The sequence below is a fragment of the Hippocampus guttulatus genome, chromosome 2 (assembly GCF_054856545.1).
Source record: "Hippocampus guttulatus isolate MCC_2025c chromosome 2, RoL_Hgut_1.0, whole genome shotgun sequence".
Classification (NCBI taxonomy): domain Eukaryota; kingdom Metazoa; phylum Chordata; class Actinopteri; order Syngnathiformes; family Syngnathidae; genus Hippocampus; species Hippocampus guttulatus.
In genome coordinates, this window is record NC_141262.1 from 2,329,083 (window position 1) to 2,392,934 (window position 63,852).

The 63,852-nt window shown below is 43.8% G+C and overlaps 3 protein-coding genes across 7 annotated transcripts; all 3 read right to left on the bottom strand.

Moving 5' to 3' along the window:
* Positions 1-589: 589 nt before the first annotated feature.
* ccna2 (cyclin A2) lies at positions 590-6,686 on the bottom strand. The gene is made up of 8 exons (XM_086106150.1): positions 6,129-6,686; positions 4,813-5,056; positions 4,634-4,740; positions 2,416-2,639; positions 2,141-2,345; positions 1,170-1,283; positions 969-1,102; positions 590-898 (listed from the first exon to the last, which is right to left on the bottom strand). Exons 1-8 carry the CDS (start codon positions 6,333-6,335, stop codon positions 847-849), a joined length of 1,287 nt encoding a protein of 428 aa, XP_085962276.1. The 5' UTR covers positions 6,336-6,686; the 3' UTR covers positions 590-846.
* Positions 6,687-10,353: 3,667 nt separating this feature from the next.
* bbs7 (Bardet-Biedl syndrome 7) lies at positions 10,354-18,925 on the bottom strand. 4 transcript variants are annotated; one of them, XM_086106152.1, is made up of 20 exons: positions 18,751-18,924; positions 18,475-18,624; positions 18,317-18,382; positions 18,157-18,219; positions 17,894-18,069; positions 16,900-17,086; positions 16,738-16,810; positions 16,172-16,279; positions 15,958-16,088; positions 15,795-15,879; positions 15,140-15,242; positions 14,876-15,068; positions 13,632-13,706; positions 13,486-13,554; positions 13,134-13,273; positions 12,884-13,048; positions 11,491-11,600; positions 11,279-11,382; positions 10,744-10,867; positions 10,354-10,666 (listed from the first exon to the last, which is right to left on the bottom strand). In XM_086106152.1, the coding sequence occupies exons 2-20, from the start codon at positions 18,508-18,510 to the stop codon at positions 10,533-10,535; spliced, it is 2,142 nt and encodes a 713-aa protein (XP_085962278.1). In that variant the 5' UTR covers positions 18,511-18,624; positions 18,751-18,924; the 3' UTR covers positions 10,354-10,532. The 4 variants fall into 4 exon arrangements, 3 of the variants coding, with proteins under 3 accessions (XP_085962278.1, XP_085962279.1, XP_085962277.1); XM_086106153.1 differs by having other exon boundaries at positions 13,486-13,551; positions 18,475-18,627; XM_086106151.1 differs by having other exon boundaries at positions 18,475-18,627.
* A 133-nt stretch (positions 18,926-19,058) lies between these two features.
* Positions 19,059-30,582, bottom strand: tmem33 (transmembrane protein 33). Of its 2 annotated transcripts, none has more exons than XM_086106154.1 (8): positions 30,460-30,582; positions 27,978-28,042; positions 25,268-25,362; positions 25,003-25,190; positions 23,137-23,204; positions 21,933-22,066; positions 20,065-20,148; positions 19,059-19,983 (listed from the first exon to the last, which is right to left on the bottom strand). In XM_086106154.1, the coding sequence occupies exons 2-8, from the start codon at positions 28,017-28,019 to the stop codon at positions 19,854-19,856; spliced, it is 741 nt and encodes a 246-aa protein (XP_085962280.1). In that variant the 5' UTR covers positions 28,020-28,042; positions 30,460-30,582; the 3' UTR covers positions 19,059-19,853. The 2 variants fall into 2 exon arrangements, with proteins under 2 accessions (XP_085962280.1, XP_085962281.1); XM_086106155.1 differs by lacking the exon at positions 30,460-30,582 and adding an exon at positions 30,123-30,272.
* Positions 30,583-63,852: the final 33,270 nt, after the last annotated feature.

The following is a 63,852-nucleotide window of genomic DNA, read 5'->3' on the forward strand; positions in this document are numbered from 1 at the left end:
TTCGATTTTTCAGATTCAGTTGCCTGTGCAACCAAGGGCTGAAGTCATCTGGGCTGGCTATAACTATCCAGTATTTCCTTTGTCCAGACTGTATTTAATAGTTTCATTTTTTTTTAAGCATTCAAGTAGCAAACTAGTTTTAGCAAGGCTGCATTTTTCAAATTATGATGGAATTCAGCTTTTAGTTTTCACGTAACCCATTGAAATGATTGCAAAAACTTATACACTTACCTTTTGATTTGTGATCCAGACTGCATGGACCTGGGTTAGTTTTAGCCCTTGACAGCAGAGATTTAAGTAAAAGTATCCCTGCCCCCATTAAATTTAATGTGCCAAACGAGCAATGTTTTAATTGCCCCGTTAAATTTAATGGAGTATTACCAAGCATGTCTGAAGACAATGCGTTTGCTGATGACGTGAAGTGATCCTCTGCCGCCCCCCTGTGGTCACTCAGCAAAATATGCAGGACATTGACCAGATGAGCTTTTTTAAGTGTAAATTTTATTTACAAGAGCCTTATTTGACAGGGCTGCATGATAACCTGACAAATTATTTGTCAGTCACTCAAATGCAATGATAGACGACTCCATGAATGACAAACATGTTTAATGTGTAAAATTCACCTGCTTGAACACAACTAGGTTGACTTAGAAAAAACCCAGCAATTACAACTGCTTTGGCCTAAAACGAGCTTGTATTTACACATTGGTCTGATTATTAAAATCAGATTTTAAAAAAAAACACTATGAACATCGGGAATTGGTACAAAAACAGTACTTCAAGAATAAGCCACAGGGGAAAAACGAGTGGCATGAAGTACAAATCTCAAAAGGGGTGTGGAGGGGTTCAGTCAAATTGTAGAGTAGTTGGGGGTTCAATGGTGGAAACTTCATGATGCCTGAGAGAACATGTGATAAGAATCAGTTAAATTAGCAAACTTAAATGATGCGGGTGGCATTAATTCTTACTTGGAAGTCTTGTACTTCTCCCTAACAGACTGCTGCGCATGCTGCGGTGCGTTCAGGTACATCTGGTGAAGATCGTCCACGCATGGCCTCAGGTCCTCCAGAGTGTAGCCCGTCTTCTCCACCAGGGACTTGGGCTGCAACACAAGCCAGTCACATTTTGTGCCAAAGCTTAAAAGCTGTCTACAGCTAAATAAAACATACCCATGATGCACCAGTGATTGTGCTGTTGGCCAGGATGTAGGCAGACGCAGCAGTCTGCGAAGGAAGGTACTTCAGGAAGGGGTCAGAATCTACCAGGCTGAGCTCACCAAGATACTGTAGATAAAATATTTGTATACCTTGAAGTTAAAAAGATTAACACATTTTATTTGGGAGTGCATTTCATGGTCCCAAGACACCTAGGAATTGAGCAACAGGAAATAGAAAAATAGTCAAAGTTATAGAATAAGGCTTTTCTCTGTATAAACAGCGTGTCGGCCAGAAGCGCTCTCAGTCACGCTTTGGAACTTGGCTCATACACTAGGCGCTCCGCATTATAAGGCGTCCTGTCCATTTTGGAGAAAATTTAAGACTTTTAATGGTGCCTTATAGTCGTGAAAATACAGTAAGTGAAAGTAAATGCTGATCGTAAATTTCACATTTTCTTTCCCTTTTTTCTTTCTACGCTGGCGATATGAAGTGTGAAATAAGCGTCTGCTCATACTTATGCACTATTGGAATAAAAATAAAAAGTACACGTTTTTTGTGTGTGTTCGTGTTTACGTCCGAGATAAAATTTGCTACAGTGAAAAGCCCCTCTGTTGTAAAAAACATCTTGCTGCAAACATGATTTCTTTGTAGAGGAGTTTGACTGCACCTAAATGGAATTAAGTTCCATTTACACGAATGACATTTTGCGCAAATTCTAAACACAAGGTCTGGTTGGTGGCTTGCTCACAAATGCAAGCTTGACATCCCATTGTTACCATTTGTTCAATGAAATGATTGAAAGTGCACTGATGGCTTCTGCTTAGCAGCTGAGATTGCGCATCTCTGGTTCTTTGGTTTTCTTCTGGCTCACCAGCAGTTTCAATTTACGTCTACACTGAGTGATGCATCCAGGAACAAGTACGAGGCAGAGACTTTGCAATAAAATTACTCAAGTAGTGTTTCAGCAGCCATTCAGTACTCACCATGGCGAGGCTTTCCACCTGCTTGCTGGCAGGTTGGTGCAGCAAGTACTGTGTGAGGAACTGGTTGATGGTGGGTGCTGCCAGATCGAAGGAGAGTACTTTGAGAACCAGCTGCTCCATCCTCAACACCTGCTTCTTAGTGTAGGTGTCATCAGTGATGTAGACAAACTCCGACACCTCCGGGGGATAGATTTCCTCGAATTTGCTGCACGTACGAGTATGGGGTAAAGCAACATTATGGAGCGGCAACAGCGATGAGTGTTTAAACAACTTACGATGCCAGCAGCATGGCGGCAGTGCCCACCAGCTGCAACTTGCCGCGCAGCACCGACATGGACGACAGGAAGCGGTCGATGTAATTGACGGCCAGGTAGAGCGTCTCACTCTGGAGCTTGTACTCCTCACCCACCTCGACCAGCCAATCCACCAGGATGGCACGCATGCTGTTGGTGATATCGGGCTGCTTCTTCATGTAGCCTGACCTCGGCCGGCACTTCACCTGCGGGATGATTGGGACAAATTTGAAACGAGTGGCTCGTGTTCTTTGAGCCATGTATTCACCGTGTGAAATCGGTTTAGTTTTTTGTTGAATGATAACTACACAGGTGACCTGGACTTTTCAGCATCTACAGGACAAACATTCAATTGTTCTCCCCGTCACTGACTGACAGATTAACACAATAGTAACCTAGATAATGGCTGAGCCCTGCAATGAGGGGGAAGGAGAAAAAAAAGCCCTGTAGTTCACTACAAGCGAGTCAAATATTTAAAACTTTAGTTGGTAGGAAAGTGGCAGTTTTGAGCTTCCGAAAGGCAGCCAGTACAAAGTGACAAAAAGAAAAGTATGGTATGACTGTACTCACTGGAGTCATCTTAAATATTTGCAAAGCAGGGCGGGAGCTGTCATGGTGATCCGAGTGTTATGCAGAACTACGTAGATAACCCGCCGCGTCACTGAAATAAGCATTTCACCTCCTATCACAAACCACTCACAGCTTTGGTCTTCCATCATATTGCCAAAATGAGCGGTTAAACCTTCAACCAGGAATTAATGGGGGGAAAAACTGGAGAGTTTACATCACATATTGTATTACAAAGTGTGAGACCTTAATTAGCTTAGTTTGCTCCATTTTAAGCCACCTTGACTCATGTCATTAGGTGCTCCAAGTTTCAAACACTTAAGGCAGCACCATGAAAAACTAATTTTTGGGTCGATTTATTCTAAATGATTGTCAAGTTAAAAAAAAAAAAAAAAAAAAAAAAGGGACATTTTGTACTTTTGCTGCCAAGAGTACTCTCTTTAATAGATTATCGAACGTCGCCTGACAGAATGATAAACAGACCTCGGACATTCAAAGGCCCGAAACTCGATTATTGTAATTAAGTGGATTCAAAATTGACAGTACAGATTTTGGACTCTGTTACTGATTTGGTCCATAACATGTCAGAAGATGGGTAAAAATGTTCAGCGTTTTCCAAAGTAACAACAAATATTGTATTTTTCCTCAAACAAAGAAGTCTTCCATGGAGGATTCATGAAATTGAGCATCTGGACAATCGTCCAAATGATTAAGTATTAAAAATCACAAACTTCATCATTAGGGGTGTTCACACGGCACACGTTTGCTCCGGCGCTGCACCGATGTATTTTGTTGCGATATATTTTACACCGCAGCAAATTGTGTGGAGCGTTCACACGTACAAAGCCGTTGAGCGTGTCAGCACCGGCACAGCGTCGGTGCAGCCCCACTTGCGTTCACACGGCCGTTTCTGCAGCAGAGCAAAACGACAGAAAACAAATGAGCTGTCGTGTTGGTTCTTTTTAAAACGTATACACAACTCAAGCGACTACTGGACAGGCACGTCCTTCTCCTTCTCGGCCTCCGTGCCTTCTGCTCGAGAGTGACCGCCCCCGAAAACGTAAATCAACGATGACTTCAATGACACTCAGAAAAGCAAACACGTAATGCGCCAAACAGAAAATCAAGAGAGGAAATCACAAAATAAATTATATGAGGGGGCGGGGGGTTGTGAACACACAACAAAGGAACAAACTACACTAACAACTCCGAGACAGTCCAGTCTCCTACAAAAGGAAAGATGTTACCAGCCAAGTCTTGTGTCATTATTAAACAAGCACATGACGGAAGTCCGACAGAGCACGAAAGCAACGCATTCTCGCCGTACGTAAACTCTTCACAAGCATTTGCTCTGGAGCAAATTTAACCCAGTTGCGTTCACACGTGCAAATTTACACCGGTGCTGTGTCGCAAACGAGCATTTGCTCTGGAGCAAATTTTTAAACCACCTCCCTGAGACGGATCAAATTTGGTCCGGTGTAAGCAGTTTTCCGGGGCTATGCCGGAGCTAATTTGCACGTGTGAACGCTCTACTGGGGCAGTCCCGGGATAGCACCGGACCAAATCTTGCCGTGTGAACACCCCTATTGTTGCATCTCTAGATTTCAGACGTGGACACCATGCAATTTCTGACCTCCATCTCCCTCAAATACGTGTGAATCTCTGCAGCATATTCTGGCACCTCCTTGACATGGACAGTCTTCTCTTCGCCCTCAACCACAGACATGTCCATGGGAGAGTCTGAAGAAGAGTCATTTCAGGTTATTATTTAAAAACAAAAACATTTTGAACACTTTCAGTCACATTACTAACCAAAGCTGACGTCCATGGCCGGTGTTGGGATGTTGAGGGTAGCCAGAGGCTGACGCAGACAAGCGACAGCATGATCTATTTTCAGTGGAGAGTCCTCAGCGAGCTCCTCAACCTTGTTGGTTATTTCACTGCATGGCTTCTTGACACAGGCGTCAGAGGGATGGTCCACATGGATTTGGAAGGGAGGCGGCTTGGAGACTTTGCCGATTTCTTCATTTTTACACAACGGCTGCTGTGACGATTCCTGTAAACACAATATAATTTAATGTGAATGACCATTACCGATTTGTGTGATATGAAAAAGCATTTAAAATGTTAAAGCTCTCAAAATTTTCGCAGGATCTCATTGTGCAATTATGTAAATCCAAAGAATCATGTAGCCATATAAAGGCAAGTCAAGCAAATAATGAAAGCGCTCGCAATGTGACCAAAATTTTAAATATAAATTTCACTCACATTTTTTGTTTAGGTCAAGTATCAACAGGATTATGATTGAAAAATTAATCTTACAGCAACTTCAACTTCTTAAAAATAAGCACATTACTAATTTCCCAATCTAAATTGCTCCCACTGTGACGTGGGGCATTTCCCCCCACATTCACTTAGTAAATCTACCTGTGTTGTGCATTTGGTCCGAATTACAACTCTCTATTTTGGGTGGATCACAGTCGGCAGAGGTTTTCTGATTGAAACCAAAATGTTTTACTCTTTAATGCATACATTGCTAATTGAGCAGACCACCCTTGAAAGAGACCTGCGTCCCAATGGGAATTTATTTTCTGATTAAGTAAAGGCGTTGACTTTATAGTGTAGCTAAACTTAGACAGCGTGACATACTGGACAATAAGTTTATATCACAATGCCCACATTGTGATAAACTTATTGCTCATGTTATTGAAAAGGGACAGTGAGAGGGGAAACGATTATGTAGAGTATGCTTCTGATACTGTATTCACTTTTGTTCAATTTCAAATTAAGTAACGTGGAATTGTTTTCTTTAAAAGCATACTAGAATTGATTTCATGTTTTAAAAAATGAGGGTCACACCGCAGAGCGAATTCATGAAGTATGGGAGTTATAAAATGGCGGACAAAGGGTTGTGGTAAATCATATGAACTTGGCAAACAAACTCATTTTCACGCTTATAACAAGCGCCGTGCAAGAGCTAAACAGTCAAGTCAATTATGGCATTGGAGTGAGTATGACAATGCGACATCGATCTTTATTTTTTTTAAGCTCCATAGAGTATATTTAGCTTAGCTGGCAAGCTAACTAACTGGCGAGGCTACAATAAGTGGGGAGCGAGCCCAACTGACCTTCTTGGGGGCGCGCTGGCTCTGGGGTTTGCTCCTCTGGTTGTTCTGCAGAGCCCCCAACACGGTCCTGGTGGTCGCCGGTTTGGGCGGAACGTTCTCCTGGTTCTCCAAGTCAGCTGCCCGGGGCTTCAGCGAACATCGCAGTCTTGCCAGCATGTTTTCTTGGTTGTGGAGGTCGCTGGTTTGGCTACGGTTTGCGCCAGACATGCTTTGACTTTGCCTCTAAAATTCTACCTCTCAAACTACCAGTGAAGTACAGCAGCTGCCTTCTTAGTAGTTTTTTAGGGTGGGTGTGGGGTGGCAACGATATCAAAGACAATACGGAGGCGAAAGTTTGCTGCGACCTTGTGGGAGATAAAAGCGCGGCTTCACCCGAAGAGCCTATTATTACTTGAAAGAGCTACTATACTCGGGGGGCAAGAAAGCGATAAAACGAGCAAAGTTTTTGACCAGTTCCAAAACTTTTTAAGGTGCCATAATTTCGGAGTCCACCAACCTGCCAGGTGATTCGCCGCCCGGTGCCGCTTTCTGTTTCCACACTCAGTTCTCTTGCATTTGTGCTTGCTTTTCTCGCATTCAAGCAGCCCGCGAGGATTGAAACGGGCCAATCGCCCGTCCGCTTTATGGTGACGTTACCACGTCGACGGCAACCAAGCGGGGACAAGCGAATTTGATTACAAATTCAAAACCGGTTTGCGTTTAAGAGCACGTAACCCTACAACGGCCAATGTGGGGTTATTTTAAACGATTTGAAAGTATCGACAGGGCGGCCCGGTTGTCCAGTGGTTAGCACGTCGACTTCACAGTGCAGAGGTACCGGGTTCAATTCCAGCTCCGGCCTCCCTGTGTGGAGTTTGCATGTTCTCCCCGGGCCTGCATGGGTTTTCTCCGGGTACTCCGGTTTCCTCCCACATTCTAAAAACATGCATGGCAGGCTGATTGAACTCTCTAAAATTGTCCCTAGGTGTGAATGTGAGCGTGGATGGTTGTTTGTCTCTGTGTGCCCTGCGATTGGCTGGCAACTGATTCAGGGTGTCCCCTGCCTACTGCCAAAGACAGCTGGGATAGGCTCCAGCACCCTCGTGAGGATAAAGCGGTTCGGAAGATGAATGAACGAATGAATGAAAAGTATTGACTCCACTTTCCGGAACAATTCCAGTTCAAGATACCGCCCATTCACGCCCCTTTTCTATTCTTTTAATTTTTAACTTAGACGGAGATCATATGTAGATCAGGGGTGGCCAATTTAAATCCTGGAGGGGGTGAAAATTATTAATCTGTGTGACTGCATAGCCCACATAGGACCAAGCACTTCCGAACTTCTTTTCCAAAATGGCGCCGAGTAGGCAGCTGTCGGCAAGTGCTCTTCATGAGCCTTGCTTTTTTTTTTTGTTTTTGTGTTTTGTTTTTGTCACATGGTGTTGTTTCGTCGTGTGGATTGTTTTCAGCATTTTTGGCCACGACATTCGCCAAAGAAGAAGAAGAATCTATGCTTGGTGGTTGCGCCTTCTCGGCAGCATGCGTTGTACCAGCACTGATTTGATTGGGAGGCATGTCGTCGCCATCTGACTGTCGTTGCTGGACAGTAGTGATGTGCCCGACTGTGCCGAGGCTCTGATGCGTGTGCCGAGTAAACCGGAAGAAAATCTGCGAAGCGGGCATCGAGGCGTGTGTCAATTAATTACGCTTGTGGCCACGCCCGAAGTCTCGCGGGACGGGATTCCTACGTCACCGCCAAAAAATAGTTTTGCGGGTGAATCAAAATAAATTCGGCGCACCGGGACAACAATGAGCTGACAGGTGACTAGAGGTAAGATCGGGCCGCCCGAGCCCGCGGGTCGGGTCGGGCTTCTCTGTCGCTGACTTTTTTTTGTTCGTTACGAGGCCGTAAATAGTTTTGGCCACGAGAGGCCGTGGTTCGCAAAAAAACAAACAAAAAAAAAAACAGAAGTGGCCTCATCACAAAACGGACTATACTAAACTCTCGCAATGACAATTCAAAGAACTCCATCATGTCTCTATGATCCATTGTTCTTCTTTGTCTCGCTGCTTCTCTCTCAAGTGCCACGCTCGATTCTTAAGGATGTACTGCTGCTGTGGTGAATGGCCCAATTTCAACCCGTCAAAATGACGGAATGCCTTAAATTTTTTTCCTACAAATCTTTAAAAAAAATCCGTCAATGATGGAAAATTGTCGGTTAATGTACCCTCTGCTGAAACAGAAATACGTGTTTAAAGGATGTAAATAATTATACAGACTTGTTTAACTTAGATTTTGTGGAAAAGACAGACTTTAATTTGTTATCACAAATCACCCCTCCTCCTCCTGAGTCATCACAAATGAAATAGGAAATGTTGCTTTTGCTTCGGGCTCGGGCCTGCAAATCAAGTTAATTGGTTGGGCTCGGGCCGGGTCGGGCTGGATTTTTTTGGCCCGATCTTACCTCTACATCAAATCCATGGTATCATTTTAATCACTGTCGTGACATTTATTTTCCACATGATGGCGCAGTAGTACAAATAAAGCCTCAGGATGCTTCGGCCCAGGAAGAACCAGTTGGATGGAAAGCCTCATTGCTTCATTTTCCCATCACTACTGGACAGCCCTGGGGCACTTGTGTTTTTTGCACCTGAAATGGGGAATATTTTTCACAGCCCCGCTTTGTTCAGCGGAAATGTCGGTGCTGTTATACAGTCTGCGGCTGGATGGATGGATGATTTGCGGAGCTGACGATGAGAAGAAAGGAGCGTCTGCGCAGGGCGCCGATGCATATGTGGAACTGGGAGTCGCGGCTTGGAATTGAAGCGGATTTACATGGGACAGGAGATGCCAGCCAAGCTTCTTGTTGCTTTCAAACTTAGCTTGTAGCGGACGTGTGCACATTTTCAGCATGACGTCTTTGATCCACTGGGCTGCTCTTTCATCTACACCTGCTTCAAACAACAAAATGTATGCAGAAAAAGTGTTTGGGATTGCACGACTGTCTGTGTGTTGTGTTGTATTATTTTGTCATTTTATGTTAACTGTTCTTTATATGGTGGCTCCTCTCTCTCCTGTGGTTGAGAGGAAAGTAATTTAATCTGTGCTGTATGTTGCACATGTAGCACATTTGACAATAAAGTTGACTTGAACTAACCACATGTATGACACAAATGCCATAATAAATATGGATAAAGTACGTGCCGATGTGTACAATGTTTTCTTATGTTTCATTTTCATAATACTTTTCTGGATTCATTAACTAAAAGACCTAAACTTTAGAGATTTTTGGTCTCTATATAAATACGCTGGCTCAACCCCGGTGGAACGAAAAAAGACGTGGACAGGACAGCTATGGTTTGTAGAAAAATATATATTTGAATAGAAAAAGAAAAGAAGAAACATACAGATGACTGGAGAGAGAGCGCGTCCGTCCAACCTCGAGCGTCGTGTCGTCTCAACTCACGAATTTAGCTGTTCTCGTGGCTAGGCTAGCTTAGCTGTTGTCATAGATCAAAGCTCTTTGATGTATAACGTCCGTTGCGTCAGCACTGATTGTTTGAAGCCAAAAGACGTGCGCGCACGGACTATCGACTGCTGAGTCACGCTTCACTCGAGTGGCGTCGCTCCAGACCCATTATCCGAACCCAACAACAATGGGTTTGAAGCAAGCAACAAAATAACCACATATTGTGATTTATCACCAGATATTATCCCAGTTTTTTTGTGGAAAAGATATATTGGACGATTATCAGCGTTTTATGAAGACATGTTATGATGTAAAAGTTTGCAAAGTGCATGAACATGTTGAGTGGTTAATTTAAGTTCAACTGTAATGTTTATTGTACATTTTAGTTTCATCCTAAATTTTTTGCGAAGGCGTGAACTTTTTGTAATGAGGGCATACATACATTGTAATAAATATTTGAAAAAATATTTAATTTACAAGTCATTTTATAACTTGGCTTACTGTTGTCATGTTTAATTTTTGTCTAATATGACATAAGGTACTGGTGTTTTATAATGTAAAGTATAATTTGAGTGTTCTATCGGGTATAAAAATGAAAATTATATTAAAATACATAATTTTGTCTATTAATCTCTATTGAAAGACTGACAAGGTTAAACTGCAAAAATACCACCTGGCAGTAGGCTGCCCAATTTAAAAGAAAATTATGTTGTGAAGTTGCAAAGCATAAACAACAAATTGTCTTACTCATAATTTAAAATGTACACCAAAAAAAGTAAAATCATCAATATAGTGGTTTATTGATCACCACACCGGTATGAAAATTATATATTACAACATACTGAAGCATCACATGATCTAAAGTGAAAGCAGTGGATATCTATTTTTTTTCTCATCGTACTTGTTTAAATATAGGCAAAAAATACAAAAAATATCTCACGTGGACACAACATGATTAAGCCTCCCTGAAAAAGTCTAATAATGAATTTAAATCATAACCATCGAGGATCTCCAATAGTGAAGATACTCTGGCTTTCACATTCTGTCCTTTGAACTTGAACTTATCGATGAAGAGGTCCGTGATCATGCCTTTGGAAGAGAAAACAAAATCAGTGCATAATAATGACGAATAAAACGAATGCCAAATGGGAATGATGAAGTATCACCGTAAAGCCTCTCCAGATGCGCCGGCTGCCTCTTGTACTCCTCCAGCAGACTGGCCGATTCGTCCAGGATGCTGCGATATTCTGCGATCAGGAAGTCCGCGTTGCCTTCGTGAAGCTCTAACTCCTAAACCATGAAAACCGGAAATTATGAGAAGATGATGAATTTAAGTTACAATTTAGAATCATTCGTCTTGGACACCGGCTTCAGATTGGGGTAAATTCACTCGTAGGAATTTGGAGCGCGAGCCCTTTAATTCTTTAAAACCAAAATGGTGTGCTTTGACTTTGCCCAACTGGAATGTGTCCTTGAGACTTTTTTGGGCATCCTGTTATGATGAGACATGCTCACCGAATTCCTTCACACTTGGAGAAGGTCGTTTTTCCCCCTAGATTTTCAGTAGGAGCTCCCGATGAGTTTTTACAGAGTCACGTTCAGGAGCCCTAAACTCTTGACATTTTCTCTATAGGATATGCATGCATATGGAAAATAGCTTTAAGTTCCAACAATGGACATAAACATAATGCTCAGACATACTTTTAGTGCATCAATGAGCTGAACTTTTCTTGCTAGCACCAGCTGGTATTCCAATTTAGGGTGGATCATCTTGAGCGTGTGGCTCACTGAGTCGTCGTTGATATCTGCAGAGGAACAGCAGCACCTTGAAACTTGAATGTGCATAACCCCCCCCCCCCCCACACTCCCCACCAACCCAACTGCAGGAGAATAATAATCAACCCGCAGCCCACCATAGGAAATGTTCAGGTTGATTTTGCGTTTGGTGGCCTCTTTGGATAGGACGTCGCTCAGGATGGAGATGGTGGAGATGTTGTCCGACTTGAAGTGACCCTCCCCTTTGCTTGAAAAAAATATAAGTGCAACATAATTGGAATAACACTTAATATATGATGACGTTGTGTTGATATTGTTGGCAACAGTGCGTTATAGCAATTTCGATGAGAAGATAGGAGCGTTAGCGCGGAGCGCCGATCTGGACGTGGAACTGGGAGTCGCAGCTTGGATTTGCATGGGACAGGAGATGTGAGCCAATCTCTTTTTCGTCAACGGGCGCTACAGCTTCGTGTTTGCTTTCAAAACTTAGCTTGTAGCAGACGTGTGCACATTTTCAGCATGACGTCTCTGATCCACTGGTGAAAGGACACTTTGATCCTCTCCTCTTTCATCTATAACCGCTTCAGACAACAAAGTGTATGCAGAGAAGTGGCACGACTGTCTGTGTCCTATGTGTTGTGTTGTGTTGTGTTATTTTGACTTCAAATTGGCGCCGCGTGAGTGGCTGCCTTTCCAGCAGCTCCTATATTTTGTTGTTCTACTTCTTCCTTTCATAACTTTGCTGCTGTGAATTGGGAATTTCTCCATTGCGAGACTAATAAAGGTTTACAGGGCTATCAATGAGCTGCTATTTGCTATCAGGGCTAACCAACTTCCAGTTGGGAAGATGAGTCAAGTCACCGTCATGCAAAGCCTGAACGACTCTGGCTTGACTGTCTTCCCGACCGTGCACACCCATTGACGTGTACCCAAGGCAGGAAAAAAAGTCTTTGAACAATTTTTTATTGAAATTTTTTTTTTAAATCGAGGTACTCAAATTACTCAAGGACTCGCTCCACCCCTAGTGGTTATGTCAAGTACTACAGTATATTGAAAGCCTAATGCGAAGAATAGATGCTTATAATAATAATAATACATTTTACTTGATCAAACTTTCTTTGCTAACATGCAGCTTAAACATCTAACGTGGTTAACTACTGCATTGAAAGCCCATGAAGGAGGCTCAAATGTTAACAGTTTGGCATTCGAATGTTGAGCTTATCAAATGCAAATTAAGTTGTGATAATAATAATAATAATAATAATAGATTTTATTTATAAGGGCCTTTCAAGACACCCAAGGACACTTTACAATAACAAAAAACACAAAACAATACGGGTTGAGCAGCGGCAGCCAAAACGCGCCAGCGTTCACTCAACCCGATGTTAACTACAATAAAGATAAACATGCTACAAATCCCTGTTGCTATATAGGAGCAACCATAAACAGCCCACGGGGGCATTTGATATCCTGCTATGCATTTAAGAGTATGTTTCTGATTGTGTTGTTGTGTCTCATGCAGTTGCTGACCTGTAAGTAGCGTGCAACTGTGTGCCCAGGAAGGTGTTGAGGAAGTAGAAGGTGACGCTCTCTCCCGCCGGCGTCTTCTCCGGCACCTCCGGCAGACAGAAGACCACCCAGGAGTGGATCTCTGCGAAACTAAACTGTCCCACCAGACTCAGCCTGTTCATGGGCCTGGATCCACAACACAAAACAAATAGTATCATAAAGTTAGCTAATATTGTATTATGTAATAAAAGGGTGTCGCAAAGAACGTCACCTGTCCTGGTCGATGCTGTGTGTGCGTTGGTGAAGAGACAGAGGCTTGATGTGATACTGCCGAACCTGACACGTCTTGGGCTGCAGTCTGTGGGTGACATAAGCCTGCAAGGTGCCATATTGCCCTTCGATGGACCTCACCTACAACACGCACACGCACACAAATGGACATGTGACAGAGAGTCTACCGCGATAGTCAAAGTGATATTGCGTTTTGAGGTCATACTGGTGGTCTCTGTAAGGTGTTCCAACTCTTATTACAATTATTAATGCCGACTTTTGTTCTCTGCATTGGGTTCACTGTATACAGTACATGATTTGGGTGGTGCATCAATGTCGGGGACGCTACTTACTTTGAGCTCCAATCTGGTGGTGTTGGCTTGACACCGGTAAGTGGCCAGCAGGAAGTTGCCATTAGGCTGCTGGAGAAAGAATTTCAGAATGGCAGTCAGTCAACAAGAAAAGTGTTTGTTTCAACGACTTTGAGGTGTTGGTTCACCTCAGGGTCGCACTCGCTGAAGCTGACCACCGCAGAGTTGTTGTCCACATCTAGCAGGTCAATGGGGACGTCGCTCTACCAGAAAAAGGGACATGTTGGACTTCCAGATATTGTGAATCGTATTTTCCCAATGGATGTTTTTTACTTTTATCCATCCATTTTCTGATCCGCTTATCCTCACAATGGTTGGATGGCGTGCTGGAGCCCAGCCCAGCTGTCTTCGGGCAGTCGGCGGGCAACGCCCTGAACTGGTTGCCAGCCAATTGCAGTGGTTTACTTTTATTTATCTTTTCTCAATTCAGTTGTTTTTTAAAAATAAAATACTGTATGTTTTATATGTAAATGGAGAAAAGATCAGGTCATTCAGATCAAATTGCCATCCCTTTAATGCAATTTCATGGGAAGATATATATACTGTGTATATATATACATATATATATATACACACACACACACGCAAATACAAAGTATATCCTAATGTGTGTGTATATTATATATATATATATATACATATAAAATATATACAGTATATATATATGTAAATCATGATAATGACAATGTTTTTATCTCCGCAACCAGTGTTAAGTCGATAAGAAAGTTGATCAAAAGAGGGATTGATAATGGGATGGAAACAGCTAAAGTCTCATTAATTCCCAATCCTATTATTGACTTAATAAATGTAAAGAACTAAACAGCGTGTGCATCATGATTGGCTTGCATGATTTAATACAGTACTACGATGACATGATGCAGCTCATTCTGCGCGCATACCTTGGCCACCAGGGGACAGTACAATACAAACAAACATTTCAAGACGGAAAAAGGCAGTCATTAATCTGCAGTAATATACTGTAGAGTTGATTTGTTGTTCGCAGAGGATAAAGAGAATAATGTTGCCTTTAAGTATTGTTATATTGTCTGTTTACATGTGCTGCTAGTGCACTTTTACCAATTCGGTGAAATACACTGTGTAATTTTCTGTTCGTATGGTTCAATTTCACAGAAATTCAATAAGAAGCTTGGCTCAAGCACTGATCCGATTAGAAAAAGTGTTCACTATCTGTTAGTTGTTGTGAAGTTTGCTCCCACCACCTCACGCTCACAAGTTACATTTTTGCAAAATTTCAAGACAAAAACATTTGCAGAGCAAACGGTCACTAGTAAGTCAAAGTACCGCTGTACTTATTTTGAGAAAATAAAAAGACCAACATGTCCCCTTGAAGTTATATGAAAGCAGGCGGTACCTGGAGCAGCAGGTTGTCAATGGCCGTCTGCACCTCCAGCGTGAGGCTGTAGCTGGCGTCGTCCTGGCACAGCGTAAACTTGTCGTTGATGCTGAAGGCAGGCACCACGGAGACGGCAGTCTTGGACAGTGATGTCTGTTGGTACTGCTCGCGGCCCAGCTGAACTTTGACCTGGAGCTGCTCCAGCTCCGCCCTGCGGTGAAAGATTGGCTCGCGTTTCCACATCTTGCTCGAGAGACCAAAGTCATCAATGGCGGAGTTTACCTGAGGCCTTCCACTTTGGACTGAACCTCCTTACTCATCCTAACCTCATCTCCAGCACCCACTTCAGCCTTTTGTGGCTCCGTGGTCAAACCTGTCACCCAACCTGAAAAAATGCAAGACAGCCCCAAAAGGTCTTGATTTCTGTGCCAGAATACACTTTATGATTGACACTAAAGAAAGGGGGCGATTTTCCTACATGCACTGATAATGACATGTTGGATGGATGTATTCATTTATAGTGTACTTCCTCAACAGCAAAGGGTATCAGTCTTCAATTTAGGGTGAACTAGCGTGGACATAATGTGTGCATGATTGAAAATAATGCTTGATTAGTAGCTTAAAAAGTGTGGGCAAGACTGCTTTATGTTGGTAATTTTTGTTTTTCTGTGAAGATGTGTGCAGGGGTGGAGGGGGTGTGCCAACTCCATCCAGTGTTAACTGTGGTGTGTGACTTTAAACATGAGCAACAGACTATATTTTGTTCCTTCTGATGGATGTGAGGGTTGAGGTGATGTACCAATTATGTGGAGATATTGAAAGGCTTAAAAAGTGAGGTGAACATCTACTTTATGCTTTAATCTTTTTTTTTTTAATGAGGATGTGTGCAGGAAACTGGGGGGTCTGTGGCTTAAAAAGTGTCTCATTGGGATGTCACCTGTGTAGGTGGCAGTCAAGATCTCGTCATAGGACTCTTTTCCCACACAGCCTCCCTGGATGGAGGTCACGCTTTCTGACAAAGACTGTGCCAAGCAAAGGACGCAAATTACAAGTTGTTACATGACGCAGACTCATCAAGTCCAGATTTAAAGACCCCTCACAAGCTCAAAACGTAGCGCGGGCTCGTTGCCGCGATCAAAACTGTAAACTGTCACCGTCCCGTCGTCGCGGCCCACCAGGACGTCCCTCACACCGTCACCCGAGATGTCATAGGCGTCGAGGCAGAGAATTCCTTGAAATAGCACCGTATCGCGGGCCACTTTATTAGGTACCGCCGCACATGCGATCCATTACATAAACAGCATAGGACGGTACCTCCTTTCTTTTTGTCGTTGTCAACCTCCCATTTGGTCGCCGCAGAACCCTCGCCAATGTGAATCAGGCCGATTTTGCCGTCCGTTGTCCCGTACAGGATGTCCTCTCCTGAGAGAGGGGCAAAGTTCCAACAATTCAGTTGGGGACCACATGAAAACAACCACGTGAAATAAAAGATGTTACATAAAGGTTGTTTGTTACAGATTTGTTAACCAACTTTAAAATATTTCTCGAAGATTAAACAAAACTCAGAATTTATATCGATGCAAGACTTCAAACTCAATGAGCATGTAAGAATTTACTCCATAACTGTGCTTGGCTTTTCGTTCGCTTTTTTGTTGTTGTTACCTGGAACGTTCCACAGAAAGCTTTCAGTGACACCTGCTGAATGGAACGTGTTGCAACGGTCTTCATGAGAAATGTCTTATTTGGACGGTAGTTAATATATAGCAGCTAAGAGAGAGATTATTTACATTTTAAGGAAACTATTAAACTGTAAAATAAAATGAAATAACATACCGTAAGTACAACTGTCAAGAAATCTGATCAAATGGGGACTAACTTGCCTCCATCTTTGTTGTAGCATTCTAGCACAGATGGAGGTCCGGGCACCTCTACCTCGTAGGCCAGCTCAGATCCCTGATAAATTTAAGTAAATGGGGAAAAAATACTGTATATATTGACATCATTGATACTGGAAAATCAGGACTACCAGGAGCTTTATCTACCTGCAGCACCCTGAGAACGCGATCTTGACACGCCAGCACAGGGACAGGGCGAGACAGGTTCTCCGAGGACAAACAGACGATGTCGTTGATCTTGTCCCCTGAAAGGAAGTAGTCCTGGTCCTTGCAGTCGCAGTAGTGATTGTAGATGTAGCTGGCGCACACAAAGAGGTCGGCGCCAGACACATGCCTGCGTGGGACAAAGGATGACATGGAGGGGAGGCGGACCAGGTATTTTCAATATGTAAAAATACGCAACACTTGTTTAATAAGAACGATGAGGATTGTCGGTGAAAATGAATAATGACGTACAGTAAACATTTTTAAAGCACTTGAAGTACACATTTCTGCACATGCGGTAGAGAGTGACATTTCCACCAATAACCCAGGATACATTTAGCCCCTCCCAGACATACAATGCGTGTCTCAACCTAGTTCGTTTTTTCTTTTTTGTTAATCACACACTTTTGGGCAACATGTTTTTTAATAAAATATTTTTGATTGAATTCCAAATTGTTCAACAATCAGACCGTATTAGATCGAGGGTCACTATCCTGCATGGTTTAGATCATAGGTGGTGGAACAGGTTCAATGTCAGGCTTGCGCAGAGCTTGCTGATGATCTGATCGTTTGAATCAGGTGTGTTGCAACAGGGAGACTTGGAAAACATGCAGGACAGCGGCCCTCCAGGACCGGAGTTCGACACCTATGGTTTAGATGTTCCCTTTCTCCAACACACCTGATTCAAATTTCATCGGCAAGCTCTGCAGAAGCCTGGTTTGCATTGGAAACTACAAAATCCACCAGCTTTCTAATGGGATACATTGTGATTCTTATGTCAGGTGCGGGCACTATTTTTCCACCCACAACCATTTTATTTGATCACTAAGGAGAAGTGGTATAGAAGACGGATGGATGGTACTAGATCAAATGTTCTTATGTTTCCCATGAGTCGTAGGTTACTTAGGCCTAAAATCTTCATGGAGTTTCTCCCTACATGGCATTGATGCTCTCAGTGAGATTGGCGTCAAAGGTGAGGAACTGTTTGCCCTTCTTGGTGAATCCTCGCACTTGAGATCCTGAGCAGACGAAGATCTTCTCCTGCGGCGTTCCAGCCGCTCCACCTAGGTCCATTCGGGATATTTTCTGCCCCGGGAGTGTTTTGAAGACAGGCTTGGATACATGGTATTATGTTAGCAACAAAATATATACAAAATAAAGCACTGACATAATTGGTGGGAAGAAAAAAAAATCACTCACTACTGCCTCGCCCTTCTTCATCCCAAAACATGTCAAGATGCCATCATTGTCGGCAACAGCTACCTGCAACAACGATGACATGAAACGACATCATTTGAACACGTATTTCACTGAAATACATGCAAAATTTTCCGTTTGAATTGGAATTAATTGATGATACCTTCTGCGTGGCTTTTTTTCCAAGTGCTGGCAGCAGCTTCATTGTTTTTTGGGATGTTACGCCAACCTGTAAATGACGATGAATAATTTGTCACAGTATAGTACGTGCAGATTCTTAAATTTCAACATACTAATCATTGAGATATAGAGAATATTTACCTGGATATAGTCAACTCGATTTAGATTAATCTCCATCTTTATTTGGGGCAATTTGACTCCGGAGGAAAATAACGACACAAGCCGCCTAATTAGATGTTTATCTGGCCACAAAAGTGGCAGGCAATTGGTCCATTCGTCAGTCACAAGTCACTGCTAACATTTGAAATGAAACATTGAAAGAGGAGAGGATTGAAGAGATGAGGATTATCCATTCAAAGATTAGCTCGACACGTTAACGTTAGCTAGTCAGCGAGTTATCATTTGCGATGTACTCACACGAGTGGGCGATTAAGTACTTCAAAGACGACAACGAGTCGTATTTAAAGTAAAATATAGCTGGTGAATGGAAAAGCAAGCATCTTCCAGGTCGAAGAAGAGACGAGTTTAGGACAAAGAGGCATTACACTTAAACCAGCTTCCATGGCAACGTCGTTGCCTGCAATAACCTGTGCAGTCATTGGATACCATTTGAGCATCCATATATTCAAGACGACTCCTGATTGGTTAGTTTGCTTCCGCAGTCGGAGAAAAGCGGAATCTATTTTGGAATGCGTATAAACACAGCATGAAATCAGTGCCAACTATTACTTCGAACATTTTATTTCATAATCGTTAAGTGCTCATCTCATGATAAAAACGTGGTTCGTCTGTAGGCAAATGGACACAGTCAACACGGGAGAAAGAAATCAGGGCAGGTGTAAGCGAAAAGTATTAGTACAATGATAGTAAATGCATTAAAAATAAAAAGGAATTGAATCAATGCACCGAAAAGCGGTGCAGCCTCCACTTAACTGATGACATGCATCATGGAGTTCATTTGGAAAGGAAATCCAACAGCATTATGTCCCATTGTTTATGCTTATTCTATAAAACACAGCAGATGTGAAATTTGTACATCCAAAAAGTAGTGAGGTTAGGCCTTTAAAGAGCATATAAACAAAAATAAACTAAATGTATTCATTACACACAAATCATCATCTTTGCCTCCTTCCCCTTCTGACAATGTTTCGACTTGTAGTTACATAAGATCATTTTGTTACTCATCTCGGAACATCAGTGAATAAATAAGGTTGCGGGATGACATTAAGATATCTGATGTGCTCTGGCATAACAAAAGAGTGGAGGGCGGGGGGTTCACCAGTTTGGTGAGGTCATCTTGAGACATGAGGAAGAGGACGAGGACCCCACAAAAAAAATCTTCAGTGCATTACTAGCTGAGTCTGGAACTGGAGCACGCTGTCAAGTTGTCATTGCAAAGATAAAACCAAAATGTCCTCCACTGTTGCTGCCAGTGTGTCCTCATCCTAAACGGAAGTCACGTACTCGGCGGCGGCCGAACACAAAAAAGGGAGTAGGAGGTAGGTGGGATGGCAAGGACTTCAGACTCCGGTGGGGGCCAAGCGACTGACAAAGGCGATGCTGCTGAGGCACATTCTACGGAAGAAGGCGGGGCATGCAGGCTTCATGATGAAGTGCTCTAGGAGGATTCGCAGCTCGGTGAACAGAGTGCTGACAAAGAAATAACAAAATAGACAACCCTCAATGGAGACCAGAGTCGAGCAATCAACATATATTTTGTAGCTCTCTTACCGGCAATACGGGTTTCTTCTGGATGTATAGCGCAGGCTGAGGAAGCGATAGTAGATGAAAGGCAGCAGCAAGCTTCCCTGGCCACTGGTAACAAAATAGGTACAAAATAATAAAACGATAGTCCATAACATTCGAAAGGAGGCATTGAATGGCTCACGCACAAATACAATTCCAATGAAGTTGGGATGTTGTGTTAAACACGAATAAAAACAGAACACCTGGACAATAATTTGCCAATCATGTTCAACCTATATTTAATTGAAGACACTACACAGACATACAATTCATGTTCAAACTGATTGGCTTTGTTTTTAGCAAACACTCATCAACTTAGAATTTTATGGCGGCAACACGTTCCAGAAAAAGTGGGACATATGGCGAAAAAGACAAAGTTGAGGAAAGCTCAACAAACACTTGTTTGAAACATCCCACGGGTGAACAGTTAACTGAAAACAGGTGGGTGTCATGATTGGGTATAAAAGGAGCTTCCCTGAATGACTTCGTCATTCACAAGCAAAGGTAGAGCAAGGTTCACCTTTTTGTAACAATTGCATGAGAAAATAGTCGAACGGTTCCTCAACGTACAACTGCAAGGAATTTGGAGATTTCATCATTTATGGTCCATAAAATGATCAAAAAGAATGTTTCAAGGAAATCCGGAGAAATTACTGCACGCGAGCGGCAAGGCTAAAAAACAACATTGAAATGCCTATAACCTTTGATCTCTCAGACCGCACTCCATCAAAAACCTACATTAGTGTGTAAAGGATATCACCACATGTGCTGAAGAACACTAATGTCAGTAGATACAGTTTGGCGCTACATCCATAGGTGCAACTTAAAACTCCACTATGCAAAGCAAAAAGCCATTTATTAACAACACACAGAAACGCCGCCGTCTTATCTGGGCCTAAGCACATCTAAGATGGACTAACGCAAAGTGTGTGTGAGTGTGTGGGGGGGGGGGGGGGGGTGGTTCTGTGGTCCGACAAGTCAAATATTTCTAATTGTTTGGGGAAATTGTGGAACTTGTGTCCTCCAGCCCAAAGAGTACAAGAATCATTCCGACAGTTATGGACGTAACGCTCAAAAGCCAGCATGTGTGATGATCTGGGGCTGCGTTAGGGCTGATGGAACGGGTAACTTACACATCTGTGAAGGCACCATTATCGCTGAAATGTACATAAAGGTTTTGGAGAAACATATGCTGCCATCCACGAAGCATATTAATTAATTAATTAAAACCCCCGACAACTGCGACCCTGGGCTGTTGAACAGCCGAAGATGTACATTGAGCAAGAATGGGAAAGAATTCCACCTACAAAGCTTGAACAATTTGTGTCCCTCGTTCCCAAACATTTATTGAATGGAATTATTTGATGCCAAGGTACAGGCTGACAGAAAAGTACTTAATTTGTGTCAAGGGAAGTACTGGAAGTAACACATCGACTGAGAGACTAATTAATGTTCGCACGTCAGTGAGGAGCTAACGTTGGCCTGTATTGTTAGCAGACATTACAGAGTCCGCAGCATGTGCAAGTTTTCACTTCCTGCTGTGTGCTCCTTGCTGGATGTTTGCTCTGGCTGAGCAGAAAGGCGAACGCATGAATTCAAATTAATTATTTTAAGAGGAAAAATTGCTTCGGTTCGAGAACTGTATATCTGAACAAATGTGTGTAAATCATCAACAAAATCATTCCCCAGAGACGGACGGACACAATAGATGGAGAAAATGTAAGCAATGCCCCTCCACATAACAAAGTCATCTTTAAACTTAGTTTAAAACATGTTCTAAGAGAGCCGCTATTTTCGTTAGCATGTTAAAAAGAAAAAATTAAAGAGCATGTGTGCCGTGTTTTGTGAACTACCTGAAGAGCATGAAGACAGTGGCGGGCATCAAAAAGATCTCATTACAGGCGATGAACTTGAGGATGTTCTGCTGATTGGTCGACATCTTGTCCAGGAGGTTCCTGATGAACATCAGGCTGCCAGGGCCCACCGACTGTCCGGATGACAAAGACGACGACAACAACAACGCTGTGATATGGAGTCTACCCCCTGCCATTTGTGCTTCGTCATTTACAGCAGTGGTTCTTAACCTTGTTAGAGGTACCAAAACCAATCAGTTCATATGCACATTCATCAAACCCTTCATTAGTGAAAAATAAAAATACTGTATGACTTTTCACTAATTCAAGACATTAAAAAAATGCATTTTTTAAAACCAGAAAAACGTAAATAAAATTTCAAGACATAAGTTTTTAAAATTGTGCATAAAATGAACAAAATAAATGCCATTTCAAGAAGTGTTCCTTCAGTTTTACCGGTGCGAGACTAGAGTTGCTCAACTTTGCATGACAAATCATGCCGATAAGGACGCTGAGTCCCATCACAGTGAATCCGTGTGGTACATGTTCGTCTGACCACTTTTGCTTTTTGTGCTAAACATAGTTAGCATGTATTTAAACATTTTTCTTTTTTTAAATCACACATTGAGGACTGAGCGAACTAAATTTCCCACTGCACTGATTGGACAAGCAATGTAATGTGATAATCTGCAGGAAGTGATGGCCAAGTGGGCCTGTCATAACTAATTGATATGTTGAGTCCGGTGTGTCTTAACATGGCAGAGGCTCCGTCGAACCCCTGAGATCGATTCACCGAACCCCTGGGGTTCGATTGAACCCAGGTTAAGAACCACTGATTTACAGAATTATCTGTGCAAGTTTTTTTTTTTCCTAGTGAACCCTGACCTGACCATGGCTACTTCCCGAAAGACTTACCGACTACTATAACAGGCAATTATACTTCGCTTTAGATGTTTTTTTTTGGGGGGGGGGGCTAAATTGTTTGCTATTCACAGGATGAAATGTGAATACTGCAGTGAATTTACTGTACGGACGTTGGCAATTTCTACTCGATTTTTTTTGTGTTGTGTGTGTGTCAGCAATATGATGATAGATTACATAATAAAAACTCACTTTTGGATTATGTAAAATGTGTTCCTTTCTGCAACAACCCTCTAACAAGAAAGCAATAAAAGTGGAAGGCGGTGGCGTTGGTGTAACTCACATCTAGGACCTTTTTGGTGTAGGTGGTCGCATGGAGCAAGGAGAAGAGGAAGACTGGGAAAATGCTCACTGAAGACAATGGATTAAAGAACAATAACACACAGGGGGATAAAGCCATAGTAAGAGCTGTAAATGTAATTACGACATCACATGAGGAACATAAAGTAAACAAAATGGAAGCCAAATAAAGATACTCATTAAAATTCTATTAATATGAGAAGTCCTCTTTTCCTGACTTAAAAAACAATCTCAACATTTTTCTCAAATTTCTTAGACTGGCGGTCTTAATATGACGGCACTGGGGACTAACTTTCCCCCTCGTCCCTCCAACACGTGCTGTATTGATGTTCACCCAGGGGACAAAATGAAGTACCTTATTACCGCACCATAAGGCACACGTAAAAGCATTCAGTTTTTATCAAAAGCCGACAGTGCGCCTTATAATCCGATGTGCCTTTGGTGTGGACCAATATTCTTATTTCTTGGACGTAGTGTTTTAAATGTTCTGCAAAGCACTTTGTTACAGCTGCAGTGGTTGTGAGGGCTCTATGTAAATAAAGCTGCATTTGAAAATAGGCCATTCATTGAAGGTGCACCTTGTACTCCAAAGTTCCTTATAGTGTGGCAAATATGGTCAACTAGAGTCTCCCACGATGTGCTCATCCAGCTTCTGTCATTCTTTCCACAAAAATACAGCAAAATTTGGGTTTGCACACAAAGCATAAGCGACAAGAAATTGAACTGCCACGTCTCCTCGCTGAATAAACAAAGTGCATCTCAGCATTTGGCAAGCAGACGTCAAGGCCTGCCATTTGATACAGTACTTGGCCAGATGGTGAATTTGTCTGGTGCAACGTTTGTTGTTGTTTTTGTTTTTTAAAGGTAACAATAAGTATTGCGTAATAAAAACTCCCACCCAGTGCGTCCTCCCACCGATGGTATTCCTGTGTGTTTACTGACCGGCAGCTTGGTGGCTAGTGGAATAAATCCGTTACAGTTGTAGCAGTCTCTTTGCTGGGCTGGGGTTTTCTCTTGCTATCAACAGATGTTTGCAGAGACCCTAGCTTGTCCAGGTATTCTCCACGGACATTCTTGAGAGTACTTTTAGATTCGTGGGGGTTTTCCCCCCCAAGCAAGATGCCGCACATGACACCTGTTTCCATGAAAATGTACTCTCTTTTGTCTGAGACGCAATCATAAGCAAAATAACCCCAAATGGGACTCTTGTCGTTTTCTTACAACCTTTGGCATGATGCTATTGTTTTGTTTTTGTTTTATACCCATCAGACCTCGTTGTCAACGCATTAAGTCACTTCAGATGGTGGCGTGCCGTGCGGCTGTCCAACTGTCGTAAAACGGGCAGCACCGTGTTTTACAATTAAAATGATCACACAAAGCTGACTAAGATCAAATCAAGGGATATTTTCGCTATGATTAGCGTTCGCTTTCGTCAATTTTGTGAAGAGACAAAGCCGTTTTAGTTTCTATTTTTTTATTTTTATTTTAGTGTTCGTTTTCATTTACGTCAATAACCTTGGATGGAATCAAAACAGAAACATATGTTATCAATAGTATTTTTGTAGCATAATAATCGAGACTGACCAAACTGTTCTTCTTCCACTTATCTGAATCCTTTGTAACATTGCCACCCTGTGAAAAAAAGTGTTAATTTTTGTCATTTAAAGAAACTTTTATTTTAATGGGAAGTCCGAAATAAAATTTTTAAAAATGACAAAAAAAAAGGGACATGCCAGTTTTTCACAGGACAGCGACAATATGTTGTTCTCCATTAAGGCAACTCTGCCCGAAACAATATTTAACCCACTACAGCTCATTGTGCAGGCAAGCGCCTTGAATTGAAGGATACTAGTAATAGGGTAGGAGTTGACCAGGATGAGCGAGTAGAGCAGGTAGTGGCAGCTGTCCTCCTGCAGCGCCTGCGCCACAAATGCCCGGCTCAGCTGGAACCTGGGAAGCCTCTGGTGCAGTCGCAAGGCGCTGGTGAGCGCGTTGGCCAGCAGCGCTCGCTGGTAGAAGTTGGACGCCGCGTTGGGCCTATAACAAGAGGGGTTCCGCATGATAAGAGATTTGGTTCCTCCAATGGACGGACGGCTGTGTTAGTGCATACTCACCCCAAGATTGGTAGTATGAACATGATGGAGCAGTAGACGGTGAAGAGGCGGGACAGCCACATGGCCGTTTCCAGCTTGTTGCTCATTAAAAATTGCTACAGGAGGATATTAAAAAAAATGTTGTTAGTTTGTGTTAGAGGAATCTATGAGCAAAATTGTATCATGTTTAAAGTTTCATTTAATCTGGGCACTAAACGTTTGGGTGCGTATCCAGCACCCCCAAATTCCTGTGCACAAAGCCGGAGGGCTGTTGAAGCCCACAATTAGCACGTCAATACAGGTGGGCGATCACGGGGGAGAGGGCGAAACTCGGTCACAAAAGGGGAATGAATAATTCGGGAACAGCGGTTGAACAACAAAAGACGAGTTGAGAACACCCGTCGCGCCCAGACGACATTGGCCATCCGCAAAGTCTGCAACATGTTAATTCAATGTAGACCAGACAGAAAAGGCGCCAACGTACTGGTGGTTCAAGTTTGAAAAACAGGTAACCAATCACTACCGAGGAGCCGGACCGGGGGTGCGGTATGCAAATATCGGGGGCAGTGTTTTCCTTGCATGTTACAATAAAAGTCTGAATTGGCGGGAAGGGAGCTCGAGTGTGATCGCGGAGCAACTAACCGTCGTTCGCTCTCAGAGATCCGCTCCCGCCGATATTGAAGACAATTTTCCTGTGTGCCGAATCATTTCTTTAACTTTGTCCGAGAAAATCTCTGACACTTTGCTCCGCACATTCGCAGAGCACTGCTGATCCCATCTTGAATGGTGCCTTTTGCGACGACCGCTAGCAAGTATTATCATAGACAACATTTACATTACATGTACATGTACAAAGACGCCTTCTTGAGTACATCGACGCCGTAATGGATGTGGCAAAGTCAAGACATTGTGAAGATGCTTCCTCCTTGGAAATGTATCACCAAGCAAAAACTTAACTGGATTAATATGGAATTATTACTTTTGATTATATGACGTTATCCAACCTCAATTTTATTATATTATATTTGCCGAATTTAATATTGAAGCCACATAAAAATGGCGGACAAGCTGACATATCGCTTTGACCCAGTTCAACAATAGTCTGCTACAGAATTGACAAAAAGGAAAAGGATTTGTACATTCATTTTAGATTTCCAAAGACTTTATGGCCCCCATGGAATCTTATATAAACGGTTCAAATGGCTCTTTGGTTGCCGACCCTAATGTAATGTGTCCCTCCTCACTTGCCGTACAGCAGGAATGTCCAGCTCTGCTGTCCTGCCCGTTTTCCATCACTCCATGCTGAAACACACCTGATTCAAATGATCAGCTCATCAGCAAGCTCTGAAGATGCATGAAAACGATCCTCATCATTTGAATCGGGTGTGTTGCAACAGGGACAGATGGAAAACAGGCAGGACAGCGGCCTGCGAGGATCGACTTTGGAGACCCCGGCCGTACAGTGACACACCATGACAGTCTAAACCCGTAACGTAGGGATCTGAACGTCACCTAATGTGGTAAAACTGCAAAGGTCACCAAAATATAGGTAGACATTTTTACGTATCAACCTCTGAAAGTATTAGAATGATTACCAAAATACGAGGGATTTTCGGGTATTTTCCTCTTCATAGAGGCATAAGCTTTGTTGTGAACACAAAGCTGATGTCACGTCACGAGAGAAACGTGTCATCCACAAAATACAAAACACATGACACGTCTTGCTACATGACACAATGCCACACTTTAAAATATGTGCACGACCCTCGCATGCAAATATTGACATATTCATCGCATACCGAAGCTTATTTTCAGTAACACCGTCATAGGCTGTTGCAGATAACATTGGCCATCAATCAAACAAAAATGACACCACCGTTTCTTTACATGTTTAATGTCTTAGTGATAAGACACTCAACATTAGTATTTCACAAAACCGAAATAGCTACTATGATAAAATATAATAATAAAAACCTTATTTAAGAAATCTATGCCTCAAATGGGGGGGCATAAGCATCTTGGTGGGCGGCCACCGAAAGACATACAACACAGTCAGCTTTCTTAACTGGCTGGATTGACTGGCGAAGTGAAAACCTTTTTGGACGGAGGACAAGCGCTCTTGCATTAGTCTGCTTGAACCATAGTGAAGTCAGTCCCTGCCATATACAAACGCGGCGAACATCCACACACAAGCGGCACGTCATATTCGGTCTGAAGTAGTTAATGTATTGGCTGATTACACACATAAGGCAGGCTCGGCGTGTTTCTGTCAGTCGTTAGTGAAATGGGTGTCCGTCGGTACTTAACCCAGTTAGGGACGAAAAACCCCTTCCGTCCTTGCTTAGTCCGTCCTTTTTAAAAAACTTCTTGTCCTCCATTCCCAAAATGGTCATCCGTCCTGGGGACAGAATCCCCATGACTGCAATATACACTCAAAAAACATGAAAGGGGACAGTCCATTCCAAACTGACACTTTTTAAAATAGACTGTTCGTACAGCGAAACTATTCACAATTGACAAAGTCGCAACCCAGCAAGTCTTTGATTTGTTGCCTCTATCCCGAATTGTGTCCAGTTTTTATCTTGAATTTGGCTTATATGCTCGCATATGTTGCAAAGAGGAATGATTGGCGACTAAAAAGTAACAACATTTCTCTTGTGATTTTGGGTGTTGGCACATTTAACAGATAATGTGAAACGATCATCGGTATGGCGTTAACCAACTGGCTTACCACAGGCCCCAGTCTCTGAGAGTTTTGATTGTTGTCTGCCATTTTCGGTGCTTGTGTGTTTCACTCTGTTCAGGAGAGAACAAAAATAACACTCAAATGATCGGTGTTGACTAAATATTATCGGCATTCTTTTCCCACAATGTTTTTTTTTCCAGACAAAAACAAAAATAGAAGTCATTCAACTAAACTGATTGACAATTTCATCAGCAAATAAAAGAATGATAAACCAAAGTGACAAAATCCAACCAGATGCAGGAATACACGGGTAGGAGAAATGAAACCATTCTGAAAACGAAACATATGGGAAAGTGAGAAGAGAACCAATCAGAGGCCAACTAGAGTAGTGAACAGAAGCTAGTCACCCGCTTCAATAACGCCCCCGGGAAGAAATAAGATGAGAAAGATTTAAGATATGATTAAAAAAAACTTTGTCTCAAAATGGAGAAATTCCCATTGGTCAAAGTGCGAGATGATATACATAGCTGGTAAAAAGCGCCGAGAGGATTTGTGTGCTATTTCACATTCCACGTTGGAAGGAAAAAAAAAAAGACTAACTTTGGAGTAATGTGGAATGTGTAAGAATGTGGAACGGTCATGCGTGAGAAGAAAGCAACACATTTTTCGAGACATCCACAGAATGTACATTCCGAGATGGTCTCCAAGGTATATAACGCTGCCATTGCTAAGTGTTCAGTGTCACAGGTGACCTCACTAGGGCAAAGTGCAACAGAGTAAAAGTCACATCAATACAAAGTGCTTTTCTAAAAATGAATCGAAGTAAATAAATGTTAGCCTTCTTTGGTTATTTTTTACGAGCATCGTAGTAGCAAGTTCTGTGTACCGCACTTTATTTAGATTAATGTTCAAACATGGTTACAGTCATTGTGATTAAACTGGGGCAATTATGCACATTTTTTGTTGTTGTTGAAAACTAGTTTTAAGATATAATATTGTCATATCAAATTGTTTTCATTGAAACAAAGTTTAATAAAGACACAGTCGTGTTAAATGATGTGTCTTGCGTAATGAGCTACAGTTACAAATTGGTATGATACTTTTCTGTATAAACGTTTTTATGTATGCTGAAGGAAAAGAGACTATATTAATTTAGTTGACTAAAATGGCTGTATTCATTGACTAAAATTGGACTAAAACAAAATAATCAGATGACTAAATTATTTGAATATAGGTTAAACATGAATTGCCAATCATTGTATTATATTTTTATTTATGTTTAGCACAACACCCCAACTTAATTGGAATTGGGTTTGTACACAGCTATGTGTACTGTTATTAGATTGTGTAAGTATAAGTAATGAAACCGCCTGCTCATTTCTATTCAAGGAAATCTCATTTGTTCCAAACTACAATGCATAATCACAATTACTTTTACGAAGAAAGAAAACGTAAGTCTGGGTTTCGGATAATTTAGTACAGATATATGTAAGCCAATTAAAAGCAAGGCGGACAAGTATAGTTGTATAAAATGGAGGGATAAGGTGAATTCTTTGATGAAAGTGTGATAAAAAATTGAAGGAAGGAAGGAAGGAAAGGATGCCTGAGTACAAAGAAGGCAGAGAAGTAGGTTTTAGCAAATTAACTGAAGGTGAAGACAAAGGGAAGAAAAGAAGGAAGGGAGCAAGCGAGACTAAGGGAAAGGAAGGAAGGTCAGAGGGGACGGATAGAGTTAGAACAAAAATAAAGAAAGGAAGAATGGAGGAAAGGAAGAAAAGGAGCCAAAAACGCGGAAGGAAGAAAGTTGAGGAGGAACACATGGGGGAAAGGAAGGTGGAAGTGAGGACGAATGAAAAATAAGGAGAGAAGGGTGGGAGAAGAAAAGGGCAGGAAATGAAGGAGGCTAAGGAAAAGATGTCAGAAAATAAGGAATGAAAAAAAACGTTATTTTTAATGAATACCAACATTTGGACCATTCTTGTGTAATAAAACAACCCGCGCACAAAACCACATGAGCCATTTGGGTGATGACGAAGCAGGTGACCTCCAACGACATACATGTATTGTATCTATCTTAGAATACAGAACAATCGATTTGTTGGTAAACAATAGGTAAACATTATTATGGCCTACGATCATCATTACGCACAAGAAGTAAGGGTCTAGTTTGAACTGCACACCGAAGCATACCTGCCACCGGAGCTACTTTCTAACAAGACGACTTTGAACAGCGGCTTTACACATCCAATCAGTGGGGGGGGAGGCTTCCACCAACGCAAGCGCCTCGGCATACTGTTAAAGGCTCGGTGGGAGGGTTGATTTTCGACACTGGTTTGGTTTTCGACGCCTCATCAAAGTCAGTTCGAAGCAGGTGTATCTAGAACGTTCTCGTTCAGCTAGCAGGGGCTACGCTAACGTGTGTCATTCCCCTCCGGTTCGCGACATCTAACCCAGCACATATCCGTTTGGAAATGGGAGATTATGATTTTTGTCAGCATTTATGGTTTTTATACAAGTCAACATTTACCAATACTGGAGCGTGGAACCACTCTGCTATTGCTATGCTGTTGTCACGATGCTCTTCGTCTCCACACACACACACGCGCGAGTAGCAAATGATCAGCTGACCTTCTTGGTTGAATGACGGCAATCTCGCCAGCTATCGCGATGATAGAAAGTAGCATTTCCGGGAGAGGAGTAAATACTTTCACTCGACTCTATGGGGCGTGGATGAGAATGCACAAATTTAACAGAACAGATGAAAAACAAATAAATAAACATACAAATACATTATCTCTATCTAGATCTAGATATATACATATCTAGATATAAATATAGATATATATTACGTTGATTTTTACACTTAATATATGAAATATATGAGTTTATTATGGCCATCAAATAGTTGTTTTCAAATTTTAATTTACCGGTACTGCCAGAGACAAACGTGCCTCAGCTCTCTTTTGTTCAAATGTGATTGGAGAGTGTGTGACATTTGATTATATTTGTAAAAAAAATTTTACCTCCATGTTTGTAAATTCAGTCAGTCAGTCATTCATGCATTCACATATGTTTAGAATCACATATCTTCATTCTTCAGCATATGTGTATGTGTGTATGTGTGTATGTGTGCATGTGTGTATGTGTGTGCGTATGTGTGTGTGTGTGAGACAGGTTAGTTTTACCCTACTGATAATGTGTTGTCGCAATAGCAATCTTGCTCAGTAGGAGAGGAACTGCAGGTTCAGACATTTGGTGTATGTGCTTGGCTGAGGAGCCAATGGTGCAATTTCATAATCTGCGGGATTATGACTGAACGCGTCCAAATCAGAATCCCGCCTAGACGCGCCGATACCGTAGCGCCGCCGCCCCCCGGTTGGTCAAGGTTAGCGGGCGGGGGGAGCGTGACACCCCCCCCCCCCCGGCCGCGCGGAACGCCGTTCGACACTGGGCTGGGGTGCGCCCGGATGATGGGTGCCCCCTCTCCGGTTTATCACACCGCATGTTTGTGGAGAGCATGGTGCTAAATGACTTGCAATGACCGTGTGTGTGTGCAGAGGTCGTGGGTTCGATTCCGACTCCAGCCTTCCTGCGTGGAGTATGCATGTTCTCCTCATGCCTGCGTGGGTTTTCTCTGGGTACTCCGGTTTCCTCTCACATTCTAAGAACATGCATGGCAGGTTAATGGAACATTCTAAATCAGGGGTGTCAAACTCATTTCACATTGTGGGCCACATACGGACTCGGTCGATGTCAAGTGGGCCGAACCATTAACATAATACCATACTGTGCTATGAATCACCAAAATCTAATCTCTTTCCTTTGTTTTGGTCTCAAGAAGCATTGATTGGCGCTTTCATATCATTTGCTGCGTTGGGTCTATCTCTGTGACAGACTGAGACGGCTGCTTTCTTCCCCGATCAAAACAGTGTTGTCTTCTACTGTGATCAAAACAGTGTGCCCCCAGCGGATAATCCACAAATTGCATTTTATTTAAAATATTCATTCTGTGTCTTTAATGCATTTTTTTCACTTTTAAATTATCCCTTGGGCTGGATCGAACCTCCTTGGGGGCCGGTTCCGGCCCGCGGGCCGTATGTTTGACACATTCTCTAAATTGTCCTTAGGTATGAGTGTGATGGTTGTTCTTCTGTGTGTGCCCTGTGATTGGCTGGCAACCGGTTCAGAGTGTCCCCTGCCTACTGCCCGAAGACAGCTGGAATAGGCTCCAGCAACCCCCGCGACCTTTGTGACGATAAAGCGGATCGAAAAATGGATGCATGGATGGATGGATGGATATCAGCGTGCGTGTGTGTGCTAGTGCGTGTACGAGCGTGTGTATGTGTGTGCGCGCGCGTGTGTATATGTGTGCGCGTGCGTGTGTGTACCTGTATTGTAAAAGGCTATGAAATAAAATCACGACAGGGACCTCGCGAGGGCGACAATGGTGCGTGTCCCATACCACAGAAGCGATGCTCGTGTACATGCGCATGTGCCGTCGACAAGGCCCATGTCGAAGAACAACTGCCTTCCCTTCTATTCCACTTTAAATGATACAGTAAGTGGTTTAAAAGATGGAATGGATGAAAAATAATTGAATAAATAAGAATATGCTTTTCAAATATGTGTTATTGTGAGGATTTGACTGTTCATTCTGTGTCAGTTCGTCAATTGAAAGTGTTTTATTTTCTATAAAGTGTCCATATATGTATTGTTTCTATGTGTTTACAGCGGCCTGGCCTCGCGAGGGCGACAAAACTGTGCGCTCCTTTGTGCAGTTTCTTCGGCTGGTGACTTTACGCATGCGCAGTCAACAGCACCTGCTATCAACTACCTCTTGCTCCTCTTTATATCTTACAAACGCTCACTAACTTTGATTACATTGTTTAAATATATTCTTACGTGGGTTTGCGGGTAAATTCGTTTCTTTTGAGTCACTGGATGTAATTTTGAGCAGTATTACGCCAGATCGACACTAGAAGGCGCTCTCGGACATAAAACTGAGCCCATGAAAACGTGTCACAAAAACATTTGACTTTTAAGTAGACCTTATCCAGTCGCAAAATGTTTTTAAACGTTACACCTCACTATCTGCTCCAACTGTAAGTGTTCACTGCCAACAATGCTGGCGTTCTCTCACAGACGCCATTTGAAAATATAGGCAGCGTGTGTAAGCACTGTAGAATCTAATTATTTCTTTGCAAAACTTGATTAGGCATTTAAAAAAAAAGGTTAACGCCAGCGCCTGAAACGTTTTGTTTAATAATCCCATTACTGGGGGCTCATCATGTATAAAATGGTGCACAGGAGGACACAGTTTGCACTTGCTAAAGGGAATCATGTGGCTGCTTTATTTTTGCGCAATAGCTGCTAGCTGGTGACGGCATTTGGCACTGGGAGGACGAGCACATACACACACACGCGTTATATAGGTAAGAACTGCAGCCGACTGCTTGCATGCGTTTTCCTTTCCCGTGTGTGTTTTAACTAAGCATGTCAAAATGAATGAATAGAGCACAGATGATGCGTTTTCATGAGTCGAGAGGGAAATCAGCTGTGACAAACAAATGCGGTTCGTTAAAAAGGGGGGAGCTAATCCTAACAAACACACTGTAGGGATTTTGAATTTCAAATCATGCCCCGTGTTAAAATTGTACTGTCAAGGAGTGTTTTTTTTAAACAAAAAGTCAATTTTACTTTAACGCCTTTTACGCTCAAGAAAATGTTATTTTAATTCAATATTTGTTGATTTTTTGTGCGTGTAAAAATCGTACGTAAAGCCAGTTAATAATGTTTGGGCGTGTAAACAATTGAGCAGGTCAATCAAACAGGAAAACGTTGATTATTTTACCAGTTTTGGAATGATTAATAATGGTAGAAATCAGACATTACATTTTTCTTCCATTAGACAATTTTACGAGAGTGTACACAATTTCGAAGAAGAAAATATTATTTTACGAAATTCAGCCAATTGTTGGCCTCATTCATATAGATAATACTAATGCGTTCTTGTTATTATAATTGCTGCATTAAAGGTTCTTTAAAGAAAAATAGTGTCTAAATACTTTTTAAATAAATATATTATTTCCTTATGACAATGTGTGATGGTTTCTACAAAAGTTTAAAAGAAAAAGTCATTATTACTCTGATTACTTATGATTGCTTGCAGCATTTTCTCTATCAAACAATAATAGAACTTTTTTAAAGCGCGTGAAGAAAAAAACATTTTAAAGTATGAATAAATTAGCATTTATCACCGTACTGTAATTACTTGGTGCACAATCTTCAAATTCGTCAAGCAAATATGGAAATATTTCGAAACGTAAAATAAACCTATTTCTAATATAAAGCACATTTTATACAAATAAAACTATTATTGTAATATTTATATTTTATGAGAAATATATCGTCCCGTTTTTACATTTTTATAAGAAAAAATTACTTTCTGATATACCCCTCCTCCTCCTACTACTACTGATAATAATAAATGTCTCGAATGGCTAATAATAATAGTTTTAATATAATCTACACATTTCTACAGCTAATGGCTTTTTTTCTTTTACTTGATTGTTGCGTCAAAAAAGTCCCTCCATTATTAGCTGCGCAGATAAGAGAAAGAAAGAAAGAATGAATGAAAGAAAGCAGAAATTAAAGTGTGTGTCACACAGCAAAGCGTATGGAGAGTTGAGGGAGAAAAGAAGTAAAGACGTGCGTTTCTCTTCTTTCTGCGGGGCGCTTTGCGGGTCCTTTCGAGTCCCAACGAATTCATGCGCCGACAAACGAGGAAAAGGACGCCGAGGGAAAAAAAAGGGCATGCTGAATGTTGCTCTTTAGAGGATCACGACGCAATGAATGCAATCATTAGCACTATTGAGTTTCGGTTCCAAATGTCTTTTGTTGTTGTTGACGATGACGATGATAATGCCGTTGGTGCACGCTTGTTTGGGTGAAATATGCAGAAATTTCGCAGTGCGATTAAGAGCAGAATAAATGATCTCGGGGAATTTTGCTGGCACACTTTGTCCCCTTTTTTCCCTCAAATAACAGAAGTCTGTAATTGAAATGCACGCTAATAATAAATATATTTAAACATTTTCTGGTATTTCCAAGCTGGTCCTAATTTATTTCAATTTTCATCTCTATTAAAGCAGGCAAACGATATACTGTAGATTTTTTAAAAAGAAATCGAATATATGGATTAAGATGAAAAGAAAAAAAATCTTGAATTACAGAAAAAAAACACTTGATCACTCTCCGCCTTGAGACAATATTCACACTTGCATATAATATCCTATTTCTCCAGCCTTCTTTCAATGGCTTTCATTTTTAAATTTATTTTACACAACCCAAACCTCATGTAAATTTGTTTTCATAATTGTAAAAGTGGTTGGCTTGTGAATTCGCTGGAACAAACTGACATAAAAAAAAATATCTCAAGTTTAGAGAAATATACCTGCACGTTTCCAAAGTCGTTTTAATTGCTTGCCTTTTTTCTGATTGATTTTACCAACCCCGTAAATCATCGTTTTCGTCGTTGGGGACAGATTTCGTGAAAACACTCACAAGCCACTTCATTGGGTACAGCTACACAATCTCAAATGCAAGAACTGTGTAAGAAAAAAACAAACCTACGGTTTGGTTGAAACACCGTTGAAGAAACATGATTTAATTCAGATTATTTTGAGATTGTTGTTAGAAACGTCTGATTTCACTTTTAGACAGTGTATTTTGATTAAAAACTAATTTAAATAAGAATGGAAAATGTCAAATATCAGGCAATATGATTGTAAAAAATGTAGCTTATCTGTGTGACTGTGTGTGTATTCTTTTTTGTTTTGTCAATCAAAAGTGAACTTATGAAACCATGCACAGGCAGAATTTTATGTTTGAGCTCAGAGATTGCACAAGGGCACCTCAAAAAGTGTATTTGTGGTACTTAGCACAGCCCAAGATAAATGTCGACAACGGAGTTCCGATCCTACGGCGGAGCCGAATTTGAAAGTCGTAACGCCCCGTATAGTCATGTGACAATCCAAGTAACTGTTCAAAATACGAAAGCACGGGCTCTAAATGTAAAACAATCCAATTGCACGGCGGTAAACGAGCCTGACGACGTATTTGATGTCGCAAGTAAAGGCCGTCGTAAACCTCCTTCCTTGTAGCGCTCTCTCTGTGTCTGTGTGTATATATATATATATATATATATATATATATACCATTATACCATTTATTTATTTATAGGGTGGAGTGAGCAAGAACCCTATGGAGATAGAAAGGGAAAAACGCTGACTTTACTCAACTGTGTGTATATTTTGAATTAGGGGCCATGCACACAGACAATGGAAGGCATGTGAAGGCATGAGGAGGATTGCCAGCACAAACGGGGAGGCGTCCATGATGTGTCATTTGGTCACGTTGGCTCGTGCACTCCTCCTCACTCGGCCATTCATCAAAAGTCCCCAGAGGGATCAGAATCAAGATGGGGCAAATTCCGAGCACTTTGAGGCGCTGTGATCAGGGGACGCTCACACAGACCCACCCCTCCCCACAAAAAACAAACAAAAAACAAAAACAAAAAAAAACAGCCATTGCTCCCTCCGCCTCACCGGCACTGCACTACATCCCCACCCAAATGGTCATTATGTCAAAAGTGCAGATATCCGATTTCGATTGGGCTGTCATATAACATTTAAAAGGCATTGCAAATGGAGGCAAAATGATCCTGGATTCCCCTCAAAATAAAACAACAAAAATGATTTTCCACAAAAACTCAGGATACATCATGCTTTTTAATGGACAACATACAGTATGCGGTAAGTTGGTAAAATCGTTTCCAAAATATGTTAAAAGTGGGCAAAAATGATCCTGGATCCCGATTTCCATCCTTTCATCCATTTTCTCATGCTCTTATCCTCACAAGGATCACGGGCTTGCTGGAGTCTATCCCGGCTGTGTTTAGGCAATAGGCGTGAGGTACACCCTGAACTGGTTGCCAGCCAATTGCAGTGCAACGATCCTAATTTTGTTCCTTTATTTCAGATGAACACAAAACAAACAAAAAGTGGAGATAGATGCTTTTCATTGTTTTCATAGCATTGCGCCCAAAAACAAATAGGATAACAATCTTTCAAATATCTGTTCAGAGTGCAGGCAACAAAATAAGAAAAATAAGATAAGATAAGATATCCTTTATTTGTCCCGCACTGGGGAAATTTACAGCCTCCAGCAGCAAGAATGTGGGTAGAAAGAAGAAAGAAGAAAAACAAACAGACACCGTTCAATTAAGTGCAATATAAATACAAAAGGGATAAAAATAACACCATTGTAGTGTTTTCATTTCATTAAAGTGTTTAGAAAAAAGGTACGAAACTTTGAATATAAAGTGAGGGAAAACAACAAAATATGTGATTTTTATTCCTTGTGTTTAGGCCAAAAGGAAAAATTACAAAGGAAAAATGTATTGAAAAACTAAAACATTGAAGAAATGCCCAACATATCAACATTTGCACATGCATGTTTTTCGTTGGACAAATAACAGAAAGTAACAAAGTTAATGGGAGGCTTTGTGACCTGTCTCCTCCATGTTGGTTATTGCTGTCTTGTCACAGTTCCTCTGAATGGGTTGTAACTGGGAAGCAAATTCTTTGTGTGTTTCTTGCATACTTGGCCAATAAATCTCATTCTGATTCTGACCAATGGATCGAAGCAATCTCCATTTCACAAGCTGGAAGCGTTATTGCAACAGTTCTTCCACTGCAGGGCTGCTGGTGGCAGTGGTGACACCTTGAATAAGACGTCATTCATCATTTGCATGATTTGGATGGAAATGTCCAGGTCCCATCTGGGGAGCAAAACAAAAGACCTCGAAGGGCTTGAAACAAAATGACGCAAACATATTTGTGAGGCAGTAAAACGGTCAAAAGTGCGACAAAGTCAAGCGGCTTTTATTGCGTCCTCCAACACAATCAAAAGGCAAATTAATCACACACACACACACACACACACACACACACACACACACACACACACACACACACACACACACACACACACACACACACACACACACACACACACACATTGTTTGCGTGTAATGGATGTGCTGTGAAATGTGCCGTTATTATTTGCTCTCCTTCCCGGGGAAACAAATTGAACATTTATTGCATATATATTAAAAATTATCCACAGTGCTTGATGTCTCTGTTATTGAGGCGCACTAAGAGGTGAGGTCCCAGCAGATCAATTTCGCTTGTTGGTGAATGTTTGGGGAGAATGCCTGTACGGCTAAATTGATTCGGAAACAAATTCATAACTTGGGGAAAGGAGGGTTAAACTGCACCCCCTTCTTCCCCTGCCTCCCCCTTCTCTTTGCATTGCCAATGCGGCCAACCATATATCAGCATGATTTTTTTTTTCTTAAAAACAGATTTTCTACAATGACTCATAGTTTTCAGCTTGTCCCTGCTGATATGCACTACTTTGACCAACACCTGGTGATAGAACGATTATTGGCGCAATTATTCTGCAATTTGACACATATGGGCATCGGCCTTTTTAACACCCAACAGCCAATCAGAGATTAATATAGAACTGGAAAAAATGCTGGGCATTCCCTACTCTTTTTGTCTTTGCTTGGACTTAAAGACAAGTGAAAGATGAACATTTCAGTACTACTGAAATTTGGGAAAACTTGAGTTTAAACAGAAAACCTTTGGGAACTATTTCTTTGTTTGTTGAAGTGAAAGGCGCAGAACACCCTAGACTGGTTGCCAAACAGCCACAGGGAACAGAGACAAACAATCATTCACACCCACATCCACACCATCCACTGAAGTGGGAACCGATCCCATGCTGAGTGTACCACTACACCATCAGTGACTTGCACTTTTTATTTATTTATTTTTCAAAGATGTCTTTTGTCTAAGAAAATAAATGAATTTTTTCAAGGAATTTACAAGAGCACGAACAGCATGCCCGTATTGTCCTCCAATGGCAGATTGGGTTAAGGCTGAGAAATGTGAATTCCATGTTGACACTGTACAGCAGGGTGACCATTACGTCGATCGCGATCGACCTGTAGATCGCGGACTAGTCCCAAGTCGATCACGAGGGTTGTAGAGGAGAAAAAAACCAAACAACCATTTGTGTGTCTTTGTGCATGTTAGTAATATATTTTTTGTGTGAATGTACGCTGCACCCTAATCATCTTATCAGTCTCATTTTCACAAAAAGTAAAAAAATGTAAAATAAAGCAGGTAAATCTTTAACCTATGGTGACGCGTGACCTGCGTCACCGTAAGTTGTTAGCGCTCAGCAGTCTGCAATTGCAGCTTGTGATCAGAGCTGTTGCGCTCTGTCTTTTATCGTTATCATTATTCTCATTCAGAGTTTGTTTCGCGTACAATTCACAGAGGGCACGGGCAAAGAATAGGAATCTAGAGGGCCGAGGGAAGCACTTTAAAACGGTACGTGTGAGCTGCAATAGTTAACAGGCTGCAAAAGTGCGTCGCATGCCTCCGTGTCAGGCTGTTGCTCATCATGGCATGTGTGTGTATGTGCGTGCGTGTGAGTGGTAACTGGTACATCGCGGGAGGTTGGTTGATCGAAAAGTCGATCTTCGGTCCAAAAAGTTTGGGCACCCCTGCTGTACAGTTTCTAAGGTTTATTGTGGGACAGGGTCAACTGAGTGCCAACTCCTCGAAGACGAAGGCGCTGGTGGAATGGCCTACACCTACTACCCGTAAAAAGTTACAGAGATTTCTAAGGTTTGCCAACTTCTACCAGTGGTTTATCCGCAACTATAGTGTACGGGCTGCACCTTCGACTCAACTGACTTAGATTAAATCTCAATTTAATTGGAACCTGAGTGCGGAGGCAGCATATTCTGATCTAAAGAAAACATTCACTAAGCCACGTATTTTGCATCAACCAAACCCAGAAGTACCGTTCGTTCGTTGTTGAAGTGAACACGTCAGATTCAGGAGTGGGAGCAGTATTATCCCAGCGATCCCCAGACGACCTGAGACTCCACCCCTGCACCTTCTTATCTCAACGTCTTAGCCCGGCTGAAGCCAATTATGATGTGGGCAATCAAGAGTTATTGGCCATAGTTTTGGCATTACAAGAATGGAGACACTGGCTCAAATGCGCAAAGGAACAGTTCACCGAGTACACTGACCACAAGAACCATGTCAATATCTGCGCCGTTAAGAGACGTAATTCACGTCAAGCTCATTGGGCTCTGTTGCTTGCCCGCTATGACTTCATACTGAACTATCGCTAAGGCTCCAATAATGTTAAAGCAGACACCCTTTTCCGACTCCACGACGAAAGTCCAAAACAGAGACCATCCTTTCAAGCCACTGTATCATGGGGGCGCTACAGTGGGAGATCCAAAAGAGGATTATGGAAGCCCAAGAAGACACTCGTATTCCAGCTGGATATCCCCCAAGGAAGCTATTCATGCCCGCCAATTCAAGCCACTGTATCATGGGGGCGCTACAGTGGGAGATCCAAAGGAGGATTATGGAAGCCCAGGAAGACACTCGTATTCCAGCTGGATGTCCCCCAAGGAAGCTATTCATGCCCGCCAATTTAGGCACAGAGGTGTTGCGGTGGGGGCCACCCGGGAATCCAACGCACAGACAGTACTCCCTCATCTCTCCAAGCTTTTGGTGGCTAGAGTTTAAGATGGACATCACTGGGTTCGTTTGTCCCTGCTCTGCCTGTGCCTGCAACAAATACTCTTATTTGCCCCATCTGGCCCAGTAAAGGTCCAACCTAAATCATGGTCTCACATTTCCCCAGAAATTCATCACTGCTCTCATGGCAACTCAGTCATACTCGCTGTGGTGGACAGATTCTCCAAGTTGGCTCACTTCATGGCTCTGCCCAAGTTTCCGTCAGCGCGAGAAACCACCCAACTGCTCATCACCCCTATCTTCCGTCTCCATGGAATCCCGGTGGACCTTGTGTTCGACCAGAGTCCGCAGTCCATTTCTAGTGTCTGGAAGCGGTTTGCAGGCAGTTGGGAGCTATGGTGAGCCTGTCCTCCAGATACCACCCTCAGGACAATAGGCAAACAGAGAAGGTAAACCAGGACCTGGAAGCTGCCCTAAGGTGTGTGTGTGTGTGTGTGTGTGTCTCCACTAGCCCACGTCTTGGTCCATCTACCCGCCGTGGGTGGATTATGGGCATAACACACTCGTCTCATCAGCCACAGGTCAGTCCCCTTTTATGTCCACCTATGGTTATCAACCCCCATTATTTCCATCTCAGGAGCTCCAAGTAGGATTCAGTCGATCCAGCTCCACCTTTGATGGGCTTAAGGGAGACCAGAGCAGCCTTGTCATGCACTGCATCAAGGAACTGGCAGATTGCGGACCGACTTCAAAGGTATGGATGGGATCTACATCTGGCTGGTTCATCACACAAGCTGGTACCTCACTACATCAGGTCATTCGAGGTGGACTCCATAGTCAACCCTTGAAAATCTTTATTTGTTCAACTCAATTTAACTCAACTCAACTCAAATGTATTCATAGAGCACTTTCAAACAGCCATCGCTGCATACAAAGTGCTGTACATGGAGCAACTAACATACAACAATAAAGCAATAAATCAGTAACAAAGATGGTAGAAAGCACCAACAACAACAACCAAAACCATATAACCAAATTCTTCTATTAGCTAAACTGGAGCCTATTCTCTGAGAACTGGGTGTGTGGCCAATTCCAAGTGACTGAATTCTATGTGACTGAATGAAGCTTGCACAATTTGGATTTTACTATGCATTGTAATTTATGGCTATGATGTTACAGAAAAAAAATCCATCTGATGCTCAACTTACATTTTCATTCATAAATAGTACTACATAGAGTATATTACCATATTACATATTCAATTATAGTCGCTGATGGTGTAGCGGTACACTCCTCTGACATGTGTGCGTGCGGGCAGCGTGGGAATAGTTTCCCACTCAGTGACTGCGTGCATGTGGGCGTGAACGGTTGTTTATCTCTATACGTGCCCTGCGACTGACAGGCAACCAGTTCAGAGTGTAGTCAGCCTTTCGACCCAAATCAGCTGGGATAGACTCCAGAAACTCCTCGTGACCCTGTTCAGCATAAGCGGTATTGAAAATAGATCGATGGATAGTCTACTATTGTTATTCGGATTATCATTATGAACCTGATGTGCCAAGGAAAAAACGAGGGGAGAATCAGCGCAAAAAATTAATCTCAAAAGGTTTACTTGCGTCTTTGATTCAAAGATTTTGTAAACATATGTTGACCACTCTAATTGATAGAGGAATTGGTTATTAAAATCATCAAATTGAAAAATGTGAATCTAATCCATGTGATCGGAATCGGTGTCATTCAATTTCACTCATGGATGATCGGCATTGGAATTGGCAGTAGAAAACCTTGATAGGAACAACCCGATAAATATTGGTTGCTTGACAACTAATAATCCGTATCGGTCTTAAAAACAACATATCACTCGAGGAACAACATGGCCAATAGAAAGAAGCCAGCAATGGGCTGTCACAATAGATATTCTTACCCTAAAAATAATAACAATTATTATTTTAAGGCCTTAGCTCACGTCGCCCTACTGCAGCCTATTTTTCATCTGGAGCCAAGATTCATGTGTTTGATACACTGGATTTTGGGTGGCTTGGCAAACACTAACCGTGCACAATGCTTTTATTGTGCACTCCATGTGGAAACGGAGGCCCGTCCCCGACCGTCGCGTCTGCGACAAACCGCGGCAAGGGCAGGCCCCACTCTTTGTGAGCCCGCCACCAGATGAATGGCCTGTGTCAGCCGCGTGATTAGTTTGCGCTATTAAATTGTCAAAAAGGAAGATTTTTTTCCCCCCCAAAGAGTTATGGAATTCAGACTTGTGTGCGACTGGCGACGAGGGGTAAGAGGACAGCGGGGGGCAGGGTTGAAGGTCACGCAGAGTTCTCAGCGACTCGTGAGGACACTCTGTGGACACTACATTAGGTACACCTCCACAATCCATAAAAATGCTGCCTTCAGAGAGATGATAATGCTTGTTTGTTAACTGATGAATATTTGTGGTTGAGCATTTGGAGATTTTTTTTTTAAATACAGTAGAATAAAAGCATTGCTTTGGCATCATCTGGTGGCATCTTGGTGCTTAGGAAACAATTTGAAGTGAGTTGAGGAGCTTCATTAAGACAAAAGTAGTCCTTTACTGCCATCTTTTGGCATCGACATGCAATTACTAACCTTTTGTGTAAGAATCAGGTATTCGGGATTTTTTTTCCTCCATAATTTTGCAGGGTCTTAAACCGGAAAGTGATTTTAAATTGGACTGGCAAATTGGTAGGCCAGAGGTTGGCACGTCAACTTCACAGTGCAGAGGTACCAATTCCAGCTCCAGCCTCCCTGTGTGGGGTTTGCATGTTCTCCCCGGGCCTGTGTGGGTTTTCTCCGGGTACTCCGGTTTCCTCCCACATTCCAAAAACATGCATGGCAGGCTGATTGATCACTCTAAATCAGGGGTGCCCAAACTTTTTGGACCGAAGATGGACTTTTCGTTCAACCAACCTCCCGGGATCGGCCCTTACCGCGCACGCGCACACACGCACACACGCACACACACACACACACGCGCCCGCACACGCTCTCTGACATCGGTGGTATAGTGACCGAACAGCCCGTATCAGGGGGTTCGGTACCCCATACCCACGAAGCACCCCCCACAGAACTCCCCGAGGGACACGGTCAAACGCCTTCTCCAAGTCCACAAAACACATGTAGACTGGTTGGGCGAATTCCCACATACCCTCGAGGACCCTGCTAAGGGTGTAGAGCTGGTCCACTGTTCCACGGCCGGGACGAAAACCACACTGCTCCTCCTCAATCTGAGGCTCGACTTTCTGACGGACCCTCCTCTCCAGCACCCCTGAATAGACCTTACCAGGGAGGCTGAGGAGTGTGATCCCTCTGTAGTTGGAACACACCCTCCGGTCCCCCTTTTTAAAAAGAGGGACCACCACCCCGGTCTGCCAATCCAGAGGCACTCTCCCCGTTGACCACGCGATGTTGCAGAGGCGTGTCAACCAGGACAGCCCCACAACATCCAGAGCCTTGAGGAACTCCGGGCGGATCTCATCCAGCCCTGGGGCCTTGCCACCGAGGAGCTTTTTAACCACATCGGTGACTTCAACCACAGAGATAGGAGAGCCCACCTCAGGCTCTGCTTCCTCCAAGGAAGGCGTGTTGGAGGAGTTGAGGAGGTCTTCAAAGTACTCTGCCCACCGGTTCACAAAGTCCAGAGTCGAAGTCAGCAGCACTCCATCCCCACTGTACACAGTGTTCGTGGTGCACTGCTTCCCCCTCCTGAGACGTCGGATGGTGGACCAGAATTTCCTCGAAGCCGTCCGGAAGTCGGCTTCCATGGCCTCACCGAACTCTTCCCACGCCCAAGTTTTCGCCTCGGTGACCACCGAAGCTGCGTTCCGCTTGGCCAGTCGATACCCGTCAGCTGCCTCTGGGGTCCCACAGGCCATAAAGGCCCGATAGGACTCCTTCTTCAGCTTGATGGCATCCCTTACTGCTGGTGTCCACCAGCGAGTACGGGCCGCCACGACAGGCACCAACCACCTTACGTCCGCAACTCAGATTGGCCGCCTCAACAATAGAGGCACGGAACGTGGTCCATTCGGACTCAATGTCCCCCGCATCCCCCGGGACATGGGAAAAGCTCTGTCGGAGGTGGGAGTTGGAACTCTTTCTGACAGGGGATTCCGCCAGACGCTCCCAACAAACCCTGCCAATACGTTTGGGTCTGCCAGGACAGCATCTTCCCCCACCATCGGAGCCTGCTCACCACCAGGTGGTGATCAGTTGACAGCTCCGCCCCTCTCTTCACCCGAGCGTCCAAAACATGCGGCGGCAAATCCGATGATACAACCACAAAGTCAATCATCGAACTGCGGCCTAAGTTGTCCTGGTGCCAAGTGCACATATGGACACCCTTATGTTTGAACAAGGTGTTTGTTATGGACAATCCGTGACAAGCACAGAAGTCCAATAACAAAACACCACTCGAGTTCTGATCGGCGGGGCCGTTCCTCCCAATCACGCCCTTCCAGGTCTCAGTGTCATTGCCCACGTAAGCATTGAAGTCCCCCAGCAGAACAAGGGAGTCCCTCGTAGGAGTACTCTCCAGCACACCCTCCAAGGACTCCAAAAAGGGTGGGTACGCTGAGCTGCTGCTTGGTGCATATGCACAAACAACAGTCAGGACCCGTCCCCCCATCCGAAGGCAACCCTCTCGTCTACCGGTGTGAACCCCAATGCACAGGCACTGAGCCCGGGGGGCAATGAGTATGCCCACACCTGCTCTGCGCCTCTCACCGTGAGCAACTCCAGAGTGGAAGAGAGTCCAACCCCTCTCGAGAGAACTGGTACCAGAACCCAGGCTGTGTGTGGAGGCAAGTCCGACTATATCCAGTCAGAACTTCTCTGCCTCACACACCTGCTCGGGCTCCTTCCCTGCCAGAGAGGTGACATTCCATGTTCCAAGAGCTAGCTTCTGCAGCCAAGGATCGGACCGCCAGGGTCCCCGCCTTTGGCTGCCGCCCAGCTCACATTGCACCCGACCCCTTTGGCCCCTCCCATGGGTGGTGAGACCATGAGAAGGGGCACCCACGTTGCTTCTTCGGGCTGAGCCCGGCCGGGCCTCATGGGTGTAGGCCCGGCCACCAGGCGCTCGCCAACGAGCCCCACCTCCAGGCCTGGCTCAAGAGGGGGGCCCCGGTGACCCGCGTGCGGGCAAGGGAAACTCAGATCCATTTATCTTATCCAACATAAGGGGTCCGTTGAGCCAGACTTTGTCTGGTCCCTCACCTAGGACCTGTTTGCCATGGGTGACCCTGCCAGGGGCATAAAGCCCCAGACAACTTAGCTCCTAGGATCATTGGGACACACAAACCCCTCCACCACGGAGGGGTGAGTTGAGGGTCTCTGTGTGAAAGCATACATTTAATTATTTCGCAGGATGGATTCATTTTCTAATGCTGTAGGAGTTTTTCAGATCTTGATGTGACAAGTGGATTTGATAATATTGCAGGGTCTCTGTATGGAGCAGGTGCATCTCATCTGCAGGATATCTGTGTAAGAAAGGGCACATTTTAATGTTGCAGGATACCTGAATCGAAGTATTTTTTTCAAACCAAATTGCAGGACCGCTATGTTAAAAAGTCTAGAGTTAAGTTTGCCTGGGTGTCTGTCTGAACAGCTATAGTTTGTAGGATATCTGTGCCAAAGTGGCTATATTTCTTAATCATGCAGAACTTTGTGTGAAAACGTTTTGCAGGATAGGTGTATGAAAGTGGCTCCAATTTACAATGTATAACAAGCTGGATTTTGTAATTTTACAGGAATTCTGTGTGAAAAATGTAAATTTTATGTTGTTGCACAATGCCTGATTTCAAGTGGTATTTTTTTTCCTCTGGTTGGAATAGGCTACATTTTGTAGTTTTTCAGAATCGCAGTGTAACGGGCTGTATATATATATTTTTTACTTTCCAGTGTCTCTGTATGAAAGATGCCACATTTCATCAGCTTGCTGGAACTCTGTGTCAAAAATGATACATTATATATGGTTGCAGGATATTTGCATGAAGATTTTACCAGTTTGTTTGCTCTCCATATGAAAGGCCATATTTCATAGAAGATGTATGAAAGTGGTAACATTTTAAAATCTAAAAGCATGCTCTGTGTGTTAGGGAGGCTATATTTGATATATTTTTTTCTGTGTGAAATCTCTGTGTGAAAGAGGCAGCTCGTGGTGCAAATAAAAGGCATTAAAAGAAATCATTTGGTCAGTGTTACAATTCGGAGGCATGCGTGACTCGCCCGTTTAGCACCAGCATGTCAAGATCACCCCACCCACTGCATCTTGGAACCCCCTTTTCTTTCTTCCCCTTTCAGCCCTTTCTCGCACCAACGTTTTGTGTTAAATGTTATCAAGTCAACACGGTGCATTTAATGGCCCACAACAAATGTTTGTTGACTCCAACACTCGCCTCCATTGTGGCCATTGTGCGCCTGCCCCAGCCAGCAAGATTTATCTATTTTTGATATCAAATTCCTTCTGTCATCAAGACTGCTCTCCTGTTGACTTTTCTTGACCCCCTTTCACCCTTTTGCCTCAACGTTCCCATATTTAACGCGGGACCTTAAACACCCTGCCCCGCCCTCCGCAACAAAGCCTTCAATGCTCTGGCCGTCCTTTTGTTGGCATGTGCTGTTTGCTCTGTTCTTGAACTTCAGTGTCCCGAGCGCTACTTTGAACCCTGAGCAGCGCCCCTGAACACATCCACATCGTCACGTTCTTCTGCTTTGTCCTGCTTTAGTGGGTTCTACATAAATGGCACCAGGCAATAAATTAAGCCTCTCCTGTCATGGCTCAGCCAGTTTTGTATTTTGTGTATCGAGGAAGTGACTATATCTTGCTTTTTTCCCGATTTGCTGGTTTCTGTGTAAAAGGCACGGTCAGATAAAAGTCTTCCGTTACAGGTGGAATAGGGGCTATGTAATGCTTCAATGGGCTCTGTGTAAAAGGCAAAGGAAGACAAATTATTCTGTTACGGGTCGGGTCATGGCTAAACACCCGGCTTCGCTGGATTCTGTGTAAAAGACAACAGATAAAAGTATTCTGTTACAGGTTGGATGGTGGCTATACACGGGGCTCTCCTGGGTTCTGTGGAAAAGACACAGGCGGAAAAAAAGAATTTGTTACACTTCATATAGTGCCTCTAAATCTGGCTTTGCTGAGATCTGTCTTAAAGGTCATATAAAAGTCCTGCTTTTTGGATACCTGTTTTATTCCATTTGACTGTTCTGTCTAATAGTCATGGGCAAATAAAAAATTTCTGTGATTGGTCAGATGCCTTCTGCCTCCTGCTTTACCGGTTTCTGTGTAATAGGCAAAAGAAGTTAGGGGTTGATATCAGTTACACCTTGGTTCACTGCGTTCTGCGTAAAAGGTGTTGTCAGATAATCAGATAAAATAAATAAAAGATCAAAAAAAAAAAAAGAAAATAGCATGAGACAAAGAAAGGGTTTTCTTATCTTATAAAAGTATTTTGTTATATGTCGGATCCTAACTCTACACTGCTTTGCTGTGTAAAAGGCAGAGGCGAAGAAGAAGTCCTCTGTTACGGGACGGATACGGAGTGCATCCTGTTTTGCGTATAAGGCACAAGCGGACAAAAGTCTTCTGTGTAAATGGCACGGGGATATTATTTTGTTATGGCTTGAATGCTGCTTGTACTCCTCTTCGCTGGGTTCTGTGTAAAAGGTAGTCAGATGAAAGTCTTACTGTATGTAATCGGGCTCACTCCAATTTGCCTCACTGGGTTCTGTGTAGAAGTCAAAGGCAAATGAAAGTCTTCTGTTAAGTCTCACATGCCACCATTTTGCAGGATCTGTGCGCATAACAGTGACCTTTATTGAGCCAAGGCACAAACTGTATTCTACATCAGAAAAATCTCACTCCACACCATCCCAAAATAAAAGTCATGTAAATTAAGTATACTGACATAATGATGATCTTGTCACAATTGACTCACAATTGCACTTGCTCAGTTGATATCTGGGCCTATTTACTGAACACAAATCTATTATTCTGTTGTATGAATGTTACAGGTTGACACAACAGGTGGAAGAGTATCTTGTTGTTCTGTTTATCACTATAGGTCACGGTATAGATATATGATCAAATATTCATTCATTCATTTATTTTCTGAACCGCTTTATCCTCACAAGGGTTGCGGGGGGTGCTGGAGCCTATCCCGGCTGTCTTCGGGCAGTAGGCAGGGGACACCCAGCCAATCGCAGATGATCAAATATAATTTTTTTTTTAAATGAACAGAACACATAGAAGCTGCCTCAAATGCACTGCAACATTTTATGCCTTGGAATTTGACTGCCGATGCATCATAATTCAATAGAATTCAGGCCACCGTAGCTTCTTTTCCTTTCATGGAGTGATGTCCGCACCTTCCTGTATGACGTCTATGTTGTCCATACAAGCCTCCCTGGGCCTGCCCAGCTTGTTAATTAGTTAAACAAACGCTCCAACTAATGATCCCACTGGCATGGTGAGCTTTTGGGGCTTTTTGTTCGCCTTTTTCCTTGCTGGAAACTTGGCCCCCACTGACCTGAGCTATCACGGGCGCTGTGGCGACCGCCGGACCGCCCTGTCCGGAGAGCGGGCAACCCCCTCTCACCCCTTGCAAGGGTCAAAGGGCAGCGTCCAAGGGCCGGGAATGCCACCACCAGCTGCTGGCGGTGACACAGCGCACAAAAGGGGCTTGGTGAGCGATTTGTCTGCGAGCTGTCAGAGTTGTGACAGCGCTAGAGACACTTTTTGACTTATTCACTTGCAGCCTCCAATGTACTCTTGAAGTGCATGTAGCTGCTAGAATGAGCCTAAAATGGCCGTCTCAAACCAAAATGTCAGACTTTCCACCTATGAGTGCTTGAGAGTTTTTGATGCGTTTACATATTACAGACATGCACACCAAATTTCATGTATTTCATGTTTTGATGGCAAGTAAGCAAACTTTGCCACCATGCTTTGTCCACACGTTATGGCAAAAATGCAAATTAGGACTTTTCCGTTAGCCTATTTATTGTAAATATTCCTTGCAAATTTGATTGTGCAAAGTGAAGTGGGTCAGATTTTTCTAAATTGTGGATTAACTGCATTAGTTTTTGCCATGATCTGCCCAAAAGGCACGATGAAAACAAAAAAGTTCTTGCCGCTTAATGTCACCCATCTGTCGAGTGTACATGGTCCAAAGTTGGTCGAAATGAAACAAAATCTCTTGGCAAATTTGTCTTTTAAGAACCCCTGAAAATACCCAAAAGATCTTGAAATGGCCACTTCTGAGAAAAATGATGTTTTCAGGCATGGGTTATCGAGACTTTTTTAATGGTCTATCCATAATGGATATTGATACGAAATGTTATTGTGCTAAATTAAATAAATGAATTTCCACAACCGTAGAGTTACTAGAGTTTTCTGGTTTAAACGGTAGCTTCAAAACAAAATGGCAGACTACCCCTTTATTATCGGGTATGGCTTCTTGAGACTTTTCTGTGAGGAAATCATGACAGACATGCCGACCAAATTAAACGATTCCAAGTGAAACTGGATTCAGAGGCTGCTTTTTTTTTTTTGTTAATCGGACTAAATCTCCAGTATGAGTTTGTCTTTGAAGGGCTCCTGTAAACCGCCAAAGTGACCCTAAACTGGCCAATTCAAAACAAAGTATTAGACTTCCTGCATCTTTTCAGGCATAGCTTCTTGAGACTGTTTTGTTGGTCTTCTCAAAATAGACCCAATGGCCAACAACGGACAACAGAAGCAAAGGAGTAATAGCACTGCATGTATGCTTGTTGGTGCCCATCATTACCTCCGAACTGCACCGTGGAGGTCCTGGCCGGGGCTGACACGGCTACTAATTGCGGACCCCGCAGGCGACAGTCTGCTGGCTGTGGCCGACATGGAGCGCCTGCAGGCAGCTGGAGGAGCAGCTTGTCAGTCTCTAATTGACAAGGCCTTGTCTGTGGTGGTGGCAGCTGCTCCTAAGCACCGCGCCACGCACAGTCAGCCCCATGACACGGTCCCGATGTCGCCCCGAGGACACTTTTGCGAGGGGTGGGCAGCAAAAAAACCCCACTGGTTAAAGGGAGATTTATCGAAGCTCCCTTTGGGCAAGACGGTATTAAGTACACAATATAAGGGCCTTATTGGGTGCAAAGGGGAGGCATACTGCTGGTATTAATAAAAGAGGCCAATTAGGGCGGACAGGTAATATGAATCACTGCACAAACAAGACAAGCAAATAAAAGCAACCCGCATCATTTTGTCCCACATGGGATGAAAAAAGGCACGTTATTTGTTTTGAACAAATCCCATAAATGTGCAATAGGCCTGTAATTCCACCAGCCATTTAATATGACACATGCTTACAGATACGGTGGCAAATGTTATATTTAGGGTCCGACAGGGGGAAGAAAAATCCCAATATGCTCCATCCATCCCTTTTCTAATCCGTTTATCCTCATAAGGGTCACGGTTGTGTTGGAGCCTATCGCAGCTGTCTTCAGGCTGTAGGCGGGGTACACCCTGAACCGGTTGCTAGCCTATCGCAGGGCACACAGAAACGAGCAACCATCTGCACTCACACTCCCACCTCGGGACAATTTTGAGTGTTCAATCAGCCTGCCATGCATGTTTTTCGAATGTGGGAGAAAACCGAATTACCCGGAGAAAACCCACGCAGGCACGGGGAGAACTTGCAAACTCCACACGGCCTCTGCTATGTGAGGCCGACCCGCTAACCACTGGACCACCGTGCCACCCAATGTACACATCAAAAGTGTGAATTAAAGCTGCCATGCCTCAGCAACATCCATTAACCAAAAATTGTTAGATATTTAGCAATGGTTATCTGTCTAGTACATGTGGGTCAAATTTGGCAGCAATCAGATAAATCGATTGGACAAGTCTGCTATTAAAGAACCAAAAATGACCCAAAAATGGCTTACAACCAAAAGGACATACTTCCTGTATCTTTTCGAGCATGGTTTCTTGAGACATTCAAGTGGGTCGACTCATGATGGACATGAATATTAAATTTTATGTTGTGAAGGGAAGCTGAGGACAAGTTCATCTTCAATGCCCCTAAAATAGCCACTTCAAACTAAAATGACAGGCTTCCTATGTATTTTCAGACAGGAATTCTTGAGCGCATCCACTCAGGATTGATATCCATCCATCCCTCCATCCATTTTGTAATCCGCTTATCCTCACGAGGGTCATGGACCTGCTGCAGCCTATTCCATCTGTCTTTGGGCGGTCGGTGGCTACACCCTGAACTGGTTGCCAGTCAATTGCAGAGCACACTCAACTCAACTCAACTCAACTCAACTGTATTTATAGAGCACTTTCAGACAGCCATCGCTGCATACAAAGTGCTGTACATGGAGCAACTAACATATACAACAGTAAAGCAACAAATCGGTAACAAAGACGGTAGAAAGCACACAGAGACGAACAACCATTCACGCTCACAATCACACCTTGTGACAATTTAGGAGAGTTCCATTAACCTGCCATGCATGTTTTTGGAATGAGAGAGGAAACCCGTGCAGGTTTTCCGGCGATTCCTGAGCATGACGCATGGCTTCTTGAGACTTTTAAATTATGAATCCACTCTTCATAGACATTGCTATTAAATTGTTGTTAAGTGAAACTAAGGAAATGTTTGTCTTTAATAGAACCCTGGAAATGACTAAAATTACCCCAAAATGACCTCTTGAAACCTAAATGGTGGGCCTCCTGTGTATTTTTGGACATGCCTTCAAGAGACTTTTCTGTGAGTCCACTCATGGTAGACATTGCTTAGCAGCATGTAAGCATGTAAAGCATATCTGCATTGTTGGCGTCGGGCGTAGTCTTTGTGGCTCTAAAATCACTTTTCAGGACCACTCAAAATTTTCAGCCATTAATATTGGATCATCAAAGAGTGCAAGCCATTTTCACAACTTTAGGTTCGTCAATAAATTGTAAAAATTAGACTCATACCTGTGGACTGACCAATAACACGGATTTGTAAAAAAATTAAATAAAATAAAGGAAAGAAAATTAACCAAGTGTGACATAGGGAGTTTCAAATTGAGGCCAGCAAAAGCTGAAATAATATTCTGATCTATTGATCATCATTAACTGGAAATTTGATGGGAAAAAGGCATCTTTATAAGGATCTCCACCAACAATCAAGTCATTATTCTGAGGTTATTCTATGAAGTCAATCCTTGTCTCTAAAGCTGAATGCACCAAGAACAAGTACATTGTTTCGGTTGATGCAAGAGGATAAAGTTTTCCTGCACTTTCCCACTGCCTGTAAAAGAAAACTTTTGCCTTTTTTTTTGGTGTGTAAAGTCCCTTTTGAGGCTAAAATGGTGATTTCTTCCCTCCTGGGACGTCGCTCCCCTTTTCTTTGCGTGGGACAATGGCAACAGTGCAGCACCCCACCGGTGCACCACAGTTGGAGATCCCTCAGATTGCTTTGGTCATCCTTGGATTTCATCAATCAAAATGACTGCGGTTTTCCATAAAAATGCAGAATTTGTGGCTGGAAGCGAGCGACGCAAGGTAGCAACATAAGAAAGCTGTCCAGGCGCCATGATAAATGGGCATCCTTTGATTTAGGGGGAAAATGCCAAAGAAATAAACACAACAGTATATAAAACACAGCATTGTCGTAGATAGACACTTCATTAGGTACACCATGTAATCACAGCCAATACAAGCCATGACATCAATAATTGTGCTTTTGCAATGACAATAATGCTTGTTATTTTTAGGTATTTATTGGACAAAATTTGGATTATTGCGGTTGTAGCTACAGTGGGAAACTACCTCTAAAGATGTTCTTTGTTAACCTATAGTGACATTTTGTCCCGCCTCAGGTCACAGGTTGAACACTCAGGGATGAATGGCCCCTGAAAGAAGAGACACACAGTCAGGAAATTAATAGTTTAATTGTGCTAATGCTATGCTAGAGTGTGCTATTAGTCTCAGTTAGCCTTTAGATGTACTGTACAGGCAGCGATTCCCAACCACAGAGATCAGTAAGTGTGCCAGGGGAAATTATCCAATTTCACGTTAATGGTCCCAAAATTAATTATTTATTCACGACTAATAATGTATCTATGTTCAACCATCTCTGCCAGTGATATATAGTGACAGGCGAAGAAATTAAATGCTCTTCCATTAGATGGCGGAAGGTCCAATTAACCTGTCCACCTATTATCATCAGAATGATTGCTTTGTGGCGGTTCGGTGGGCCAGTGTTTTAGCGCGTCGACATCACAGTGCAGAGGTACCATGTTCAATTCCAGCTCCGGTCTCCCGGTGTGGCATTTGCATGTTCTCCCCGAGACTGCATGGGTTTTCTCCGGGTACTTCGGTTTCCTCCCACATTCCAAAAACATGCATGGCAGGTTGATTGAACACTCTAAATTGTTCCTAGGTGTGAGTGTGAGCATGGATGGTTGTTCGTCTGTGTGCGCCCTGCATTTGGCTGGCAACCGGTTCAGGGTGTCCCCCGCCTGCTGTCCAAAGACGGCTGGGATAGGCTCCAGCACCCCCCGCGACCCTTGTGAGGATAAGCGGATCAGGAAATGAATGAATGAATGAATAAACATAAAAAAAGAGAATTGCACATTGTGTACTTAAGCATAACACTTAACTTTGCCTCACACAAGTCTGCTAGCTTAGGCTAATGCACAGCACAAAACACCATGGACTGGCAACCACCCCCCCCAAAAAAAAACTAGCATCGATGTCACAGTCGTTTAAGCAATGGATAGTTAAAGCCGTGCAACAAGACATGTAGCCAGACAATATAACAATGCTCATAGATATATATTAGACCAGGGGGGCCCATTACGTCGATCCTGATCGACCGGGAGGTCGAGGACTGGTCCCAAGTAGATCCGAAAGGTGTAGAGGAAAAAAAAAATTGTGTGTCTTTGTACATGTTAGTAATATATTTTTGTGAATGTACACTGTACCCTAATCATCCGATCAGTCTCGTTTTTACAACAAAATATTTTAAAAATTAAAAAATAAAGCAGGTAAATCTTTAGCCTACAATGGCGCGTGACCTACGTCAGCGGAAGTTGTTCGCGCTCAGCAGTCTGCAATTGCAGCTTGTGATCATAGCTGTTGCACTATATCTTTTATCGTCATTATTCTCATTCAGAGTTTGCTTCGTGTACAATTCACCGAGGGCATGGGCAAAGAATAGGAATGTAGAGGGCCCAGGGAAGCACTTTAAAATGGTACGTGTAAGATACGATAGTCAACAGGCTGCAAAAGTGCATCGCTTGCTTCCGTGTCAGGCTCCTCGCTGCAAAAGTGCATCGCTTGCTTCCGTGTCAGGCTCCTCATCATGGCGTGTGTGTGTGTGTGTGTGTGCACGTGCGCGGTAAGGGGCGATCCCGGGAGGTTGGTTGATCGAAAAGGCGATCTTCGGTCCAAAAACTTTGGGCACCCCTGTATTAGACCTTGCAGCTGAGCAACATCATTTTGTCTACCAATGAAAGAAACATAATAACCCACTAATTCCTTTTTACATTTTGGCAAATTAAGACCTCTGATATGATTGTGGCATATCATCAAATAAATCTGACATCTCTGCATAAATAAATATGTATTTGTTTATTCAAACAAAAGGTTCATTATTACAGACGTAAATGTGAGGGAGGGGCCAGCCAGGCAGCCTGCTCAGCCAGGGTGCTCTGCACCTCACACCTGTTACTCGCCAGCTCATCTCCCACCTGTAGCCCATCTGCTCGTTTAAACTGGTATAAGTTGTCTCCCAAACCAGTCCTCAGTCCAAGTTTGTGCCGTTACCACCTGTAGTGAGCTCTGTTGGCATCTCCTGAAGTTTTCGTTTCCTGTGCAGACATTTCCCTGTGGAATCCTTGTGCTTCTCCCTGAACTTTGAAGTAAGTCCCAGTTTTTTTCCCTGAGTGAGGTTTTTGTTTCCTGTACAGACATTTCCCTGTGGATTCCTCATGCTTCTCCCTGAGTTGACTTTGCAAACACTCTAATAAACAACACCAAGTGTTGGCTTACACCATACCTGCCTGTTGTCGTGCAATTGGGGTCACATATAAACCACAGCAATACAAACCTCCCATGACGACCCCAGCCGACACAGACAGATCTGGACTCGATTTGATCCAAGATGCTCTCATCAAGCAGGTTCACCTGACCGCAACCCACACCCAGCAATTACAGGACACTTCCATAACCTTACAGGGCCTTCAGGCTCAAATCCAGCTCCTTCAGCCTGTGGTGGAGGCCTTCACTAACCAGCAGAAGGCAATGGCGAAACAACAGGCAGAGGTTTTGCTACAATTACAGGCCTTGGCATCAGCACTCACCAACCAACCGCTTGACCCCCCTGCTCCCAAGTTTCAGCAGCGATACCCCCAGTGGTACAAGCCCCTGTTAACCCTGTAATACCCGACCCAGTTTCTCCTGAGCCCTGTCTTTCCGCCCCACGACCATTCAATGGCACCTTTGAGACCTGCACCATGTTCATCATGCAGTGTGAGCTGCTTTTTGTTCACCAACCCAGCATGTTCGCAACTGACTCTGCCTGCATTGCTTACATGATGAATCTGCTCACGGGTCAAGCAGCACAGTGTGTCATCGCTTCCTGGTCCATGGGTGCCAGCTTCTGTCACTCATACAAGGATTTTGTGACAGAGTTACGGAAGGGGTTCCATCACCCCATCCGCGGTCAGGATCCTGGCACTCGGCTGAGTAGTATCCAGCAGGGCAGTGTTACTGACTACTCAGTGGATTTTAGGCTGGCTGTGGCTGGAATGACCAGTCACGACGTTTTACCTTCTGGAATGGCCTCAGCAATGCCATCAAGGACCAGCTGGCCACCTGGGAAGGGCCTTCAACCCTTAACGAATTGATAAACCTCTCAATCCGTATCGATGGATGGCTCCGAGAGAGAAAGCGTGAGCAAGCACTGAATAGATATCTGGTCACTCCTCAAACACCAAGAACCAAAATAACAGCCACTCCTCCCCTCTCCACTACCCCTCAGGCTTACCCCGTTACACCCCAGGCCGCAGTAGCGGAGGAACCCATGCAGCTCGGACGCACATGTCTCACTCCAGCTGAATGAGAAGCCCGCTTCTAAGTTGGCCTCTGCCTCTACTGCGGCCAGGAGGGACATCTTATCAGAGGCTGCTCCACCCGGCCAAGATTAGGTTCACTAGGACCCCAGGAGATCATGGTGACCCACCTGTCTTGTCCTCGTCGTCCTGCCCACCAGATTGGATGGATAGCATTACTCTGGCCTGGGCTGACCAGTGACTCACGGTAGGGGCTCTCCTTGATTCGGGGGCTGATGAGTGTTTCCTGGACCCGGAATCTGTTGCTCAGTCTTCAATCCCGATCAACACTGGAGAGGCCACTGGAGGCTTTTGTGCTGAATAAGCATCGCCGAGCCAGCATCACTCGACGCACCCCCCAATTTCCCTCACCATAGCAGGTAACCCCATGGAGACACATCAGTTCTTCATAATCAATCTCTGTTAATGCCTGTAATTTTAGGTCTCCCCTGGTTCATTCAGCATGAACGGTGCCAATGATTTTTCCCCCCCCCCCCACCGTCCTAACTGTCCGTTGCAGCTGGATTTTGTCCTTTTTTTGTGGCGGCCCCAAACCAAACTGTGATGGAAGAACACAGGATTGATTCGATGACTGCCGTGTAGAACTGTCTTAGCACCTCCTGTGGCAAGCCCTGCTTCTTCAGCAGCCTCAGGAAGTACATCTTCTGCTGGGCCTTTTTCAGGATGGAGTTGGTGTTGACCTCCCACTTCATGTCCTGGGAGACTGTGATTCCCAGGAAGTTGAAGGTCTCGACGGTTGACACAGGGCAGTTGGATGGTGTGAGGGGCAGCTGTGGTGAAGGATGTTTCCTGAAGTCCACGATCATCTCTACTGTCTTGAGTGTTCAGCTCTACGTTGTGTTGGCTGCACCAGAGCTCCAGCTGCTCCACTTCTTGTCGGTAGGCAGATTCATCGCCATCTTTGATGAGACCGATGACTATGGTGTCGTCTGTGAACTTTGAGTTTGACGGCTGGGTGTGTTGAGGTGAATTGTTCGTGAAGAGGGAGAAGAGCAGCGGAGAGAGGATGCATCCTTCCGGGGCTCCAGCGCTTATGGTGCGTGTTGATGAAGTTGTTCTTCCCAGCCTCACGTGTTGTGTCCATCCCATCAGGAAGCTGAGGATCCACTGGCAGATCGGTGGGGACACACCGAGCTGGAGAAGCTTGGGGGTGAGGCGCTCTGGGGTGATGGCGTTTAACTTAGAGCTAAGATTCACAAACAAGATCTTTGCATAGGCCCCTGTGCTGTCGAGGATGTAGTGCAGCCCTATGTTGACTGCATCTTCCACAGACCTGTTTGCCCGGTCGACAACTAAAGAGGCTCCAGCAGGGGTCCAGTGATGTGCTTTACATGGTTTAGCACAAGGTGTTCAAAGGACTTCATGACCACAGACGTCAGAGCGACAGGTCTATAGTCGTTCAGTTCCGATGTTGCTGGTTTCTTGGGAACTGGGATGATGGTATACTGTTTGATTGAAGCAGTATGGGACTTCACAAAGCTCCAGGGATCTGTTGAAGATTTGTGTGAAGACTGGAGCCAGCTGGTCAGCGGAGACTTTCAGAGGCAGGAGGGGGACACTTTGTCGGGCACCACAGATTTCTTGATCTTCTGCTGCTTGAAGAGCAGTCTCACTTCCTGTTCGTGGATCTGTAGTTCAGAGAATGAGGGTGGGGGCGAGGATAGAGTAGTTTCTGGTAGAGGTGGGCAGATGTAGGAAATGGGGGTGTTCTTTTCAAATCGGCAAAAAAACATGTTTCGTTCATCAGCCAGAGCCTTATTGTTCACTGCTTGGTGGGACTATGTCTACAGGAGGTTCATCCGTAACTACAGCACCATGGCTGAAACCCTTACAAGATTAACCTCCCAGTCCCAACCGTTTGTTTGGTCCCCTGCAGCTCAGTCCGTCTTCCGGTCGCTCAAGGAGAGATTCACCAGTGCCCCCATTTTTCTCCATCCTGACCCCAAAAGACAGTTTATCGTGTATGCCTCCGACACCGGGTTGGGGGCTGTGGTCTCCCAATGGTCAGAGACTGACCAAAAGGTTCACCCCTGTTCTTTCTTCTCCCGCCGGTTCCTTCCCGCTGAGGTGAACTATGACATTGGGGACCGAGAGCTGCTCGCGGTGGTGGCTGCTTTGGGGGAGTGGCGCCACTGGCTAGAGGGAGCAGAGCAGCCATTTACCATCTGGACAGACCATAAGAACCTGACATTCATCTGAGCTACCAAGCACCTCAACAGTCGGCAGGCACGCTGGGCCAGCTTTCTCAGTCGGTTCAACTTTACACTGACTTATCGCCCTGGTTCCCGCAACTGTAAGGTAGACGCCCTTTCCTGACAACACCCACAAGAGCCTACTACTGAGGAACCCCTCCCCATCAGCTTCTGTTAGTCTCTCCTCGGGATATCATCCCCAGACTAACGGGCAAACTGAGAGGATGAGCCAGAGTGAGGAGTCCGCCCTTCGTTGTGTTGCCGCGAAGAAGCCTGCCTCCTGGAGCTGGGTTCTCCCCTGGGTCGAATATGCGGTCAACTCCCTGGTCTGAAAGGACTCTCACCTCTAGAGGATTCTCTGGGTTACCAGCCACCCATCGTCTCTGCACAGGAGTCTGAAGTGGCAGTCCCTTCGGTGCAGAACCACCTGGACTGCTGTCGCCGTGTCTGGGAGGTCGCCCGAACCTCCCTGCTCGGTGCGACGGAACGTGCCAGTCAAGGTGCCAACCGTCATCGTTGTTCAGCACCAGCGTACCGACCTGTGCAGAAGGCGTGGCTGTCCTCCAAGGATCTTCCACTTCAGTCAGGTGCCAAGAAACTCAATCCCCGGTTTTTTGGACCCTTTGAGAGCCAAAAGGTGCTCGGTCCTGCAGCAGTGCATTTGAAGCTCCCTCCCTCCATGAAGATTCATCCTGTTTTTCATGTGTCCTGGGTTAAACTAATCTCCGTCAGCCCCTTGATGTCTCCGAACCCGGCCCCGCCTCCCTCTGAGATTGTGGACAGGCACCCCCATTGGAAGGTCCGTAGACTGATGGATGTCCGGCGCCGGGGATACGGATTCCAGTATCTGGTTGACCGGGAAGGCTACGGCGGGGAGCTCTGCCTGGCTCATTATGGACCCTGACCTGATCCCCGAGTTTCATCGCTCCCATTCCGACAAACCTGGCGGGTCGCCAGGTGGCTCCCGAAGGGGAGGGCTACTGTTAGGGAGGGGCCAGCCAGGCAGCTTCCCCAGCCAGAGTGCTCTGCACCTCACACCTGATCATCTCCCACCTGTAGCCCATCTGCTCGTTTAAACTGGTATAAGTTGTCTCCCAAATCAGTCCTCAGTGCAAGTTTGTGCTGTTAACTCCTGTAGTGAGCTTGGTTAGCATCTCGTGAGGTTTACATTTCCTGTGCAAACATTTTCCTGTGGATTCCTCGTGCTTCTCCCTGAACGTTTAAGTCCCAATTTTTTCCCTGAGTGAGGTTTTCGTTTCCTGGAAAGACATTTCCCTGTGGATTCCTTGTACTTCTCCCTGAGTTGAATTTGCAATGACTCTAATAAACAACGCCAAGTGTTGGCTTACACCAGTGGTCCTCAACTAGAAATGCTGTAGGTCCACTTTTTTTTTTTAATAAGACCAAGGTCCGGTCCGATGCACCGCGGTCATGGGGAGCAGGGCTATATGCCCATTTAGTATGGTCAAGCCAAGCTTATACAAATCAACACTCCTCACAACCAACCAATAATGTGGTGCATGAAAATAAAAAAAATTCACTTCGCCAGTACACAGCAAATAATGAGAGTTATTGTGTTGAGGCACAGGAACTCTTTTATTTTGTTAAGTTGTGCCTGCTTAATAATAGAAATAGCCCTTTTAGGGAAATAAGACATTTTTACTTTAATTTTGTTCAACAGTAGTTGTCTTTTTTTCCCTTAATTTAACAAAAACAAAATACAAATTTTACCAAAATAAATACTAAACATGAAAACAAAAATATCCTTTTCATTTGTACAATTCCGCTTTTCACATCCCCTCTGAAATCACTTCAAAAATATATCAGAAGAGGAGTTAAGAACCATTTTAAATACTAACACAAGGAGCACAGGAATGTGCAGTGCTGTTCTTCCACTAAAGGTGAATGCAATGTCTGAGGCATGCAAATATTATTTGAGGACGCCATTGGGATGTTCATTTACCATGTTGCGGTGTTCTGCTGTTACAGACGGGAGCAGAACTGCACACAATCGAAACCTCCCGCGATTCGTTTTGTCTAATTGTCTGTGTGCGGCTCTCCTGGGCTGAAGCTGTGAGCACACTGTGGCATCGCGCATGCGTCTGTTTCCTGACACAATCATCCATTTTGAATGCATGTGTATTGGGATAGACGCGTGCTGACGCTTATGTATGGGCACACCTTAAGTTCATAGGAGCCAATCAGCGGATCGTATATGCTGACGCTTATGTATGGGCACACCTTCAGTTCAGAGGAGCCAATCAGCACATCGTTATCGCCGACATGCCCTGCTCAACCAGGGTCTCCAGTTAGTCAAACATTATACACACAAAGTCGCGCTGCTGCAGTCCTCTGCATTACATCTGTTAGTGCACGCAAAGAATACAACGGATAATTTTAACAAGCGATCGCGGTAATGCGCAGATTATAGTCCAAAAATAGAAAATGTATAACGTAAAAATCACTTTATAATTTTTTATTTTATACAATTTGCCGAGGGTCCGGACAGAGGAGGTCGGCGGTCCGGTCATGGATCGCGGTCCGCTAGTTGAGGAAGACTGGCTTACACCATACCTGCCTGTTGTCATGCAATTGGGGTCACATACAAACCATTCATCCATCCATTTCGCAAGGGGTGCTGGAGCCTATCCCAGCCGTCTTTGGGCAGTAGGCGGGGGACACCCTGAACCGGTTGACAGCCAATCGCAGGGCACACAGAGACGAACAACCATCCACGCCCACACTCACACATAGGGACAATTTATAGCGTCCAATCAGCCTGCCATGCATGTTTTTGGAATGTGGGAGGAAACTGGAGCACCCGGAGAAAACCCACGCAGGCCCGGGGAGAACATGCAAACTCCACACAGGGAGGCCGGAGCTGGAATTGAACGGCACCTTCGCACTGTGGCCGCTCACATACAAACCACAACAGTAAATTCCTATTCTCTCAAGAAGAAACATGTTTTTTTAAAAGCGTGTAGTCGCCTTTCTAGAATCAAAGATATATTCTGAGAATTATGGGGTTTTTTTTCTTCCCTCACACACATTTCATTTTAATGCCATAATATTCAGACTTTATCTTGAAAATGCACAGAGATAAAAAAGTTTAATATTTCAAAACGGACTTTTCTCAATTACCCCAGATTTTGGAATCATCGTACAAGTGTCACAGAAAATCAAAGGAAAACACACAATTTAAAGGTTTTAAGCCCTTGAAAAGGAGGAAAAATCCAAACTATTTTAAACTTCGCTTAAGACAAGCACAGAACCCACAGGCAGACACAACGAACTCGGCAGTGGTTAATGGTGAGGAAGAGGAACAAATCAAAGAGGTATGAACTAAAGGCAGTCAGAGAAACCAAACCAAGATGTACAGGAAGGCTGAGTGCAGCGACAATGTATTCTAACAGTAGGATTTAGTTGACTCTTATGTTTTGACATTTCAGCATATGATTTTTGTGTATATACTCCATTGGATATTTTTTTGGCACCTCCTCTAGTAAATACAGCAGCAGTGCAGTGGTGAGGCTCGCATGTCAGGCTTGAAGAATTGTTTAATTTTGTTGCGGGTGGTGGCAGCCTTTCCTGAGGTGAGGTCTGCACTGGCTGCTAATAGACATCTAATTGATGGGCCCTCGCTCGCGTTTCCGTGCTCTCCGCCTTTATTGCGCCCCCGCCTGCGTCTGCTGTAAAATAGCTCTGTAATCACATTCGAGCTCTTCCTCTTCTTCTTCCTGCAGCACTTGGAGAGTGAGACAGTGGGGAGATGCTGCTGGTAGTGATGGGAGCTTAGAGAAATCATTATTTTAAAAAAAAAATAACGTTAATGTTTCGGCGAAATCGGACTTTCACAGTCCAACTTTTAAGTGATTTATACCAGTGAGGGCCATGAATGATTATCTAAACAAATAAGGTATCTTTGTTCATCTATCCATGCCAGTGATGTGTAGAACAATTTAAATTCTCTGCTATGAGATGACACAAGGTCATTTAACGAGGCTACCATGAAGTTTATGTTGGCTGTTGCCACACTGGCCAAGCGCAGTGACAATGCTCAGGTCACACACGAATCGCTGCTTTGAATGACGGCATCTAAAGTTGATTGTGAACACGCGCAAAGCAGCCTCAACCCCCTTTTTTAAAACACGCAGACGTGTGCTTCTGCAAAATTACCAACACCCTGTCTAACCCAGATTAGATTGCTCATTGTGCGGATTTGCGTCACCCACAAAAACAGAGCCCATTGTGTTCAACTCAACACCCCGATTTGAAACTGCACATATAAATGTGTGAGTAAATTGAGACACGATCATCAATATTTCTGTACAGTGCTGCCTTGAGACCCGAGTGAGCCAATTTATGAGTTTTTCCAAGGCAAGAACTGTCTTCCGACGATTTTCTGCTTTGACTTGTGATCAAAAATTTGACCTTAATGTTAGCACGTAATGGAAAATGCTCTAGGGCTAACAACTAGCATGTGGCGGTGGTGTATACAAATAGCTGAACACAAACAATGCAGCAAGGCATGTGAAAAGACAATGTAACAACACTAACGGTTTAAAGATAGTCACAAAAAGTAGACCTGTAAAAGCTACTGTGCAATTTAGATTGATCCTAAAATGTCACCTAAAAGCCCAATACCTTAACTTTTTGTGAATCGTGTGTATACTTTTTGTGACATTTTTGTTGGTTTGCTGTGGCAAAAGAAATTGTTTAAGTTCTGTTTCCACAAGGGTCCTGCCCGCCACGTCCAGCCAGGGCACCAAACCCCGATCTAGCTTGGATGTCAGTCAAACGTGTGACAAGGCAGCAGTATCAACACACTAATGTTCTATTTATCTCCTTCAGAGGTTCCTGGAGGGCCGCGATTGGCTGAGGTGTCCGGACGGCGCAATGATTGATGACGGCAAGGGCAAGGCCGAGCACTACCAGCAT

Bases quoted from the DNA above. Each gene is read 5' to 3' on its own strand.
- ccna2 (XM_086106150.1), bottom strand. From the start codon at position 6,335: ATGTCTGGCGCAAACCGTAGCCAAACCAGCGACCTCCACAACCAAGAA. The intron at 2,640-4,633 runs GTCAGAAATTGC...ATCATCCCGCAG, and splicing joins CGTATTTGAGGGAGATGGAG to GTGAAGTGCCGGCCGAGGTC. The intron at 1,284-2,140 runs GTGAGTACTGAA...TTTTATCTACAG, and splicing joins AGGTGGAAAGCCTCGCCATG to TATCTTGGTGAGCTCAGCCT.
- bbs7 (XM_086106152.1), bottom strand. From the start codon at position 18,510: ATGGAGATTAATCTAAATCGAGTTGACTATATCCAG. The intron at 18,383-18,474 runs GTAAATATTCTC...CGTCATTTACAG, and splicing joins ATCGAGTTGACTATATCCAG to GTTGGCGTAACATCCCAAAA. The intron at 15,069-15,139 runs GTAAACTCCGCC...CTTTCACCGCAG, and splicing joins TCCAAAGTGGAAGGCCTCAG to GGCGGAGCTGGAGCAGCTCC.
- tmem33 (XM_086106154.1), bottom strand. From the start codon at position 28,019: ATGGCAGACAACAATCAAAACTCTCAGAGACTGGGGCCTGTG. The intron at 20,149-21,932 runs GTAGTTCACAAA...TTTTGTTACCAG, and splicing joins ACTGTCTTCATGCTCTTCAG to TGGCCAGGGAAGCTTGCTGC. The intron at 19,984-20,064 runs GTAAGAGAGCTA...TTTCTTTGTCAG, and splicing joins AGAAGAAACCCGTATTGCCG to CACTCTGTTCACCGAGCTGC.